General features: G+C 38.4%; 2 protein-coding genes across 2 annotated transcripts; both read right to left on the bottom strand.

Annotated features, from left to right (window-relative positions):
- Positions 1-5,437: 5,437 nt before the first annotated feature.
- LOC121875449 (protein SMG7-like) lies at positions 5,438-34,576 on the bottom strand. The gene is made up of 18 exons (XM_042380010.1): positions 34,449-34,576; positions 32,406-32,493; positions 28,478-28,606; positions 26,501-26,619; positions 26,066-26,230; positions 23,339-23,521; positions 22,741-22,930; positions 21,995-22,116; positions 19,816-19,937; positions 18,033-18,176; positions 17,352-17,427; positions 16,792-16,912; positions 13,952-14,071; positions 12,977-13,133; positions 10,535-10,797; positions 7,457-8,725; positions 6,652-6,795; positions 5,438-5,838 (listed from the first exon to the last, which is right to left on the bottom strand). The coding sequence occupies exons 1-18, from the start codon at positions 34,472-34,474 to the stop codon at positions 5,761-5,763; spliced, it is 3,516 nt and encodes a 1,171-aa protein (XP_042235944.1). The 5' UTR covers positions 34,475-34,576; the 3' UTR covers positions 5,438-5,760.
- A 5,146-nt stretch (positions 34,577-39,722) lies between these two features.
- LOC121875456 lies at positions 39,723-41,284 on the bottom strand. The gene has a single exon (XM_042380024.1). It carries the CDS (start codon positions 41,170-41,172, stop codon positions 40,096-40,098), a length of 1,077 nt encoding a protein of 358 aa, XP_042235958.1. The 5' UTR covers positions 41,173-41,284; the 3' UTR covers positions 39,723-40,095.
- Between the last annotated feature and the right edge of the window lie 18,716 nt (positions 41,285-60,000).

Here is a 60,000-nt window from a genome sequence, read left to right on the forward strand (position 1 = left end):
AAGTTATGTTACATATAACTGAAATGGAGCTGGCAAATATTTCTTATATTGTACCTGTACGAATAGGGTGGTCCTGTATTTTTATGCAAATTTTTGGTGCTTTTGTTTTTTTGTGTAGGCTATATGTATATATATATATATATATATATATATATATATATATATATATATATATATATATATATATATATATATATATATATATATATATATATATATATATAATCAACGACCTCACCAGCAAGGAATCGAACCCTCGACCTACTGGGTGTGACTAGCCGGTAAGCGTTCCCTAGTCACACCCAGTAGGTCGAGGGTTCGATTCCTTGCTGGTGAGGTCGTTGATTATATGTTCAAAGTCCGAGTGTTATATGGACTAAAAATGAAGTGTATATATATATATATATATATATATATATATATATATATATATATATATATATATATATATATATATATATATATATATATATATATATATATTACCTTGTTATTCAATTGTCAGTAGGAGGAACACTATAGAATCCAGTCTCATTAAACATTCCGAATTCGTCAACATGAATTTGAATAATGGTATGTACAAACTGGATAAGTATGTAATTAAGAAAATTTGTAACCAGGTGAGAAGGTTGGGTCATCTTACCCCTATGACCTGACTACAGACAGCTGCTGTGCTTATGAAGATTAGGGTCACTGCCGAATGACCAGACCATTGTGGACGCCTATTGTCCCCTAGGGACTTGATCTCACTCTCCTCTACTGTATATATTAGCCTTTTCAAGTATTTCACCTTAGTCTGTACTCACCCCTGAAGATGTGAATTACACGAAATCTCTTGGGAACTAAGTGTTTTCTTCTTTCCTTGTGGTTATCAGCATACACCTGGGAAATATCTACTTTCCGGGAAAGTTGGTTATCTACTTTTCGGGGAAGTAGATTATCGACTTTTGGGGAAATATTACCAAATTTTGCAAAGTAGATTATCATAGAAAACGGGAAATTTGTATCACAGAAAATGGGAAATATCTACTTTCTGAGAAAGTTGGTTTTCTACTTATCATAGAAAACGGGAAATTTGCACCATAGAAAATGGGAAAATATCTACTTTCCGGGAAAGTTGGTTATCTACTTTCCCGAAAAGTAGATTATCTACTTTTCGGGAAAGTAGATTATCGACTTTTCAGGGAAGTAGATTATCGACTTTTGGGGAAATATTACCTAATTTTCCGAAGTAGATTATCATAGAAAACGGGAAATCTGTATCACAGAAAATGGGAAATATCTACTTTCTGAGAAAGTTGGTTATCTACTTATCATAGAAAACGGGAAATTTGCATCATAGAAAATGGGAAAATATCTACTTTCCGGAAGTTGTTTATCTACTTTCCCGAAAAGTAGATTATCTACTTTCGGGAAAGTAGATTATCGACTTTTCGAGGAAGTAGATTATCGACTTTGGGAAATATTCCAAATTTTGCAAAGTAGATTATCATAGAAAACGGGAAATTTGCACCATAGAAAATGGGAAAATATCTACTTTCTGAAAGTTGGTTTCTACTTATCATAGAAAACGAAATTTGCATCATAGAAATGGGAAAATATCTACTTTCCGGGAAAGTTGGTTATCTACTTTCCCGAAAAGTAGATTATCTACTTCAGAAGTAGATTATCGACTTTTCGGAGTAGATTATCGACTTTGGGGAAATATTACCAAATTTTGCAAAGTAGATTATCATAGAAAACGGGAATTTGCACCATAGAAAATGGGGAAAATATCTACTTTCCGGGAAAGTTGGTTATCTACTTTCCCGAAAAGTAGATTATCTACTTTCGGGAAAGTAGATTATCGACTTTTCGAGGAAGTAGATTATCGACTTTTGGGAAATATTACCAATTTTGCAAAGTAGATTATCATAGAAAACGGGAAATTTGCACCATAGAAAATGGGAAAATATCTACTTTCCGGAAAGTTGGTTATCTACTTTCCGAAAAATGATTATCTACTTTCGGGAAAGTAGATTATCGACTTTTAGAGAAGATTATCGACGGGGAAATATTCAAATTTTTCAAAGTAGATTATCGAAAACGGAAATTTGCACCATAGAAAATGGGAAAATATCTACTTTCCGGGAAAGTTGGTTATCTACTTTCCGAAAATCAGATTATCTACTTTCGGAAAGTAGATTATCGACTTTCGAAGTAGATTATCGACTTTGGGAATATACCTAATTTTGCCAAAAGTAGATTATCATAGAAAACGGAAATTTGCATCAGAAAATGGAATAATATCTACTTTCCGGAAAGTTGGTTATCTACTTTCCCGAAAAGTAGATTATCTACTTTCCGGGAAAATAATTATCGACTTTCAGGAAGTAGATTATCGACTTTGGGAAATATTAACTAATTTTCCGAAGTAGATTATCATGGAAACAGGAAATTAAATAACTTTCGAAAGTAGATGTTTCCCATTTTCTGTGATACAAATTTCCCGTTTTCTATGATAATCTACTTCAAACGTAAAAATGATAATACTTTAAAAATTCAAAAATCTCTGAAAAGTCGATAATCTACTTTCGAAAGTGAAAATCTATCTACTTTTTCGGGAAAAGTAGATAACCAACTTTCGGAAAGTAGATATTTCCATTTTTATGATACAAATTTCCCGTTTTCTATGATAATCTACTTCGCAAAATAGTTGATTTAGATAACCAAATTTACGAAAATAGATTATCATAGAAAGCAGGAAATTTGTATCATAAAAATGGGGAAATATCACTCGGAAAGTTGGTTAGATAACTTAAATTTGCCGAAAATAGACGTTATCATGAAAACAGGAAATTTTTATCGCGAAATGAAATATCTACTTGAAAGTTGGTTAGATAAACAACTTTCCCGAAAATAGATTATCATAGAAAACAGGAAATTTGTATCATAAAAAAATGGGGAAATATCTACTTTCCAGGAAAGTTGGTTAAGATAACCAAAAATTTGCCGAAAATAGATTATCATAGAAACAGGAAATTGTATCATAAAAAAATGGGAAATATCTACTTTCACGCGAAAGTTGGTTAGATAAACAACTTTCCCGAAAATAGATTACTCGCGAAACAGGAAATTTGTATCATAAAATGGGAAATATCTACTTTCGCAAAGTTGGTTAGATAAACAACTTTTGAAAATAGATTATCATAAAGAAACGAAATTTGTATCATAAAAAAATAGAAATATCTACTTTCCGAGAGTTGGATTTAAAGATAACCAAGTTGCCGAAAATAGATTATCGCAAAACAGGAAATTTGTATCATAAAAAATAGAAATATCTACTTTCCGGAAAGTTGGTTATCTACTTTCGAAAAAGTAGATAGATTTTCTACTTTTCGGGAAAAGTAGATTATCGATTTTCGGGGGAATAGATTTTCGAATTTTGGGAAATATTACCTAATTTTGCGAAGTAGATTATCATAGAAAACGGAAATTTGTATCACAAAACATAGAGCATATCTACTTTCCGGGAAAGTTAGTTAGATAACCAAATTTTCCGAAAATAAATTATCAAACGCATTCGGGCCCAGCCAGGCTGCCACATTCCCAGGGCCCTACCAAGGCTGCGGCGCCCCAGGGGATTATCCAGGGATAGTGGCCTCCAGGGCTCATCCAAGTCGCTAGGACCCCAGGGTCTATCCGAGACAGAAGTAGGGTCCCTGGGTGCAGTAGTTTCTCGCTATTTAGAACTCTGGGATATGATGCAACGTTAAATAAATACACTACCGTCACATTTCCAGTATCGCCATGTTCTGAAGAGGCAAAGAGAATAATATCCAACAGAAAACATAAGTTAGGGTGTTGTGCTCTTCTCCTATTGGCTGTAATTTACTGGGTTAATAGAATAGCCCACAATCATAGTTAAGTAAGTGACTTCTTTAAGTAGGTAATATATATGACAACGAACAAGCATGCCAGAGCCCCTGAGAATCGTGGGGTCCTTGGTGGATTGCCGCCAAGGAGCCATCCGAGGCAGTGGGGCTTCAGGAGTCCTGCCAGGCGGGAGAAGCCTTCAGGGGCCCTCAAGGGACCATGGGGCTCAGGGGACGTGCCAGGGCGGTGCTACCTGACCAGCCCTCTTAAGGGCGGTGGCGCCCCAGGGGCCCTGGCATGGACCGGCGTCATCCCCCCCTGTGGTCTTCCCAGGGGTGTTGGCACCCAAGACCGTTATTGGTGCTGACCCCAGGGGCTCTACCAGGGACAGCGGTGCTCCCAGGGACGTTCCCATTCAGGGCAGTGCCTCCACAGCCCTCATAGGGACGTTGGCACCCCTAGGGGCATTGACCAGGGGCACTGGCGCCCCAGGAGCCCTGCCAGGGGTGCTGCACCCCCAGGGTCCCTGTCAGGGTCGGTGGCGCTCCCAGGAGTCTGACAGAGATGGTGGCAACCCCAAGGGCCTGCTGGGGCAGTTGCGCCCCTAGGAGTACTCCCAGGGCACTCCTGGGATGGCGGCATGCCGTGGCACCTCCATGGGCTCTCTAAGGGCCAGTGGCACTCTAGGGGCATCCATGAGCAGCTGGCTCTCAGTGGGTCTCCAAAGGGATATCTGGCGCTCCCAGGGCTTCTCAGGGACAGTGGATGCACCCAGGGCCCTCTCAGTGGCGGTGGCGCTTCAGGGGCCCTCAAGGGCGCTAGTGCTCAAAGTTCTCCCAGGTACAGCGGCACTCGGGCCCCAGCCAGGAGCTGCCACGCTCCCAGTGGCCCTACCTAGCCTGGAAAATTTTGGAAAATTTTTAGAAATATTGGAAAAATTTTGGAAAATTTTGGAAAATTTTCAAATTTCAGGAATTTTTTGGAAAATTCTGGAAAATTTTAGCTACACAGAGTAAACTCACTGATTTACTTGTGGAAGGTTTATTTCACTCAAGTTAGAATGTACATTACAAAACAAAATATAGTATTATGTCTGTATAGAGAATAACTAGTAGTAAGAAACCAATGAATAATATGGTTAAGTACTGATGCTGCACTCTTGTCCTATTTATTACATGGCTGTATAACTGCATTACGTGCTGACAAACCCATCACATCATGACCTAAATCCTGTTTTTAATGATGAAACATATCACATAATTATATTATAGACTATAATATGACAAAAGGCCAAGAAGAACAAAGACCTACAATCTGTGGCTAATAACTGTCTGATACATATCTATGTAAAAGATTGGCATATCAATGTGTATCCCTACTTTCTTGAGAACTTACATGTATTCACAACTTACTTTCAACATCTGAACAATCAAACGACCTTAGCCACAGGAGTTTCGGGAGGAAATATCTCAAGTAAACAGCTGAGCTACATTCTTCGTGTGCCAAGTCATCAGCTGCACAGACAACCCAAGTTGATGTCACAACTGCAGTTGATGCTATTACTCACAGCACAGAGGAATTCGAGCTTCAGTAAACTGCCATCAAGGGATTTTCCTTGCCAATCTCCTCACAGTTATAAATACAGAGCTCTACGTATACATGCCCCAGTCACCCAGACTATGACATTGTTCTACGACTGCTTGCCCCAGTCCTGTCCAGCAGTGAGTAAACCTGAGGGCACTGCGAGCTATGCTATATGCAATATTGGAAGCTCAGCTGTACCGTGCCACTCGACTCATCGCCGACCGTATAAACGGTGGTGATTCTGCTCTGCCGTGCACCCGTGGTGGGGTCGCAAAGTGGTATCTGTTACGTTTAATTCCATCCGGACGATTCATCCCTACCTCACTTAGGAACATTGCTGTACTTCTTCTGCTCTAGGAGACGCTCCAGTGGAGATGGGCCAGGACCAGACCACAGCGACTGTGATAATGAGTAAAGTTTCTCATTTTATCTTTGTATCAATATTACTAAACACTTTAACTTATGTATCAAATAAAATTACAGATAACTGCAACTTAGTATAAAAATATTTCCAGATGCTGCACCAGGATTTCATCTTTCCTAATCCAAAAAAGAAATAAAAATAATTTTAACTGTAGGTCTATCTATCCATATCCATCCAGCTGGAAGCCATTTGCATTCTTCTCCAAGCACACCTAACTGTAGTACACACTAGACTCTCTTTCCTACACACACACCTTTCTTAATCACTTCACCACCTTATCATCCCTCTCTTATCTCACTCATGGACACATTGCTATTGTTTTTATCCTCCCTAAATTTACTCACACTATTCATTTATGTCCCTATCAGTTGTGTTGTAAAACTGTACTATACTACTGTACTTAAACCTGTCTCAGTCATATGTGATTGTAGGAGCAAGTGGCTCATGCCAAGATTTAACTCATAAATACTGTATTCCTGTAATTCCTATGGACTATCCCTTCTCCTTTAGTCCTCCTTAACCCAATAACTGCATCATTAGAGAAATCAAGGAAATCCTACAAATGAAAAAAAGCTGTACTCATCACGGGTGCTGTGTAATGAGTCTATGAAGAGAGGAGGAGAGTAACTGGCAACTGTTGAGCTCTGGTTATTGTTGTGATGCAAGAGGTGGTTGCAAATAATGCATCATACTTTTAATTACTATGAATGTTTCAATCATGTGTAATTTGAAACTAATAAAAAATTTTCCTTATAAAAGAAAAGTGATCTATTTATGACTGACTTTACCTGTTGTCCACTTGGCTGTGAATTGCTTGGGTAAAGGGGATGAGGGACTGTGCGACTGGGACCAGCTCCCATACCCATGCTGCCTCCACTCATGGGACTGAAGAGTGAATATGTGTTGCCTGAAGGTCCATCACCTTCACCACCCTATAAAATGAGATACTGTACAGGTAATGGTAAATAAAAACAATAAAAAATTATATTTAATCCTTTTTAAGGAAGTTGATAATACTGTACTGTTTAACTACAGTACAATGGCCACATTACCGGTAAGGAAGGTGGATCAATAGCAATATGCATTTCCAGAGAAATTATTTAAAAAAAATAGATGAAAAATTAGCAGACCTGATTGATGACTACACAGAATTTTACTATTTATTTCTACCTAGGGGATAAAAATTATATAAACTGCTTCTTGGCCAACATCTATGAAACATTAGGCATATGGTAAATCTTAAATAACCCTTTAAATATAAGTTTTTACAATATAAAGTGAAAGTGGGTCCTAAAGACATGACTTTCCCTTGGGGACAGTATGGATACAACCCACTGTACAATAAAGCCTTCGGTTCACCAATAGGCAGTGTGGCCGACTCTGTACCACTGACATAATTTTCCCAGCTTGTATACAGTTATCAAAATATAGCTGGGTGGACTGGGAGTCCCCTGGAATCCAACCACTGACCCATCGCACTGTTATAAGTGCAGCTCGACCTGGGGACCATCACAGTAATTCTTTTACAGTACTTTATAATCTGTTTTTAATGCAAACATATATTTGAAATAATAAATAGAAAACAACACTAACCTCTTGCATAAATGACTGCTGTCCTCTGGGTGGTTGGTTGTGAGGTATGGAGCCTGGGGGTTGTGTGGAAGGCATGGAGAGTATACCGAGGGGAACTGCACCAAGTGGGCCTACACCAGGAGGGCTGCGAGTGTTCATGGCAGGGTTGTGTACTGAGGGACCACCAGGTAGCCTGGCTAACCCAGGATTGAGCTGATCTGAACTGTGATCCATAGGTAGGTTGAGCCTTATATCAACTGGGGCATGTTGCTGCAAAAGATTTGCCAAAGTAGGAGGAGGATGATTCATATAGCTTTTGCCTTCATTGTGCCCTGGACCCCAGCCCATCCCCATGGGTGGTGATAGTCCTGGGCCCCGTGGTGGTCCCATGTCACTTTCACCAAACATATTCCTGGGACCTGACACTCCAGGACCACTAGATCCACTGACATTCTGCCTGCCATCCATACCATAAAGATGTGCATTCATAGCTCCAGGTGAGAGTAATGGATGGGTTATATGATTCATCTTGGCTTGAGAAGTGACTGGATCCATTTCCTGATGTGGTCTAAATGGTGCCTGAGTCATGCGAGGAGAATTCTCTAACCCTTGGCCTTCCGTGCCTGGAGGGCGCATCCTACATGGGTTTCCCAATCCCTCCACTGGTCCAAAGGAAGGAGGCGCACGTGTCATCCCCATCATTTCCAGCATTCTGGGTGCTGGCTCTCGCATTCTATTTGATATATCTACTCCTGGCCTCGGTGGAACAGGTCCACTAAGTTGATGGAAGCCCTCTAGAGGTGGTCTGTTAAACACACCTGCTGTTAGTATGTCAGAATGACTGGGTGTGGATGTTGGCATCTGTTGCTGTAGAACATTTTGTGGAGATGGCCCACTGCCATTTCTTTGCATATTGAAGTTTGGTCCAGAGTTCATGGGTTGGTTTTGTTGATGTAGAGGTCGACCGATGCCATGCTGGGAAGGGACATTTCCACTCATTCCACTTACTCCTCCCCAAGGAGGTTGTCCTCCAAATTGCTGGTGTTGTTGATTTGAAAAATTATTTTCAGTGGGTTGGTTCTGTCGTACAAATGAAGTTCCTTGTCCCTGAGGTGGTGTGTTAATCTGATACATTTGTCCAAGATGATGAGGCATGGGGGAACTTGACATGGGATCTCGCTGAGAACTGGGAGGCATCAGTGGTGGGGTGGAAAGTTGGCTACGATGACTGTCACTGGAAGCTTCAGATGGATTTGGAGAGATGGCTGGGGAGGGAGTCTTAAAAGTTACCTGCAAATGTGAAGGAAAATATTTTGCTACACATTTATTACATTTCATCAAAAGTATTTCTTTGTTAATTGGTAGTACAGGTATTCTCAATATCAATCTCTCACGTATGGAATCAAGAAACAATCCTATCCAGGCATCCAGGAACATTAAAATTTCTACATAGATGATTCTGATACTAACTACCTCTTGTGACTTCCTATTACTACTTTTTTGTATAATTAGGTTTCTTTACTTCCATTATCCCTCACACTTATTAAGTGAGTCAACTCTTGTTCTTTTCACATAACCTTAAATCTACAGCAAAAACTGGTAGCTGCTTTAATAAGTAACAGAAAGAACAACATGCACATGTTTTGAGCAGATATCTTGAGTACTGGTTGGTCAAAGGCAAAAAAAAAGTTTAGGAAATATGCTGAATGTGGAAAGCCAGCTTGAATACAGCATACTGGTAAGATTACAAGATATATAAACAATAATAAATACAGTATAGTACAAAGTCTTTGTATAAAGTCATTTCAATTAAGTGCTGTTTCATTATATTTTAGTCAATGAATAATTAGGTCCTGTATCCATATAAATTTGTGCAAGGTTCCATTAGCTAGAGCATCATTATTTACCAGTCAGAAGAGAGAAAACACAATTATTTTTATCTAATGGGATTTCTGCTATTGGATTCTCTTTTCAAGAAACATTAAATTGGGGTTCAACAGTTTTCATAATACAGCAGTCAACCTTACACTGCTTATACATTGCTTGGTGTTAATTATGAGCACTTTTTATTCTAGCTGTAATTTTTAAGTTGTTTCTAAACATTAATTCTCATAAGAGAGAGAGAGAAAGAAAAAAGAAAATCTCTTCTAGTTCCTTACAAACTAATCATGGAAGACTGAAAAATATCAATACTAAATGAAGATACAGGTATCCCTCAATATATAAATGGGTCAGGTTAAATAAAAAAAATTTACACAGTAATCAAACTCATTCCATTTCACCATCATTTTGAAGGTGACAAGAACAAATGCCTTCCTCCCCATTACAATAATTACAACTTGAGTTAAGCTAATATGCCTTACTTGATAAAAGCTTAACTCTAGAAATTAATAGTACAGTGATATCTCTGTTAGCCGGAACAATTGGTGCAGAGCACTTCTGGGAATGAGAGATTTCCGGGTGACGAGATGACTCAAAGCTGAAAAAATCCCCCATTCCCGGGTAATGGAAAAATGTTCTCCAAAGTTCCAGAAATTGCGCATTACATCACCTTTCAAAGCTGGAAAAAAATCCCTCATCCCCGGAATTTTCCAAGTAGCGGAAAATGCGTCTGATTTTCATCTCTCAAACCTGGAAAAAAAACTACCCCATCCTGGGAATTTTCCGGACACTGGGAAAATTTTTTCATAATTTTCCAGAAAATATGCCCCTCGGAAATCGTTCCCAAAGACAGAATTTTCCAGAAAATTCCGACTTTGGGAACGATTTTCAGAGAAAATTTAAATTTTGGCTATCGGAGAGTTCTGGTTAAGAGGGAGTCCAGCTAATGGAGATATTACTGTATAACAGCCATGGTAATATTATGCAGTATTTTTATGACTTAATAATTTCTAATGAATTCCTACACAAAAGTAATTTAATAAAGCCCATTCAAGATCTAACAATAACTTTCTTCTTGGTTCTCACTTGGGACTTGCAACAACTATCAATGATTCTGGACCATCGGAAAGGAATTACAAATGTTTATCAGTATAACTCTGTTGATACTCGACATTTATGTAGTAGTCCACCACACATAATTGGTGTTCATTCTTTTACCTGTTTGGCTTCTTGCATGGCCGAGTTCCTCTTCATAATTGCTTGCAGCGCCACATTGGTGCGAGAGCGTGGGGGACGAGGCTGGCCTTGTCCTTGGCTCTGGTGCTGCTGTTGTTGTTGCTGCTGCTGCTGCTGTTGTTGTTGTTGCTGCTGCTGCTGCTGCTGCTGTTGTTGTTGTTGCTGTGAGGGCTGGCATGAGGGTGAACTTTGTAACTGACCAGAACCAGATACCACCTTGATGCCCATACCAATACCACCAACACCTGGAAGAAGGATCAGGAAGCATAACATTCACTCATCCACAAACACATCAGTTTAGTCATTCCCAGTAAAATATTAACTACTGCATAACTGGTACAGTAAAGCCTCCGATAACGACGGTTCAACTAATGAAGATTCGTATATCAGACACTGGTTAATTTAGGACCCAATTTAATTCACGCCATTATTTTCTTTGTATTTACAATGAAAAAAAAAACATTAAATTTCCGTATAAATAATAACTAAATCCTAATATTAAAAAAACAAAAAAAACAAGCCTTGCAGACAAAGGCTGCCGAGCTTGTTAGTGGTGAAGCCAGCATCACTAGTGTAAACAATCGCAGCTGGCGGGCCCTTTGTTTTCACGCATCTGAACAGGAAAAAGAGAAAAACTTACGCAGGTTTCTTACAGCATTTTTGCATTCCTATGAGCAAGTGATGGAAGTGTTGTTACAAAAGCTAATAGAAAGTGTATAAGCTTAGCTGAGAAACTAGATGTGTTAAAACGATATGAAAAAGGTGAGAGGTCTGTGGATATTATATGGAGCAAGCAATGAAGATATTTTCTGAAGTGGATCCATTAACAGAACAAAGCATTAAAATTTAAATAAATGCAAATGACCTCTACATAAAGATGTATAATGAGAAAAGAAAGCAGCTGTGCAAGGTTCTTTCAACAGCTTTATTATCCGAAGGCCTAAACCACCAACTTCAGCTACACCATCAAATTCAGCATCACAAGCAGCTTCAACAACAACTTCAGGTTCAGCAACAGTTTCAGCAACAGCTTTATGGAAAGCTACAGCTTCAGCCAGAGTTGAACCTGATGAATTAATCATCTGAGTAAAAACTCATACAATATTCATTGGCTGTCCTTATGTTTTAGACTTTACCACCATTGGCGAGTAGAATTTCTGTTTTACATTCGTAAATATTATTTAAAACATATATGAACAGTAAATAAGTGTTGCTTTCATATTCATATGTAGAGAAATGACGATATGTTTTCACAGGTACGCACTTACTGTACATACATTAGCGTTCCCAATCGTCACGCTTTATTTCTTTATCATTAGTGGTTAGCTACTTCTAGTGTTCTATTTATTAACATTAAGTAACATTACTTAAAATATACATACAGGTATTCAATTATTTTTCATTAAGTTCACTACAGCTACAACCATGGTCTTATTTTCTTCAGTTTCTTATGTAGAACCATCATCAATCACGAAAACAATGCCATCTTGTCTCCTAGTGTGTGTTTTAATATTCTACGTATTATTAATGAATTGCATTGTTCATTTCACATATATAAACATTAACTTTAATCAAATACATATTCAGTAATAAACAATAATGAATCTTTTGTACATATTCTTAAGATAAATGACTATGTTTCCTTGAGTGCGCACGTATACATTGGCGTTCCACTATCAGTCTCACCCTTTTCTTTAATATCAGTGGTGATCTCTTAGCAACATTGCTGGAAGTTTTAGTAGCTGGTCGCTTAGGCATTGTGAGATCACACAAAACACAACTGCGAGGTCACACAAAATATACGCCAGCACATGTGAGACTGAGGCGAGCGGGAGCGTATGGCGGAGGAATACGTACACACGTTGTCCTACGCTACGGTTGAGGCACGCGGTTCAAAATTTTTGCTTGTAAGAATTTGCGAATAAACGGGGCAACCATTGCGAATAGTGGAAATGGGTAACAATAAATTGATTGCAGATAAACGGGGTTACGAATACCGAGGCTATGAATAAAGGGGTTTGCCTGTACACAATTCAAAACATTTTAAGAATATCTTTTTCTACCCATACACCAGTACATTCTTCACCTATTTCTATCTTAACATCACTTAAAGCTGCATCATTTGCTGCTTTTAAATCAACTACTCTTCACTTCTTTTAATCCTTATGCGTTTCATTTTTCTATTTACAGCAAAGAATAAATTAGAAAAGTAAAGAGTATGTACAGTCACTTGAACTTATACCTGGTACTGTGACTAACTCATTTAGCAAGATGTGGTAATTCTGAGTTTTAATACGATGAAAATAAACAGAGGTGCCACATCTCATAAAATGCACCAGCCACTGACCAGGTATAAGTGCAAGCAACTGTACATACTTGTATACCAGAAAAAATAATTCACAATAAACATGAAAGACAGCAAACCTGATTCTCTCATATCTTCACCATCTCCAGTGATTCTCAGGGACTTCTCTGGGTGCTCAGGTTGGTCTTGCTGTTGTTCACGTGTTTCCCTTGCTCGTTCCAAGGATCCCTGTGGCTTCAGAATACCAACTTTACCCCGCTTCCCAGATAATTTTTCCTGAAATATATAAATTAAGTCAGTACAGCAATTCACTAAAACTCCCAGGCTTTTAAATTTCAAGAGCATAAACTCTAATCATTATAGTAGTTAATCATGCACTCATTCTATAAAGCAATCACTCTTACACTAAAAGGCTTAAGAAATTTCACATTTCAAGCATTTAGCAGTTACAGTGTGAAACCACATTAACCCCTTCACTCTGGGATGCCACTTTTGATATTTAATTTGGCTAAAGTCAGATAATTTTATTCAGCAGAGAGGACCCTGTACAGTAGGGGTTAAAAATTCCACAGAAATATAAATACATATAAAATAATAACTGTATTCCCCCACAACTTGGTAATATTTCTTATGAACCTTTTGACATTTTCTGCTCTTGGCCATTCATTATCTAACTACCAAAAAAGATGTGTTGTGATATTTACTTTTCTTTTACTTTTATCCTCTTTGCCACTTGTCAGCTTTTTGGCTGCTTGGGCGGTCAGTTACATCTCTGTTACGCAAAGTTGGCAAGTACAGTACTGTTCATATAGTGTATTGGCTATAGGATATATCAGTACCTGCATCAGAGCTGGTCAAGTCTGGTCTTGAAGGAGCTCACACTCGGTGCCGTCACAACATTTTCTGATACATACAAACAGTGTAGTATTCTTATCCCATTCATTCCATTCCCAATCACTTCATCTTCCATTATATACTCCATCCATCACTTGCAATTTTTTTCTGTTTCCAGAGACTATCCTTGACTGTATCCTTCCTAAAATTACATAAGGCATTTGCAACAGTCAACTGCACATAGCACTACTGTCCTGTACCTCAGGTTTGGGCTGAAGGGAGAGCTGCTCAAGGGCACGAACTTCATCCACAGGTGGGCTCAGGTGTTTCATTGGCTCAAACATTAACCCTCCTGGCGAGTCTTTACTCCCTTCACAAATCTGAATTCAGGACAATACAGAAAAATGAATCCATAATCACTTCATAAACTCTTTTTAACGATGGATGAACCAGAAATCTACTTACCCGGTACCTAAAGATAGGAAACTTTGCAGCAAAACCTTTAATAAAGTATTATTCTCAGGGCCTTTTAGTGAGTGGGCTAAAAATTAGTTCTGAAAATAAATCTATTTTACCTGATGACAGTAAGTAACATGTACACCAATTCGTAAAGGAATGTACAGTGAACCCTCGCTTTACGCAGTTTCACTTTACGAGTTTCTACATTTACGCGGTACCTTGCCAGAACCGGTACCCTGCCAGAACCGGAATTCCCACTTTATGCGGTGCATACACGCGGGTGAAGTATAATTTTTTTATTTAGCTCATAAAATTCATACAAATTACCCAGCCAGAATATAATTTACATTGCTGGAATTCTTACAATTTGATGATCATTTTGAATATAAGCATCATAGATTTTGCATTAGACATACAAATTTTAGATCTAATGCAAGTATTTTGTTTACTCAGAGCAAATATGTTATCTTTTGTGCAAAATATATGACGTGTATATTCAAAATATTCCTGGTCTTGCAAGGAATCCAGCAATGTCAATTATATTATCCTAACTTTAGTCTGAGGTATTATTTATTACTAAAAATGTAGATATACTGTTATAACCCAATCATTTCTCTGGTAGGAAGGGAAGGTGGGGGTGAGGGGTAGGGAGGGAGGGAGGGACCCAGGGAGCAGGTGGGAAGAGGGGGGGAGGTGGGGTATTTTGATTGACAGATAGTATTTCGGTAAGTATATTTTGTTTATTTATTGAGAAGAGGGGGAGGGAGTTGAGTCCATTATTTGAATGGACATTAACTTGGCAACTGTATTTCTCTATTTCTCTTAAATATTAATTGTGTGCATGTACCATCATAAAATTAAGATGTTATTTTTACTAGAACATAGGTATTGTGTCGGAAAAAGTGGAGTTTGGGGGTCAGCCGGTCTCTATTTCATTTAATCCCATGTGTTATGTTGTTCACTTTATGCGTTCCTCCGTGGGTTCAATTGACCGCGTAAAGTGAGGGTTCACTGTACAGTACTCAAAATTGTATTGAATTAATTTGAAGATTCAATTATTTTCCCCAATTCTCAGCATAGGGTTATATCACCATAGAGCAATAGGGTATTCTCTGTAGCCTACCATTACACACGTGTTTTTGGGTAAAGGAATACAGTACAGTATATTCTAGAGAAACTGATCATTAAGAGATAAAACAAAGTGGATCAAGAGAGCACGAGAAATTGTATGGGAGACCGTGTTTTCCTGAGAACAACTGTAGACATGTTGCACAGAATTATGTAAACACGTTCCAAATTATAGTACAGTCTCTCCTCGACTTACGGCATATTCGACTTACTACAACCCGGACATACGACGGCCATGGTCGTATAAAGTATTTTTCACAATACATATTTTTGAGTCCCGACGTTAGTGATCGTGCTGTGTAATGACAAAATTTTCGTTTGTAATTCCCTTTAAAATGGCTGGCAAGCATAAAAGTGAGAGTTCTCATGGTGCTGAGAAGAAAAAGAGACACCCATTTTAGAATTTCTATGTATTATTTTTCACCTTTTCAACTTACAACCAATTCGACTTACGACCTGGTCGTCGGGACGAAACCCTGTCGTAAGTCGAGGAGAGACTGTATAATTATCTGTGGCATGTGGAGGATGTAATATAAATGAAGTTACAGTACAAAGCCACAAATCTGAATCCTATCTTTCCAAAAATTAAACATTTTCAAACAATGTAGGAAAAATCAAGCTTGGAATTGCATAAACTATGTAGAAATGAGTTCTGATACTTCTGCCACCAGAGCTTTGTCCACAGGTTCAGTTCACTGCCCGCCTACTCTGTTTGGTCGGGTTTTGGGTTTTGTAAATTACCCGGTATTTTCTACTTTATCTGAGAATTTACTCTATACATCTTCACCAAGATACTTATAACCACCTTGCTCGGTTAATACTCGAGAGGAAGCATTTGAAGTTAATGATCAATAAGCAATTATGACAGTAGTCGAATATGTTGGAGGATAGATATGCACAGTCACAGAAAAAAGTCCTGTCAGTCCTCTGTCCCATCCACACATTGTTAGGCCCATATATGGCACACTGTGTTATGTCTCTGACTCACAGGTTCATGAGTCTCAGGGTTCATGGATGGGATGGAGAACTGACAGAACTTTTTCCGTGACTGTACAGTGTTAAGCTAATTTACAACATTTAAAAATGCATCTCCACAACAAGAGGGTTCTGGTCCCACAATACAGGTGCTGCTCTACTTACGAACAAATTATGTTCCCGAGGCTTGTTCGTAAAACCAATTGTCTGTAAGTCCAACTTTACTCTTGTAGATACCAAACATATTGTAAAAAGTGAAAAGATAATGGATGTTTAGTAAAGTTATACCCTACGAAACAGTCTTAAAACCTAGCTCACTCTTCTCCTCTTAGGTAATGCATGTTCTATCTGTAATTTTCTTCAAAATAATCCAGTCTCATACACATTAAATCCCCCCTCAATAATGATGTTTGTATCTCTGAAAGTTTGTAAATCTAATGTTCATTAGGAGAGGAGCACATGTATTACAGGTTTGTGGCATTGTACAGTATACTGTTTTTTATCATAACTATGCTTACATTCCACTTATTTAACTTACTTTGATGACAGAATTTCCATCAATATCTTGTCCAACAAACCATTTGGCAATATCAGTCAGTCGGGAGGCTCGGATACAGTTGTATTCCTCTGGACTTGGCTTGGATAGGCCTTCACGGTACCTGAACATATTTTGAAACCCATGAATTATATGGCAACACTGATAAAATCTGATATAACATCTGAACTACAATACTGTACTTTATTGTTTTGTTTTTTTAAACTGCAAATTGTTAAATCAGTAAAAAATAACATAGTACAGGTACAGTATAATACAGTATTCTATGTTCCCCTCTGTTTTCAATCATATAAAACACTGTTGGAGCTCTTATGATGATAAAAAAATTTTTGTTAACTTATACACTGTTACTCATGCCGTACTGTTATCCTTGTCTGTATCTTTAGATGTACTGTACTGCTTTTGTCATTTATAGTAGAAAACAAAAACTTGAAAAGCTGTTCTTATTTTACACGTTAAACTTTAAAAAAAATCAAGAAAAAAAACCTCTCAACCTTCAATTTCATCAAGTATTTGGGAAAAAAATATGAAACAGCATTTACTTGTATTTGCTCAACATTTTTTGGAGTGGTTCAAAGCCTTGTAGGTCCCAATCTTCCACTAATGGCACCTCCGAATCTGGAAAAAACAAAATACAAGTAATATAATGTATCTGCACAACATTTTCATAAAGCCTGATTAAAGTGACCTGTAAAAAGTTTTGGATTTACAACTACAGTATCAGGTGATGTATATACTGTGCACAGGAAGGGCTATGCATATCATCAGAAGAATTTATAATTGAAGAAATAACACTTGCATTCAATCAAATTTACAGTACACTACAGCCATTCGTTTTGTAATATCTGACAGTACATAATTATACTAACAACAATAATGATAGCGAAAACAATAATAATTATAATACTAATAATACAAAGAAGAATAAAACAATATAGTAGTAATAATAATAATAAAATAAGTAATAATAATAATAATGGAAAACTTTATAATTGAACTGAAGGGTTGCAGTGTGCTGTGTTAGGTGAACCACATGTGATACTTTGAAGTCTTGTGACGGAAGAAAAACATCACAGCTAGATGGTTTTGGGAGGTTACTGAGGGAGATACAATGACACCTAGTGAAGAGAATGTTGCTCTTCACTACAGTAGAAAAGAGCTAAAAAAAATATATAGTTAAAATAAACAATATGACTTAGTACAATATTAAAGCTTTTAGTTACATTTTGTAGCATCAAAAGATTCCAAAGGCTGCTGCAAGTTGTTGACTAATGTGCAGAGTCCAGGCCAAATCTGCTGCTTATTCTTCATAGCTTCTGACATGAACATACCCTTCTCACAGTGAACCCACTCGAACAACAGCCGCACTGAAACATGTGTGAAGAAAAATGTTTACCATAATTCACAATTACTGTATGTGAAATATATAGATAAATATATTTTTTTGGGCCACTTATCAGCTTACTAGCCATTTGGGCAGTCTATCCAGTGTTAGTACAGGAGGAAACCTGTGGTGTTTGGTAGTGAGGGTCACACTGGATAACACCCTTCTCACGTGCGTCTGGGCCGAGGCTCGAACCCTTGATATATCGGATGACATGATCAAGCTCTTTGGGTAACTGACATGAAAAAATATTCCAAAAGCAGCCCCCATCTTGGACATTTCTTAACATATCTCCCCTACATCCCCTTTACCATAAAATCCTTTCTCACATCTGTTCAAATTCTACTTCATAATTAAGTTTCACCTGCACAGTACAGTATAGGTAAAGCTTTGAAATCCATGTAAAAATCTGTGAATTTATGTTTGCATAAAAATGGAAAACAGACACAGTATATGTGGGAAAATGATCATTATACTATATACCCTTTTTCAGGTATTATCCACTATTCGACAAAGTCACATTCACTTCAATACTAAACTCATTTAAATCTACAAAACGCAAGGCTACGAGACAGGTAATGCAGATTATACACTTCATAAAGCAAATTGTGTTGGGTTCATTCCAGGCTAGAGAGGAGGACTGGGTGCCCTTCTTGTATACAGGTTGACAACCATTTATCCGAAATTCCGAAAACCGAAAAGCTCTGAAAACCGAAAAAAAAATTTGGATTTTTTTTTTTTTGTTAAACAGGGATTAGCCCACCCAGGCATAAATCACTGATCCACATCGGGGCCTGGGGGGCGAAAATGTAATAGTAATACTGATTATAATAATAATAATTATAATAATAATTATTCATAGTAAATAAAATTTTAAATTAAAAAATACACCAAAATAAAATAATAATGATAACAATAATAATATTAAAATATAATAACAAAATTTATAATAATAATAATAATAATAATAATAATAATAATAATAATAAAAAATACAAGAGTGAAAAAAGATAAAAAGTGAGAAACATGACCTATACCTATGAATTATTATTATTATAATTATTATTATATTTTCGCCTCCCAGGCCCCAATGTGGGTCAGTGACTTGTGCCCGGGTGGGCTGATACACACATAAATAAATAAAAAAACTAACCATTCTGAAAACCGAAAAATTCCGAAATCCGAAATGCCTCTGGTCCCAAGGGTTTCAGAAAAGGGGATTGTCAACCTGTACTATTAGGTGTGCTTATTAATGGTGGAACAACACTTTAAAGGACTAACACCCAGCCAATGGGATGGGGATCAACACGAAGCTTACATGATTGAAAAAGAGACCCCAGCAATACACAGTAATGGGAAAATGCTTGGGAAGCTGTAGAATAAATCCTGAATTATATCCACACAACTAAGTTAACTATTCTGTGTGGACTGTTAAAAGTTTTTCCTTTAAGTAACTACAGTATAGTATATAATAACAAGATCAAATAGTCTCTTATTCCTGACCACTATAAAAACTTGGGCTCATGAGTACCTCAAATGTCTTATATCTCAGTGCCATCCATGAGCACCTCAAAAATCTCTCTGGCTCATGAGCACCTACAGAAAATAAAAAGAGTGCTCACCAGCAGGGAGGGCAGGATATGTCATAAGTTGGTCTGGGTCACGGATGGTATGAACAGGCAGTAAAAGAGCTGCCAGCACTCCCACAGTCAGCTCCTCCACCACTGGTAGACAGCCATCACACCTGAAAAACATCAAACACTTTATAAACAACTTCATCACATAAATCATGGCCTTTGTATCTGTTCTTAAAGATTTACTCAGGAACATGAGGAAATTATTTATTTCTATAGAATCTTTAATTTCTTGTTGGATTGTGCTTCAAATAATGTTAACTAGTATCATCACACAAAATCTATGATTTAATAACAAAATTAAGGGTTAAATTTCAACATTTCTTTTATGATTAAGATAAGGACGTGATTTACCTGCAAGACCCATACTGCTAAAACACCCCTTGGTAAACATGCCATTAAATAGGTCAAGGTCAACTGACAGAGGAAAGCTCTGCCAAGGAATATTTTATTGGTAAGGATCTTGCAGGTCACTCACTGATGATCCATAAATCATATTAAATTTGCTTGGGTACAGATATTGATATGTCTTTAAAAAACTAATTGACATTTAAAACAATTTAAAAAGGAAAATAAAAACGATTACCATACAGGTTTTGCTTTATGAAATAAGTGGCAAAGAACATATGCTTTGTGATCACTATTTTCAAGAGGTCATTCTTTACCATTGGTGACAATGTCAAGGATTCCCTAAAGTATTGTTTATTCGCTCTCTTACAACTTCTTGAATATAGGATTGATCCTGAAAGCCCACTTTCAACCAAGTCTGGAAAACCAACAGCTGGCAGCTTAGGAACCCAGGTAAGACTTCAGCACTGAAGTTGTCATTCAGCAACACATAGATAGGATGAAGAAAACTAATTGCTTAATCATCTACATATAGTGTGCTAGAGACTCCTGATGGAAGACATCGGGTGACATCATTAATTGTCATGGTAAACTAGAACACATCACCATAGTTTTTATCTGTTTGTCATGATGGGTGATTCTCCCCATTGTCCCTCACCAGATTTTTTACAAGTGGTTTACGACAGTCTACTTACTGCCTAACCACTCAGTACCCGTGAATTACATATGAATATTGCGAAGAGCATCTAATATCCTGTAAAGTAACCATTACACTTACAGTATTAATGGAACTTCCAAAAACACACGTTGCCAGTCAGCTGTGGCCTGCGAGACGGCTACACGTTGCCATAATAACATGTAAAGAAACTATAAAACTTAAGAAAAATGATTTTAATACTCTAATGTGACTTAAATATAAAGAAAATACTAAATAAAACTATCAAATAAAAAAAAATTAAGAGCATGAGTGTGTATTCTGTGGGAGAGGTGAAAGTATTTGCAGAGGCAGTGAGCAGTTTGGCAATAGCACTTCTTCTACCTTACTGTAGCTAGTTTGGATAAGTATTTCAGTTTAAACGTGGGCACCTTACACGCACCTCTGCTGTTAGTTCACTTTATCTTCTTTGCTACTGTTTGTCAAGTTAAATTTAAGCTTCGCTCAAAATTACTATTTTTTCTTATAATATTTGTACAGCACCAGTTGTTCCTGTCTCTGTGTCGCCAGTCTCCCCCAATGTGTTGGCAGCAGCTACACATGTCTCCGAGTCAGCTGGCTGCCTGGCTGTATGTCACCTGTTCTCAGCATTGGCCGGAGGGATGATGGTTTGAGGGTGGAAGGAGCTATTTTTTGTAAATAAAATATGTCCTATTGTATTTAATGATGTGCTATGTATAATTTTTATTGTTTATTGTATCAGTTTAAGTTAATTTTTGGTGTATGCAAAATAAATAATAATGACAATTGGAACCTATCCCCATAAACCTCATGTTTAACAACAACTGCCTGTACAGTATACTGCACTAGGCCTAGGACCAGAAATCCGCCAGATCCCAAAATTCGGCTCACCTTAGGTACCAAGCTTGCCAGATACTGGAATTGGTTCAGTACCTGTATTCTGATGATCTGCATAATCATTTACAGCCAGTCAGAAGTTTCCGAAAAAAGAGAAATACATAGAAGTTATCACTAAATGTTTAGTGTAACACAAATTGGTAAGAACAGCCCGAGAATGTTTAGAGTGGAGGAATGTGGTTGCCAATCTTCAGATATGAGGACGGTACTCTGATTGATTAAGTGTAACACACACACACAACTTACTCTTTAACATCCCTTGGCTTCTCCAGCTTCTCTTCATCCTTCCTCCCACCAGTCTCTTCATTTGTCTTAACCTTAACAGCTCCAGAAAAGTAGTTTAGGGCAAACAGATTCACCAGTACCATCTAGAAAAATGTTTATTCATAGTACTAGTTTCTCTCAGAAAAAATGCATATTGTTAAGAATAATGTGTCTCCATAGGACCATAAATTCAATTATAAAAACGTGCGAATGCTTAATGAAAAGAGTAATACTAAATGAGAGGAAACAAAAATAAGAAAAAATTGAGGTTGATTACCATATATCTATACAAAATAATTAATGAAGAAAGAAGGCTGGAAATAGGTATAAATATATATTAATCCATTCACTACTAGACGCTACTTTGAGTATTTTATTTAGCCAACACTGAATGATTTTATTCTGGACAAAGTATAAAATATTCAAAAGTCTATCACAAAGGTCAACAAAATACTTGTCCACTAAGAGTCTGCCTGTTAACCAAAACTTCATCTTATTTCCAAACCATTTACCTTTGCTGTAATGTCTTATTGTCCTTTAAACTCTTTCCTGAGTTTGATGTATAAAAATTTAGACTTGTTTTTGTTTTTTCAATAATTAGCATTGACAAGAAGTTTCAATAGTCTGAGACAATAACACTAAAAATTTAGAAGAAGGAAGTTGTTCACCCATAAGTGTACTGTGCTGCTTCCTGCATTCCCGTTAACAAGGTGTATCATGTACTGTACCTGTATGAGACTAGTTCTGGTGAAGGCATTTGTGGCAACCAGAGTGGACAGAGCAGAACACAGAGTTGGGAGAGCCTCTCGGGCACTGGCAGCATCTCCATGGAGGTATAGCTGGGCATGGCACTGAAGAAAAAGATTGGTGTATTCTTCTCCGGTGACTCGTGTCGACCCACTCAGTTCGCGGCTACTGCTGTGGAATTACAACAAAAATTAGTACAGAACTACATTTTGACAACAGAAATGAAAGGCTTTTACTCCCTACTTTCTCCTTGACACTTCTGTATGTCACCTTTTTTCTATAAATTGTCAGTATACAGTACTAGCTCTTTGGATGGTCATTAAGCCTTCAGCCTCAATGACCGAACTTGTGTGAGAAAAATACAGCTAACGTTTTAGGTTATTCATATAGGTACTGCCAAAAGCTTTACTGTAATCAGTTCTTATATTTCCCACCACCCTAGTTATAGCACATACAAAAATAACATTCCTTATCATCTTCTAATCCTTTATCCAGCAAAATCTTGTTTCATCATGATCAAATTATGTATACTGCACTAGTGAATAAGGTGAAACAATACTCGCAGCTGTTATATCTCACCTGGTGGCCAGCAACTTGGACAGTGTCTGTGTTAGGTTAGCAGGAGCACCAGGAAAGGGACAAGGCACGCACATTGCCCGGACATATAGTGCCACTGCTGCCAGACGGTTCCCTCGTCCAGCTTCCAAAAGGGCAAGCTGATTGTATGGATGACCACTGGTGGGCGCCACCATGACAGCATGTCTAAAAAGATCCACCAAGAGAGTGAAAAATTGTACAGTACCAATATCCTAGAATAATGTTTTAATTTATATTCATTGTCATTAATCTATTTTTCCTCTTGAATAAAACATTTGGAGAAAATCAGAATATCTCATTATTTACTCTTCCAACCTTCCCACCGCTGGTGTAGGTGGCCAGAACCTAAGTCTTCCTTCGTTTGCTGTTAAGAATTATATATACCACAACAGATTGTACTGTATTCCCCTTCAACAACAAAGCAAAAGGTTTATGTTACTTCATACAACTCTGAAAATGGCAGATGAAATTTAATGTGTAAAAATGTAAAGTACTTAGCCTAGGAGATGTAAATAAAGAAACCAGATATCAGATAAACAACACTGATATAGAGAAATCTGACTGTGGGAAAGATTAATGGATAATGATAGGTACATTCCTTAAACCAAGACAACAATACAGACTTAAGACGGGGTTAGGGACCCAAATCCAGGTCGCAAGTCGAAATGGTCGTAAGTTGAAATGGTCGTAAGTCGAAAATGCTTAAATAATATATAGAAAATCTAAAATGGGTGTCTCTTTTTCTTCTCAGCACCACAAAACTCTCACTTTTAAGCTTGCCAGCCATTTTAAAGTGAATTACAAATGAAAATTTTGTCAGTACACAGCGCAATCACTGACGTTGGGACTTGAAAATACATAATTTGACAAAATTTTGGTACGACTGAGGCAGTCGTATGTCCAGGTGGTCGTAAGTCGAGTAAGTCGTAAGTCGGGGAGTAACTGTATGTAAATGCTCGAAACAAAGCTAACAAGGTACCATACTTGGGTTATCCTGAAACTACTGAATATCTCGCATATGTGAGACTTCACTTGGATCATGTGGCTCAGTTTTAGTCACTGTACTATAGAATGGATATCGAATCCCAAGAAAGCATTCAGAGGAGGATGGCAAGGCTAATCCCGAGCATTAGGACCCTTGAGTATAGACACAGATTTAAACCCTCTGAATTTGCACTCCCTCCAGATACGTACAGTACAGTGAAGATCAAGAAGATTGAGGTGTATAAATGGAAGTCAGGGTTACACAAAGTTGATATAACAGAGGTACTCAAACTATTTAACTTGGAGCAAACTCGTAGCAAAGGTTTTAAATTAGATAAATTTAGTTTTTGGGTGGGAGATAGTTAATCACTGGTTTGGAAGTAGAGTACCAGGTTGACAATCCCTTATCCGAAATCCTTGGGGCCAGATGTGTTACAGATTTCGGAATTTTTCGGATTTCAGAATGGTTTGGTTAGGTAAGGTTAGGGATTTTTATTTATTTATTTATTTAATTTTTTTTTTCTACGGGGATTAGCCCACCCGGGCACAGGTCACAGACCCACATCAGGGCCTGGGGGGTGAAACTATAGTAGTAATAATAATAATTCATAGGTCTAGGTCGTGTTTCTCACTTTCGATCTTTTTTTCATTCTTGTATTTCTTTATTATTATTATTATTATTATTATTATTATCATTATTTTATAAATATTTTTAATATTATTATTATTACTATCATTATTATTTTATCTTTGTCTATTTTTTATTATAAATTTTATTTACTATTAATGATTATTATTATTATTATTATTATTATTACATTTTTGCCAGACAGGACCCAATGTGGGTCAGTGACCTGTGCCCGGGTGGGCTAATCCCCATAAAAAAAAAAAAAAAAAAAAGTGTTTTACTCCAGTAAAAAACTCTGTTTTCAGAGGCTTTCGATTTTTGGAATTTCGGATAAGGGATTGTCAACCCGTAATATATGAGTGGAATAAGTTACCAAACACAGTCATTAACTCGAACATGCTGGGAGGCTTCAAATACAATATAGGTTGGATAGATATACAGTATGAGGGAAATGGGTTGGGTGTAAAGGGGTTGCCTAATATGGACCAATAGACCCACTGCAGTTTCCTGCATTCTTATGTTCCTAAACTTAAGGTACATTATGTTTAAAGTATTATTGCATCAAATAAGAAACTTTAAAATTCAGACATGCAAGAATTCTTAAAAAAATGGATGGATTTGCATGAATAAAATCTTCAATAGGAACCAATATTTATTTATATGTTCTCATATTATATTTATGACTTATTGAAATCAATAAATTTTTTTAGTAATTAATATTCACTATAATACAGCATTAAACACCTTTCATGACAGTGATTATACATTTTTTCTTTTGTTTAACTAATTTGGAATCCTAGAAATCATAATTACAGTTTTTAATTGAATCATAATTGAAATTGATTACATTACTTTTGGAGGGTATCATAATCATGGCCTTGCAAGTTAATCGTAAATGATTCCATCTGTGGATGAATCATTGCATGTCTGGTCTACACCATATAAAAATGTCTACTCAAAACAGAAACACTTCATTACAAGTAAACATTATGCAATCCCTCACTTATCCTTTCACTTCCAATCATTCAATGTAACGTGTCCTGTTGTGATGTCCTCCCACACTCAGGTCCAATATAAAAGAAAGTGACCTGACTCACCTGTAGTAAGTCTCGGCTTGCTTGGCTTGATGGCGGTACCTGGCTAAGTCACCAAGGTGCACGAGACAGTACTGGCACAAGTAGAGGGCATTTTTTAGACTGCTCACTTTGGACTTCCCCTGGGTTGACCCATTGAGATCTACAGCACCATATATGCTGTCTTTCCTGTGTGGATGTTTAAATTAATGAGCTGACATAGAAATAAATAACATGATCATGGTTTACACTAAATGTTCAGGTACATATATTTTACATGTAGGATTAAATAAATCTTCAACTCTCTTTCAGGCAGATGCAGAAATGCTGCTTGTGCAAAAGTATTTACTTGTCTTGTGTACCTGGATAATGAATTAATGACTCTAACTGTTCGACTTGCCCTCTAGCAAGAGGTGGACTCCACCAGAGGTAGTTTTGGTGACATGGATCTACACTAACCTTCTAAATGGCAAGTCAAGGCCATATTCTGAGCATATTTGATTGAAGAGTTGCAAGTAGAAGCCGCTGGCTGAGTTCAGGAACCAACCAAGCATATCACGAGCTTCACTTGAACCTCCCTGCAGATGCAGAGATGAAATGGAAATTTAATTAAAACAAGCTTACAATTTACCACTAAATGTAAACTTATGGGTATTAAGGGCCATTTTCAGCTGCTATGAATAAATTTTTTCTCCTTCTACAGCTTATATTATTTTCTTCGCTGCTTACAGACAGTAATACCTCACATTCTTTGACCCCCAGCACCACCGTACTTTCATTGGGTCTTGTGTAGAAAATTTTACGAATTATTTCAAGCTATGGCTGTACATCATGGACTACCCAAAATCTGAACCCCAATTGAGTTGAGTTTGTTTTAGAAATGCAGTATAGTACCTCTGCCAACACCACAGCCACAGGTGCTTCTTATGTTTAAAAGCACACTTGAAGGAGAGCATATCTCAAAGTATAGAAAATGGGGCTTACCAATTACCTGCCTGAATCAACCCAAGTGATGACACCAGCTCGATGTGGGGCAAAGATGAAGAGAGTCTGTCAATATTCATTCCTTAAAATTGATCCCCTGAAATGGCTAAGAGGTAAATATGAAAATCTCCTCTACATAATCAAAGGTCAATACAGGTAAACTGAGCTAGGTCATGGTCTTCTGTCAAATGCCCCCAAAGATCTCCCTGGTGGAGAATGACAAACTAGAACTAATAATACTGTACAGTAAAAACCCCATAACTCGACATCCAATAAATCACAATTTAAAATAAATCGGTATGAAACCCGATAACCATTACATTTTGAGTAGTAGGTAAATTAGTGTAAAGTCAGCTGGAGTCGAGTCATACATGAGAACCCAGCAAGCCGTCCGTGTGTATCAGCCTCATGAGCATCAGTTTACAAGTGCCTCTGGCCCTCTCAATCTGAGAGTGATTAAGTGCCTGTGAAGTGTTAGTGTATAGATAATGTTAAGTGTTATGTACAAAGTGTAGTCTTAACTCTTAAGTTTGTCAGCACAATTATTTACTGTGCCTGTGAAGTACAGTATTACTGTTATATATAATGTGTACTGTACAGTATATACAATAGTGTTAAGTTTCTCAGAACAATTTACTGTGCTATGAAATGTTGTACACAATACAGTACAATTTGTCTGTCTCTTACAAGCTCATCAAGAAATTACCACTTGCTGTTGGTAAATACCTAATAATACAGTGATAGTATCTCCATTAGCCGGAACAATTGGTGCAGAGCACTTCCGGGAATGAGAGATTTCCGGGTTAATTCGACGACTCTCTCAAAGTAAAAAAGAAATCCCCCATCCCAGAATTTTCAGGAATTTTCCAGGTAACGGAAAATTTTCTCGGAAGTTTCAGAATGATGCATTACATCATCTATCAAACCTGGAAAAAATCCCTCACCCCCTGAATTTTCTGGGTAACGGAAAAATGTTCTCGGAAGTTCCAGAATGATGCATTACATCAACTCTCGAACCCAGAATAATATCTCCCATCCCCGGAATTTCCGGAAAATGCACTTGATTTTCATCTCTCAAACCCAGAACCCCCCGGATTTTCCAGGTACTGGAAATTTTTTCGAAAAATATCCCAGAAAATGTGCCCCTCAGAAACTCGTTCCCAGAGCCGTAATTTTCCTGAAAATTCTGGCTTGGAAACGATTTTCCGAGAAAATTTAAATTCAGGCCATCAGAGAGTTCCGGGTTTGAGGGATTCCGACTAACGGAGATATTACTCTACAAATATTTTTATTTCATAATAAATAAAATCTCATTACCAATAAGCTGGCAAATTCCATTACTCAGCAAGGCCTCAGCCTCACATGTGCCAAGTTACAGGTTTTTTACTGTACTGTACAAAGATCTGAATAAAAAAAAATTAAAAGAGATATAAAGTAATTGAGTTTTCAAACCTGTTTATCTTTTGCCTGTGCTTGAAGTTGTGTTATGGTGTTCCTAAAGCCCAGGTTCCACAGGTCGCGCTCCACCCCATGGTCCAGGGCCGCCTCAATCCAGTGGACCAAAAGCTGCCCACACACCACCTGAAACCAGCCGAGGATTGTCAGGGGTTTATACATGAGCTCTTACTGTCCTTAGTGTGATCTCATCAATAGAACTAATATTACAGTATGTACTGTACAGGCTTATCAGATAAATACACATTACTAAAATGATTAATTTTCATATAAGTTTTAGTCTACCAGCATACTTATTTTGTACATATATGAGACGAACCAAGGAGAGCATGTAGTGTTAAGTACTGTACATAACAATAAAAAAAAAAGTACCCTGGTACCAATTTGAGTAAAATGTTAATAATGAAACAGCAATAAACAACATGATTACAGTATTATTTTTTGTTAAAAATGAAAGGTACAGGGAAATACCCAACAAATATACATAATGACAAATACAAAATAAAAAAGAAAATTTTTTTAAATACAGTAAAGAGCTGACTGAAAGTGAACCCACAGCAGATGGTCCACAACATGCACACACACAAGCACATATCCACACACATAATTAATATAATGATTGCCACCTCGTGTCACGAGGATGGCCGGACCAAGGGCCACCTAGCCGTGAATTTGTTTAAGGTGTTGAAGCTGTCGCCTATACAACAACCACACCCTAAGTTAACGAGCTGCATGACCCAGTGTCAAGGTATAGTCCGAGAAGACCGAACAACTTGCCAACTGCAATGGCTAACCATTACCCAGGAAAACAATCCATAAATTGATTAACATCCAGGTCCCCAATTACTGGTGGGTAGACAGAGGCAAATGGCGTAAAGAAACTTGCCCATAGCTTCACCCTGCCCGGGGATCTAACCCAGGTCCGCTCACTTGCAAGGCGAGCATGCTGACCATTACACCACAGGTCGTACACACATACAGAGTAAGCACACCTGGACACACACACACACAAATATACTGTACTGCATTAAAATCTCTCAAATCATGCACTCTCAGGACCTAACAGTTGCCATTTTTTTTAAATTCCTAGTTCTCCGTAAACTAAGCCACCTGCAAACTTAGTCTTGCACAACATATCACTGAATAATATACAGTATACTGTACTGCACTATATTTTTGTTTTACAGTCTCTTGCTTCTTATGAGTTGGTTGCTGGTGATTCAGAAAACATAAGGTGCGGTAACTGGGGCCTCCCTTGGGAATGTTTTATGTCAATGTTCCAGAAAATTATTGGCTTTGTTTTATTTTTTGTCTTTTAAATTTTCAAATGGCAATTTTCACATCGATAAACTGGAATCTACAAAAAAAAAAAAGCCAGGACTTTAAAACTAAACGTTTCCAGTAACACACTAAATCAAAAATACCCAAAATAAGTCACTATATACAAGAGGCTGAGAGTGCAGGAGACTATAAAGCAGCGTTCCCCAGTTCTTGGGTAAAATGCCCATATTTTAAGTACAGTACAGTACCATACTATACCAGGTAAGTTAATTTTACATGCCAATTTTTTAATGAAACCGATTTTCTAAATGCAGAATTTGATACATTTTATTCTAAAGATATCATCACTTTTATTTTTTTACTGGAAATCAACCATTCTTCCAGTTTCTTTTAGCCCCTAGTGATGTCCCTCCTAATGTATTTGTATGGGCCAAATATTTTCTAAAACTGAAGGCATACAATTCTAATATCTGGTGAGGCAGTATCTAAAATTTACAAAAGTATAAAATGTTGATGAGAATCATATGCTAACACTGCATGTGATTAAATTTATTCTGAAATTATATTTGGTTCGCGAAGCATCCTCCTGAATAAATACTGTACAATAGCTAAAAAAAGTATCTGTGCATACTCTGTGTGAAACAATATGAGACCACGAACAAAAGGTATTGGGATATGCATGTTGTCTCCTTATATTATGTGATAGTAATCACTTAACTGTTTATTTTATTCCTTTATGCCAACTCACCCCGTGTTGGATACTGAATGGCGGTGGGTGAAGACATGCATATCAACCCTCCCAAGACATCAAGAGTTATACATATAATTTCGGAAGTCATCGGACCCACCCTGTCAGATACTTTTTTTAGCTACTGTACATATACAATGGTCCCTCGATTAACGAACGGACCAATTCACGAAATTTCGGTTAACGTATTAGCTCCCATAATGATTTTCATTTCCATTAACAAACAAAACTTCGATTAACGAAAGCCTTACGAGAAACACGCTTTGTTGTGCGCATCAGCTGATCGGCTAGTCCTCCAATACAGTAATTGGTTCTATGTTTACATTCGTTTCCAGTGGAGTACAGCTCCTCCCCGACTTACGACCTACTCGAATTACGACCACCAGCACTTACGACCTGCCTCAGCCGTACCAAAATTTGGTCAAATTATGTATTTTCGAGTCCCAAAGTCAGCACACAGACAAAATTTGTGTTTGTAATTCACTTTAAAATGGCTGGCAAGCTTAAAAATGAGTGTTTTGTGGTGCTGAAAAGAAAAAGAGACACCCATTTTAGATTTCTATGTATTATTTAAGCATTTCCGACTTATGACCAATTCGACTTACAACCTGGATTTGGGTCCCTAGCCCCGTCGTAAGTCGGGGAGGAGCTGTAAATATCAAGAAAGTTGTGCTCTTGAATATTTTTGCATTTATTATATTAAAATTATTGGTCATTCTAATTTAGTTAACATCTTGATAATATATAAAGTACAGGGAACAGTTTTTGTGTGCCAATCAGCTGATCGACTCGCCCACCAACGCTTCTCAGTTTAACTTTGTTTACAGTGGAGTGAACATCCAGTTTGTTTGTCTCATGAATATTTTTGCATTTTTACATTATAATTATTGGTCATTCTGAAATTTAGTTCACATATTGATAATATACAAAGCAGAAATTATTAGGAAACATGAAGAAGGTATTAGAACCAATGCACTCTGTAAAGAATATGGCATGTCATCATCGACTGCCTCTACAATCAGCTGTTTGATATGTAAACAAAGCTGCCGGGAATACGACATACACACCTCAAAATAAGTTAAAATATAGTATTCTATTGTTTTTTATTATTATTATACAGTATACTGTACAGTACAGTACTGTATTTAGTTTATATTTAATTTACATTTAATGTTTAGTTAATTCTATTACCGTTATACAGTACTTTGTATGTACAGTATACTTTTTCTGAGTTGGAACCAATTACCCAATACAGTATCCCATTGAAATAATAGATTCAGTTAACAAAATTTTCAGTTAACGAACGACTCTGTGGAACCAATTGTGTTCGTTAATCGAGTGACCACTGTACAAGTTATATCTCCGTTAGCCAGAACAATTGGTGCAGGCCTCTTCCAGGGATGAGAGATGACTCTCTCAAACCCAGGAATTTTTCTGGGTACTGTACTGGGAACAATTTCTCGGAATTTACTGAAAATTGCACACTATTTCATCCTTGGAATTTGCTCCCAGACTCAGAACAAAATAAGAGAGTTTCTAGAATTTTTCTCAGAATTTTCCGTGAAATGCACCTGATTTTCAACCTCAGAAACTCGTTCACAGACCCGGAATTGAGATAATTTTTCAGGAAAAATTCCGAGCACATTTCAATTCCAGGCATAGGAGAATTCTGGCTAACAGAGAAATTACTTTTAAAAGATGGTCCAATATACAGTATCCATTTTTCTTGGCTCTGATGTACTAGAACAAGTAATTTTGGGCCCTTCCCCTGGAGAATGTCAAGAACTACTCCACTATAAGAGAAGACCCTTCAAGATACAATATTTTCTAAAACATCACAATTTATAGAAGTATTTCACCCCTTGCCAACATTAAACAGTGATTGTAGCAACAAACCTGAAGTTGGTGTTGGACAGCCCAAGCCTCATTGTTACCCACGAGTGGGATACAATTATTCAGACGACTCTTCAGACCCTCAGCCTCCCTGTATGACAAACAAAAACTTATCATTAATAGAAGCTTTACTGAAATGCATGTAGATGATAGGTAGAAAATTGCTTTTTGAAGATATTGGAAGCATAATGTATTGTTTAATGGTAGACCCTGCTGCCATATGGCATCACAAAAATTTGACTTTCTGCCTCATTTACACACAATTGCAGGGTTTCAATTGTCTCTCTTACTTTGACAACACAACATACATATATCGTTTCTCACTATTGGTAAGTAGGATTCTTTAGGTTGGTAAGTTTGATTAAGTAAAGTATGAAAAGGTAATTAGGAAATATTTGTCAACATAGCACTAGCCATACAGTACATGACACTGGGTCGACAGAGCAGATTTATTCTTAATGAGAATTATGGAAGAATAGAAATACAAAAATTACAAATATATTTCATTTTAAAGAATATTGTTGAGGTAAGAAAGAATTGATCTTCCACAGAAAAGTTTTTTAAAGTTCCTGCTCAACCTGAACCGGTGTTCCAGAATAGCTAGTGCCTTGCACAGAATTGCTTTAAGAACAGAAGAAAGAGATAAAAACCTACTTTTAATGTTTGGGTGATTATCTGTACAGGCAATCCATGTGTGAAGCAGCTGATTTGTGTACAGGGTGTATTCAATGACATATCAATTGGCTACAATAAGTGAAAATAAATAATCACTGATCTCTGCTAAAGTGCTTACAGTGAGCTGTTGGTTCCACTCGCTCACACCTCGACAGAATTAAAAGTTATCACTAAACTAAATCAGATTCTAGCAAAATGTTTTCTAACTTTATATGGCTGTTTGAAAAATTGGTAATGACTGAGAACAGCACTACCACCATAAGTTGTTTGCTTTCGTTAATTTTTCCCAGCGATGTTCTTATCACTACAGTAGCTAAGTATTTTAAATGAGGCGACATTTACTAAAATCCAATAGAACCAGACCTAACCAACCAAAGAAACCTACCTACCTAACTACCCAGCTGAGGGACAGACCCCTGCCATATTAAACAGTAAGTACTTATATTTTATATCTGGTACCAATTAAAGCAACTTTGTTAAAGCTTGATGCTGTAATTTATACATTTTTTGTAGACATGAGAGTATGCTCGGACCAAGGGAGTCAATTGTAAACAAAGTGAGCAGACGACAATACACGGTGATCCGACAAATTTTTTGGAGAAGTAATTACGATAAATAACTATCTTTTTCCCTACAAAGCATGTAGAGACATCAATTTAGTGTCATATGTTTAGTTTTTCACTGTTTTCCCTTGCAATTTCCCTCATCCTTCATGTCCTGCCCACTACAGGTGATTTATGATGGAACACAGAGAAAAACAGAAAACTACTTATAATTAAAATAAAAAGTTGCCATTTCATTTAAAATGAACAAAATCGAACAACTCCTTCTGGTAGCAGCAGTTCTCAGAAATTACCTCAAAATTTGCCAAATCTAGTAGTATTGGCTCTGAATGATAATGATATATCTTAACACTTCACTTAAAGGCCCAACAAACCTTTCAATATGCTTCACTTTCATTGAGTTAAAGCACAAATCAATCATGAAATATGCTAGTAATATTATTCTTTAACAAGTCTAAGACGGAGTAAATATGATCTAACACGGTTAAGTCCATACTATGAGCTTCCAGGGAGGCATCAGAGGGTACAGTCATGTTGGTTCATTACAGCAGTGATCTTGTCAATATGATAACCTTTATTTGTCTTTGAAAGCTGCCATTCCATCAGTTTTCACCCAATACAATTAATGCATAAGTTAATGTGTTAATAACCCGGGAAATATTTGTACAACAGCTCCAAACGTTAGACCTAGATGAAGCGAGTGAAGGTAATGGTGATGGCAGCTGTATCAACTTTCTTCACCATTCCTTTACCGCTACTTCCCTCGTGACACTTCCTTAGAAACAGAGCTACATTATGTGAGACCCACCTTAGGAGCTGACTAGCAGTTTTCATCTCATGTAAAAGGCGAAACGTTGGCTTAGTTGTTCTTTCTCATTGCATTGTGCAAACTTCGTCTGCCATGTTTACATGTTATTTCAACCGTGTGGTAGTTCCTGTCCCAAATACTAAATCTTCTTTATATCATATTACTACGTCAGCTCATAAAATAATAGTAGTATGTACATAAAAAATAAATTTCATGATATTTGGTAAGAAAAGTGGTTAGCACAGAGATTCTAATAATTGTTAATTATTTTCACAGCGAGCCATTCCGGTTCTTCTCAGGAACGTCAGATGGGAATCACTTGGCGGGGGTGTCTCCTCACACACCCGGGGGTGTCTGCCGTGACCCTCCTCACACACCAGGGTGGTTATAATGCTGTCATGTCCTGCCTTCCTCGTCCACCAGTAACGAACTGAACTTATCATACAGTGGAATTAAACTTCATCACAAGAGTTTCTTGAAAATTTTAGTAAACTCTTTGTTGTAGCTTATATTAATAACTTCCTTACTTCAAGTAACAATATTATATATATATATATATATACACAGTATATATATATATATATATATATATATATATATATATATATATATATATATATATATATATATATATATATATATATACATACATACATACATACATACATACATACATACATACATACATACATACATACATACATATACATACATACATACATACATACATACATACATACATACATACATACATACATACATACATACATACATACATACATACATACATACATACATACATACATACATACATACATACATATATATATATATATATATATATATATATATATATATATATATATATATATATATATATATATATATATATATATATATATAAAATAAGAATACGATGTACTACAATTTGATGACATCGAAATGGATATCCAGGACAATTCTTTAACTGTATAAGCTTATACATATGATTATAACGATTTCCATTCCATTTTTTCATGTGCAGTAACAGCAGTATTGTATTTGTAAAGATACAACTCTACGGAAGGAGTATATTATTATTTTTTTAAATATACAATTCCTTGTTTAGGAATCACAACACTATTGTTTTATTTGATTCTTCTGAATGCCTGCTTCTATATATTGTCCTGTTACTGTATCTGCTTTGAAACAACATATACATAAATTTATCACAGTTATTTACTTTTACTGTTCTTTATCATCTTTGCCACTGATCGGCTCGTTATCTGCGTGGGCGGTCGGCCACGTTTCTGTTACGCTAATACGCACTGTTGACAAGTATTGGACATGTACTGGCTCCAGTCCACAATGTATCTGTATCTGCGCCAGTGTTGGCCTTGAAAGACCTCACACTCGGACTTGTCACAACATTCTCTGGCAGATTGTTCCAAGAGCTTACACTTCTCACCCCGAAAAAGTTTACCCTCAGTTTTCTGAACTTGAGGCTTCTTCAACCCTGTGTTCTTGTGACCCCTTGTGGGCAGGGATGGACGCTCAACTGAGAAGTGCCCTATGGGATATTTATAAATTTCAAATAGGTCACCCCTTGCCCTTCTGTAGTATAAGTAACTGCCTAACTTATAATAAGTTAGACAGTTGCAGCCTCTCTAATCTTTCTGGGTAACTGGGATGCCGTAGCGCAGGCACCAGTCTGGTACTCCAGACGGGGAAGCACCTTATAAGACCTACTAATGTAGTTGCTTGATTCACCTTCTCACAATTGTCCGAGAACTTTAATTCGTTGTCATTATACACAGTCAGGTCCTTTTCACATTCGGTCTCTATTAGTGCTGTTTCTTCGTTCCGTTGGGACATGCGACACGACTCCTTACTGTCGGTATGACCAAGGTGCATCCTCTTACACTGGATATGCCTTTCCACCTGTGTCTCGGTGGGACTCAAACCCAGGATCACTGTTGTTGGAGATGCACTGCTCACTGTTCCACCAACACCCATTAATATTTCTAACACGGATATACAGTACTGTATATGACTTGGTCATAAATATTTTAGGTTATTATAAATAATTTGTCAAAATAAAACCACCATTAACTCAGTTTAATAACATTAACAAGCCCATTGCGCATGTCAGGTCTCGGGAGTCAGTGCAGCCAGACTGTCACTATTAAATATCTATTTACTGTATAGGCTTGATAAATATTTACCGGTCTGCAAATTACTGTAAGGCATACCACAAAATATAAACACAATAACCAACGTTATATTAGGTGGATGGTTTCAGATATGATTTCAATAAAGCTATTATTCTCTAACCCTTGACCTGAGCATATTCTGTCTAGGATAATGAGCATATTCTGTCTAGGATAATGAGCATATTCTGTCTAGGATAATGAGGATATTCTGTCTTGGATAATGAGCATATTCTGTCTAGGATAATGAGCATATTCTGTCTAGGATAATGAGCATATTCTGTCTAGGATAATGAGCATATTCTGTCTAGGATAATGAGCATATTCTGTCTAGGATAATGAGCATATTCTGTCTAGGATAATGAGCATATTCTGTCTTGGATAATGTATGTAGGAAGGGGAGTAAATGTAGGCCTCTGTTGAGGGGGGGAGATGACACCCAATCTCTCATCTCCCTACATTTTTAGTCCCTAATCTCCCGTATCCGTACTGTGGTACAGTGTAGGGCCAGGGGTCAGACAGCCCTAGATCACATACTATAGCTAGATTTATCCAGAATTTTACTTTTTTTTAATTTTACATACAAATACTTTACTGTATCACTTTGACTCTGGGGAGGGGGGCAAGGGGTGGATCCTAATCCCAATTATAGTATCAAAAAGTAAAATAGCCCATTTGTCAATTATCCAAAATGAAAAGAACCAATTATCAGAAAATGATACCATTTTTAGACCATTTATCATACATCTATCAGTAACTAGTCTTTTATCAATTATATAAAAAAATAAAAGGGTCATTTCATTGTAAAAAATAAAGAAAACATAATTACAAGCAATATTAAACAAATAGGCAAAACATAAATCAGAAAGGTACAAAGAAGCATTCAAATGAAGCTGGTGAATTTAGTCATAAATGAGATCAAATTAGTATCCACTTATCAACACAGTTTTAATCTGAGTACTTGTACAGTAGTCAATTTGGATAATTGATTATACAGCTCCTCCCCGACTTACGACCACCCACACTTACGACCTGCCTCAGTTGTACCAAAATTTTGTCAATTTACGTATTTTCGAGTCCCAAAGTCAGTACTCGGACAAAATTTTCGTTTGTAATTCACTTTAAAATGGCTGGCAAGCTTAAAAGTGAGAGTTTTGTGGTGCTGAGAAGAAAAAGAGACACCCATTTTAGATTTTCTGTGTATTATTTAAGCATTTTCGACTTACGACCTGGATTTGGGTCCCTAACTCCGTCGTAAGTTGGGGAGGAGCTGTACATGTACAGTACAGTACTTGCCAACAGTGCGTAACAGAGACGTGACCAACCGCTCCTGCAGCTAACTAGCCGATCAATGGTGAAGAAGATAAAAGTAAAGGTAAAGCTTTATTGTACTGTAATCAATGTTCAATCGGTATTTAATATTTAAATGGTACGATTATTCTCTGTTCATATAATTTAATGTACTTGTACATTGTACATGTTTCACCGAGGTGAAACATCCTTCCATATTCTCGCAATTCTATTTCCAAATTTTGGATCACAAACAATTTTACACAAAGATAAATTCAACTTGTTTCCTGTATTCTTAGTTTAACTATGAACACCTGCCAACATTTCTAATCGTAAAAACTTACCCAGATTTAAGATTCCACCTCCACAATATCCTCACACTGTCAGTCTGCCATGCCTGTATACTTTGTTGTACTATCCATTTAAACATTTTCTCCCAGACTATTTAATTAGCCATGGAAAGTACAGGGTACTAATGTTCCAAACAAGGCTTCCAAATCCTGTAATAACCAGCATTGTTAACTTACAGGAGCCATGTGACAAGCAGCATCTGGCTGGCTGCTAGGACAAATGAACCTATTTAATTCTTGTGGGTCTTAAATGTATAGAATAGTTTTTGATACTTAAGCAAAACCAACATTAAACTGTTTGTCTAAACAATTTTAAACAAAACAGTCTACTGGTAAGTCCAGGCCAATAGATGGGTTATCCCTTGGCAAGAAAAATTGAACTAACAGAATCTCCCATTTTCCAAGCTCTGAAATAGAACTTCCTGTACAAAATGTTAGGGTGTTGGTGGAAAAGAGGTAATTTGCACATCTCTCACTACTGCTTTGAGTTCTATCCCAAGCCTGGGTCAGATGAGACACTCCACCAAACATTACAGGTTTTGTCTGGGTGCTTATACTTGACACTAACTAACAAAGAATAGACTAATCACCCAAACAGCTAGAATGCGGGCAAGTGAAATGATTATACTGTAATTAAATTTATTGTACACTACCTTTATATAAATGGTGTAGCAGGAGAATGGATACAACCCTTTTGCCCATTTTAAAGATCTGGTTCTTACCCAGGAACCCCTAGTTGACCCAGCAGTGGATGGGTACCAGACGTCAGTTTGTTAGTGAAAGCAGTCCAGTGCCACAATGCACTGCCCCATAAAGGTAGTCAAGCCTTTGATAAAGCTAATACAGTACAGTACAGCACTTGCCAAAACAACCACCAACAATGACCATACGAGGTGAATGACATCTTTGGTACTATTTACCTGAAAAATATTAATCAGTTATTTGAAGAAACTGGATAAATTTCCGGCTGCATAAACATTGTCATCAGTTGATAAATAGCTCTTAACACTAATCTTTTAAAATTGAATGTACAGAATGCAAACTAATCAAAGATTAAATCTATTCTATCTAAAACTCCCTTGGTAGTTGATTATAAAAGATTTGACTGATTTTACATAAGATGTCTTATAACAATGAATACCAACTTATTTTATGGATAGTTGCTTTTACTTTTATCCACTGTGCCACTGATCAGCTCCATAATTCTTGGTAATTTCGTCCAGGGATATTTTGAAACCTAATTCTGTTCTTGAATCCACAACCTGTCGAATACACCAATGGCCAACCTAATTTTGAAAATGGATGAGTAAAAATAATTAACAAAAAGCTTATTAGGTTAGTCTTTATGTTTCAACCTTTAATGTAATAAAAATATTCTCTCCATTTCCAGTTGAAAACAATAAATTTCTTACATTATATCAGCCAAGGAAATAAATACAAATACAAAAACTCTTAAATTATATTTCATGTATGGACTTTTTTCTACTTACAACAATGCCATGACAGACATTAAAAACATGACTACAGTACTGTAGTTAAAAATGTGGACTAGTATAACAATACAATTGAATTAATCAGAAGTATACATCAATATTACCTTCTTACAGGATGTACGAGTATACTGTAAAGGTTAAAATTGTGATTCAAACATTAAAACAAAACTGATCTCAGACAATCATAACTGTAAGAACACATAAGTGTATTCAATATGACTAGCCTTTATACTAATACTTGTGGTAGTATTTTGGGTATGTAATTACTGTATATTATCATAAAATTATGTGAGCAATATGCTTTTATTTATTAGGGTCTGAGTACTCAATAAAATGAACTCATAGCAAGTGTTGAAATACTTTCACCTCCAACTCTAACTGGTCTCCAATAAATCCAGTTAAAGAACAAGACGTGTGTGGTATCTAGTGTGACAGTGACTGAATTACAGATATCTTGACAATGACTGGATGGAGACAGGGTCAACACACTTTTCCCTTCTCCTTGTATGAGTACAACATTGGCAAACTCTGTTAGTGGTAATGGATATGAGTCAGCCTCAGGCCCATCTACATACACAAATCGATGGAGAGCAACCTCAGTTTCCGATGGAATAAAATACATCCGTGGAAAGATTTGACGAACAACGTGCAAAGTTTCTAGCCTATTAATTCTCCACTCAATGTGATCATCACTATTAATTGTTTCTTCTTTTACAAACCACCGCAAAGCTTCCATAGAGGTGTTGGTCTCAGAAAAATATTTAAAAGCACCAATTTCAAATTCTTGTTTGATGTCCAGCTCTTTTGTTAAATCTCCCCAGGTCATATTTTGAAGCATGGCATCAGTAACAATTATAATTCGTCCATTATTATAATACATATCTGTAAAATTTTGTAAGCCAGCAGTTTTAATGGGTTGAGGGTCTTTACTACAAGGCATACAGTCAATACTTGGCTGGTCATAAAACACATTTGGCACCAAACACTCTTCCGAATACCACTGACTTAGGTGTGGGTATCTTGTGAGGATGGGTAACGTCAGATATCTCAGAGTTGTCATAAACGGGTAGATCACATCTTGAATATTACGTGTCACTAATTTTCTTGTTGGGTTATGTAAAGATATGACTATAAAAACCACAATACAAACAGCAGTCAAAAACACAAGGAATTTAGTAAAAATTTTCAGGTAACTGGTGATCATTCTTGCGATATCTTGTATTGTTCTTTTATAATCCGTAGATCCATGGCTCTTTGATATAATAGCTTCCTTTTCTTTTTCCTCGTTAAATACAGAGTCAAATACATGATGGATCTGGGCTTGTGACAGTCCCAGCTCTTGTCCTGTCCTCCAGATCTCCTCCAAGCGGTCTACAACAGGGTAATCCTCAGCAGTCATCATTATATTAGAGGTGATTACAATGCTGATATCTTCCTCATATGGTTATAAGTGAAGGTAAAGGAGAATTAATGATGACCAACTGAGGATGTCAATTACCATCAGGGTTGTTATTGTCTTTAAATACGGGTCATAAAAATATAAATAATACCCACTGTACTTTCTTATGCCATAAAAAAGTAAATAAATAAAACACGGAAAATTTATATAATAATCATATATTTATCGAATTTCATTACATATAAAATAAATTATATAAATATTGTAATGTATTTATATATTATATAAGCCGGAAATATTGGAGGGAAGATGAATTTTGATAATACCATTAAAAACATCAACTTTACTTTACTTTACTTTACTTTACTCTACTTTTATTCTCAGCTCTTTTATTTAAGTCTGGTGAATGTATTGTCTTTTAAAGCATCCCTAGATGAAATACAGATGCAGCGGGAATTCTTGTTGTTAGTGATGCCCGTAATAAGGACATCACTAACAACAAGAGAATATATTGTTGATGATTTTCTTAACCTTATTATATAAAATCTTCCAAATATATACAATAATTTAATTTTTTTCAATTTAAGGTTTTTTTTCATATCCTTATACTGTATTAAAATTATTCAATACACACAGATAAACTCATTTTACAATAATTACATAATCATATTACTCCAAGAGATGGAATTTAATATTTTAAAGTATACAAGAAGCTTCTATATCGAAGTGAAAAGTGTACAGGAAGTTTATATTGACTTTAATATTTATATGAGAGTCTACGTTAAAAAAAATTTCGTAACAGAGAAAATGGTCTTCCTAAGGGAAACTACAATAATTGTATGGGTAACCGGTATTTTGGAAATGCTTATCAAAACAGCCTTTATTAAGTCAAATTAATATACTTTTCAGTGTACTATTAAGTAAAGCCAAAATATTTATTACATAACTTAAGAGTTAACTTGACTTCACAGGTTTTTTGTTATTTTTTTTAACAGGCACTCTGTTTTTCCAGCAAGGTGAAGGATAATCTTATCTTTTTATACAGAGAAACACGTGGAGAATAATCACTCGAAATTTACGTTATTAGTGTGCATTGAAATAGATTCCCTGAATATATATATATATATATATATATATATATATATATATATATATATATATATATATATCATTTTTAGTCCATATAACACGCGGACTTGAACATATAATCAACGACCTCACCAGCCAGGACTCGAACCCTCGACCTTATGAGTGTGACTAGGGAACGCTACCAACTATGCCACAAGGACACTAAAAGCAATCCTAGACTATCAAGGTTACAAAGTCTGGGATTGCTTTTAGTGTCCTTGTGGCATAGTTGGTAGCGTTCCCTAGTCACACTCATAAGGTCGAGGGTTCGAGTCCTGGCTGGTGAGGTCGTTGATTATATGTGTATGTATATACACAGACTATATCTAACAAGAAAAATCAAGGCACTGTATAAATAAGAGTATTTAATGTTCACATTGTGTTCACTAGCTTACCTTCCCACTTGTATTTCCACTGTCACCCTTAAACAGTCAGTCTGGGTGCTTGCCCCCTCTCCCTTGCCTATTTTCTTTTCATCCTCCCATGAGCAGTTTTAAGGTTGCATCCTCCTCTCCTGTATTTTCAGTATATCTCTAGAATCTCCACCAATTTGCCTAAAGATTAACTACCCTAACGCTAACCTAACCTCACCCCCCCCCCCATATAATATTAGAGTGGTTAAGATTTAGGTCAAATAAGCTGTGGTGGAGATTCTTCAGGCGATCCGAAGAATTACCATTTCTGTATACTTCCCTCACCACTCCCTGCGTTTTTTAGTGTTCACGCAAGCACATAGTCGCTCCCTCAACGCTCCCTTACATTCTCAGTGCCTCCTAAACTATCACCTAATGCTCTATAATTTCAGTACTGTATTTACACTTCCTCTGACTACGTTTTCAATCTTCTCCTCTGTATATAACTCTTTCCACACCTCCCCTTTATATTCAGTGTCCCTCTAAAGCAATACAAGTCTTTATATCATCCCTCCCTGTACCCCGAAAGCTTCCTCCTCTTCTACCATTAAACTTGTATAAAGGATTGATAACTCCATATTAACACACTTTATTTTTGTTGATTTGAAGCCGGATTCTCAAAATGATTTACAGCTGACATTGTTAGTTGAACCTTAGAAGACTTTGTTCTTTACTGTCACTCTTGTCTCCTTCCTTCTGAGTAACTGCCCTCCTCTGCTTCAGCTGTGTGGTGCGGCCTCTTATTAATGTAAAAAAAAAATTATGATATAACGAAAAAGGAAAAAGAAATGATGAAATAACGAAAAAGGAAAACAAAAATGATCATAATATGTTCAAACACTCCAAACGAATCTCTCAAGTTGTTCTGATAAAATGTAGTCATGGGGGAACTGGTTTAAATTATATTAGGACTACGTGAGACACAAACCAATGACACTCGATCTATGTTTACGTTACTTATATATAAACTAAGATAACTTACCTTGTCTGCCTCAACTTGTTTTCTCTATGAACTGAACAGCGGATCACATGATGATTAGACACTCCGCCATATTGCACGTGATAATTAAACACCCGAGCGTTATCCTAACCTAACCTAACCTAACACTTACCTAACACTTACCTAACCTAACCTAACCTATCCTAACCTATCCTAACCTAACCTAACCTAACCTAACCTAACCTAACCTAACCTAACCTAACCTAACCTAACCTCCAAGTAAAACGTTAGGGTGTATAATGGGAATGAGAGACAGATATATCTGACAGTATCATAGATAAAAAATACAATGCAATACAATAATTAATAAAAGACTAAGGGTGATGGAGCCGTAATGTAGTGATGTTATAAACTGCATATAGTAACCAAAGAGAGAGAGAGAGAGAGAGAGAGAGAGAGAGAGAGAGAGAGAGAGAGAGAGAGAGAGAGAGATAGATAGATACTTATTCGGAAAAATCGTCATGCATGTTCACATTGGCTGAATACAGAGACAGACAGTGCAGACACACCAGCAATGGTAAACAGTAAGTCCATTCAGCCAACTGCACCCCAGGAAAGCCATTCAGACCAACAAGTGCCAGTGGGTGCCACCATCCGGGCGTCTCACTGTGGCCCGGGAAGGAGGGCGGCACTTGTAACTAGTGAATAACGGAGGAGTAAATAGAGGGTCTGGGCAATGGCGCCTCCACAATGTAAACACCAGCATGTCTCTCTCGACTGTACGTAAGACCTATGTGTGAAAATCGCTCCCCGCCCCTTCTCTCCCCAGCCCACCTCCTCAATGGCCTCGCGTGGCCTCCCCCTGTGGCCACACACCCGACGCGTCAAAACACTCTATGTATTGCTTAACGCCGTCAGGCCCCACCAGGGAGGAGCAAGAGGGGGTGGATGATAACCCCGAGGGCGCCGTGAATGCACCCGACCCACCGTGAGGACCCAAGATAAATTCAAGATAAATGGCCTCTCAATGAATCGCAAGTTCACGGGGCCGACGCATCATTTGGTTCCGGGGCGCCAGCCAGCCAAGTGGTGTTCAATATTTAATGATTTTTTTTTTTTACTAGCCCTCCACGGGCAGGTCTTCGTATCTGCCAGAGCACTGGCGACGGAGGGGGCATTGAAACGTCCTTCTGCAGCAACACCCACGACCTTTCAACACCCACTGTTTGCTCTCTCACACCGACTTAGCGTTTGCTCAGCGCGCAGCACAATCCCCAGCAGAGCAGCCAGAGGAAGAGATACTTCAAAGGTGCACTGAGCACACAGTTACACTTTGTCGCCAGATTATTTCAAACATCCGCAGGCGACGTCGACGGGTAAGGTGGTGGGCGAGGTGGAGAGCAAGAGCACCGGCCTCATGAATAGAGAAACAGCTGTATTGACAGCGTGCCAGACCACTGACTACATTCCTTTTGATGATTTTTGTTGCACACAGCGGCCCAGATGAAGGACGGTGACATGATGCGTGATCACCACACACCTTTTTTGTTTTTGTTTTTACAAAGACTGTCAAGACGTGGCCAAGACCCTCCGGCTGAACGTCTGACATCTAAACTAGTATTTCTTCTCACAGTTTTCTCTCAGCCATGATTTAGAAAAATAGAAGACGAATTCCAGCAGAGAGCGACAAACAGGACGTCTTCATCAATCTCCCTCTTGCTGGGGCTCCGACACAACCCCGAGAGTTGCCGAGGGGCCGACACACTCGCCACCAGGCCAACACACTCCCCGATACGAGTGTCTGGCAGGACCCAGGCCTTTGTTGCTACAAGTTCATCTTACAAAGCTTCTGATTACCTAAATTCCTGTATAACCAGACCACTACTGTGTGTGCAGCTTCCAGCCACCGAGTGTCTTCCTCGCGACATATTGTAAGTCACCAATACTCCATAAATTCTTGCTTTAAATACCTTTAATCCTCGGCACAGGAGAGTTTCGGTGAACAGATATGACGACGACACTTGTTTGATCTTCACCGGTGTCGTTTAATGAGAAAAACTCCGAACTCACGACCTTACTATGAGTACCGGGTCGTGTATCACCAAACATGCTGACACACGACGCATAATTTACATAAAGTTTGTGAAATTTGACAATATTTTCCCTGGTCGACATGTTGATGATCAAATGAGAATCTTTGGTACTTTGACGTGGCTGAGTCTGCAGATGTTGTCGGTCCCTATGGGACATAATCTCAGGTATATAGCATTACAGAATTCTTTCAGACACATTTTTAAGGAACATGCATTTTAATTTTCGTTCCTCTCATAAGCTGCAAGTTTAGTAGACATAGATATTAGTAAAATCAATTTCTACCGAGTCAAATGAAAACCCAAAATAACCATAATGATCTTGAACCAATAAATTTGAGTTTCTCTAAGGACTTGGACCAATTGGAATTGTACCTCGAACTCTACCTCTACCTCTACCTCGACCTGTTTATTGGAGGATCACTCGAGTCTTTCTTTATATCCAGTTACTCTCCACTTTATCTTTTATCAACTAAGATATTGTAACTTGATTTGGTCTTCACTTTCTTAACCACTTCGTTTGTTCGGATTTTTTGGTGTAGAGAGAGAGAGAGAGAGAGAGAGAGAGAGAGAGAGAGAGAGAGAGAGAGAATGTGACGTTAGAATCACCACAAGGAGCAACAGGACCCAAGAGTCACAAATAAAACTCACATGAAGATCAATCACACACGACCCTCACATGATGACTTCCCTCCTTTCCTCCCTCCCTCCCTCCTTCCCCTTCACATAAAAACCTCCCTCCCTCCCGTCCTTCCCTCTCTCCTCCCTCTTCACACGACAACTTCCCTCCTTCCCTTCCTCCCTCCTTCCCTTCACATGCCAACCTCCCTCCCTCCCGTCCTTCCCTCTCTCCTCCCTCTTCACACGACAACTTCCCTCCTTCCCTTCCTCCTCCCTTCACATGCCAACTTCCTTCCTCCCTCACACCTCCCTCCTTTGTTTCCTTCCCATACATGACGACTTCCCTCCCTCCCTCCCTCCTCCCTCCCTCCCTCCCGCCTTCCCTCCCTCCCGAACACACCCCAAACTCTAAATAATTTACCAAGTGAGGGATTCTCCTGGCTGGGATCTATTATTCAATTTTGTCTCCCCTCCTTCCCCAAGCTACGCCATCTTTTTCGGGAGTAGGAAGAGGAGGAGAAGGGAGGGGTGTAGGGAGGGGTGTGGGAGGGGAGGGAGAGGGAAGGAGGGCAAATCCTGTGATAAATGTTGGTGAGAGATTGATTGCTCTGAGCCCAGCGTCTTGCCCGCCGACTCCTGCACATTTACATACTGAAACCCTGACCCAGAGGAGGGGGTGAGGGGTGGGTGTGAGGGTGAAAGAAGAGGAAGGAGTAGAGAGAAAAATAAGGGAGAAATGAGGGAAGAATAGGGGGAGAAGGATAAGGATGGTGGGAGGTTGAGTGAGGGGGTAAGGAGGGAGGAGGGTTAAGGAGAGGAGGATGAAGAAGAGGGAGAGTGAGAAGGGGAGGTGATGAGTGAAGGTGAGGGAGGGAGAAGGAGGATTAGGGAAGGTAAGGGTGAGGAGGAAGGATAAGGGGGAGGGAGGGTGGGGAGAGTGAGGGAGGTGGAAGGAGGTGGGGGGTGAGGGAGGTTGAGGTGAGGTAAGAGGGAGATGAGTGAGGGAGGAAGGATAAGGAGGGAGGAAGAGGATGAGTGAGAGGTAAGGGAGAGTGAGGGAGGGTGAGAGATCCCCCGGTGGATCAGCTGAGCGTGAGGATCCATCAATCACACACCGGGACTGTCCATCCCAGCGTTCCTAGACTCCAGCTCCCAGGAATCCCAGGAGTCCTAGCAGTCCCAGCTCTCTAGGAGTCTTAGCTCTCAGGAATCCCAGCAGGCCTAACTCTCAGGAGCCCTTACAGTCTTACTCTTTAGTGTTCTAGTACCCAGCATTCCTAGCTCTCAGGAGTCACAGCTCAAGCATCAAATTCTCTATGAGATACATGGCATAGAAAACGGTGTGTGTGTGTGTGTGTGTGTGTGTGTGTGTGTGTGATTAGGGAACCGCACCTGCGTCTCGGAGGCCATACCTGTACTGTGAGAGTTTCCCACGACCACGTTCTGTTTCATTTCTCTCCTTTCCATATTTATACTATCAAATCTCTCCCTTCTTCACCTCTTTTTAGTTCTTTTCTCCTTCCCCTCTCACAGCCTCTCTTACACTTGTCTCTCTCTCATTCTTGTTATCAGGTCTCAACCACTCACATCCAGCCCACTCTCCCTCGGCCCACTCATTCTCAGCCTATCCATCCTTCGGCCCACTCACCCTCGGCCCACTCATCGTCAGCCCACTCACCCTAGGCCCACTCATCGTCAGCCCACTCACGTCAGCCCACTCCCTCGGCCCACTCATTCACCCTCAGCCTATCCATCCTTCGGCCCACTCACCCTCGGCCCACTCATCGTCAGCCCACTCACCCTAGGCCCACTCATCGTCAGCCCACTCACCGTCAGCCCACTCACCCTCGGCCCACTCATCGTCAGCCCACTCACCCTCACTAACGGTACAAAGGCCAAAAGAAAAAAGATGAGAAAAAAAAAGTTTGGGCCACACTATGGAAAAGGTTATGAAATCTCAAAGGTTCTCACGTTTTCTTCTAACCTAACCTAACCTAACCTAACCTAACTTAACCTAACCTAACCTAACCTATTTAGTTTTCCTTCATATATTTTTTTATAGTCTATCCTTCGTCACTCTTACGTTTTCTTTTCATTTGACCTTCATTCTCTTTCCTCTGCTTTCTTCTTCCCCCTTTTCTCTTTTCCTTCCCCTATTCTTTCCTTCATCTTTCCCTTCCTTCGTTCCCCTGTGTTATCCTTCTTCCTTCCATAGTATTTCTACCTGCGTCAGATAACTCTATGTATGTCTTCCTTGACTGATCATCTGACTGGCTGACTAACTGAGAGATTTTTCTGTCATTAATTACTATATCAAACGCCTTAAATAAGTTTCTATACATAATTATCAAACAAACATACTAATTTAAATACTCAGATACAACCGAATAATTAACTAGATAAATAACAAAAATATTTTGTATTTGTAATAAAATTTTAAGTACGTATATGTTTGAGTTTAAATTAAAATCGATATGGAACGGATTTTTATTTTTTTATTTATCATTTAAATTCATATTCGAATTTGAATTTTAAATCTATAAGCAATTGAAATTTAAATCCAATTAGGAATTTTCAATCTAATGTTCATCTGGAAATTGAATTTAAAATCAATTTAAACTTTACACGGGCATCTGGCGAGAGCTGGCAATACATGGGTAGGCGGGTGTCATGGGTTGGGCATCGGGCAGACCTGTCCTGGCCGTCGTCGGGGCATCAACGACCGGGACGACTACTACAAGACCTGCTGGTAGGCGGGTGTCATGGGTTGGGCATCGGGCAGACCTGTCCTGGCCGTCGTCGGGGCATCAACGACCGGGACGACTACTACAAGACCTGCTGGTAGGCGGGTGTCATGGGTTGGGCATCGGGCAGACCTGTCCTGGCCGTCGTCGGGGCATCAACGACCGGGACGACTACTACAAGACCTGCTGGTGAGTCTAACCCTCTCACACCCGTTGCCACCCCGTGTGTGTGTGTTAGGTAGATGCTTACATAGTGTTGGTGTACAGTACAGTATATAGTGAGTTTATTTTTCACGATACGATTAAGTCATTACCATTATACTTGTTTATTTTAATTTATTTCGAATAGAATATATTTTAATTAGCAATTCCCTAAATTCGGTAATTCATAAAAAAACAATTAATAGACTGTCGTAATAATCGGATTTATATAATTATTTAGATAATAATTAGGTAATATAATTGATTACTAATACAAATGAAGAGGAATTATTTTAGTATGTTAAGGGATTCTTGTCTTATTTAAGGGGATTGGTATCGTATTTTAGGGGGGGGGTGATAAAGGGGAGTTAATGGGCGTATTTAAGGGGTCTGATATTTAAGGGAATTAATCGTCGTATTTAATGGGTGATATTTTAGGAAATTAACTATCACATTTAAAGAGTTTTATATCGCATTTAGGGGGTGATATTGAGGGGAATTAATTACTGTATTTAAGGGGCTAGATCATTTTAATCGAGGCGTTTAACGAGCTAATGTGTCGTTAAGGGAAATAATGAATACTCGTTAAGTGCTCCCAGGGTGTTTAAATGACGGACGCGCTACACCCAAACATAAAATTTTCTAAAAAAAAAAAAGAAAAAAAAATCTTTCAAAAACATTAGTAATTAATTAACTCTAATATTAAACCTAACCAAAGCTGGGGTGGTGATTCTTGAGGTGACCCTTAATACTCAATCTTACGTGACCTTTAACCTCGACCTTAGTGACCCATCGTGACCTCGTAATACCTGTGATGGTATATAATTTGTGAGGTAGGATCAAACATGCCGAGTGTTTGTCCAGTCGTCTCTATGAGGTCAAACTTTAAATAATTTTTATGATAGATTATGCAAGTTATTTAAACTGATTTTGATTGATAATTCGGTGTAATAATTCTTAAAGTATAGTACAATTATCTGTAATTGGAATTATGTAGGATTGGTAGATTAATTATCAGAGGATTATTATTATTATTATTATTATTATTATTATTATTATTATTATTATTGTTGTTGTTATCGTAATTATCACTGCTGTTATTATTGTTATCTTTTGTTAATTATAATAAGTTTTATTAATATGATTTTTATCACTTATTTTCATTGTTATTATTGTGAATATTATCAGAATCGTTACATTTATGATTATACAATTTTTATTGATATTGAGGTTTAGTTTAATTAATATAATTTTTCATCTTTATATGAACAATATATATCTAAAGTACTTCCCATACAAATATACATGTAAACTAACACATACACATACACATACAATACAAGGACATGCATCCCACGATACACAAATATATACACATTATAAACAAAACAAGAACTTAAGCTCAGGAACGACTGTAGATAATAGTTTTGACAGTAAAAATAAAGATAAAAATGAAAATAAAATACAGCAACAACAACAACAACTACTACTAATAATAATAGTGGTGGTGGTAGCGGTGCCTGGTGACCCCCGGGAGCTGGGCTGTGTTCATTACCAGCGTCAACACCACTCTGTCGGCAGCTGCGCACCCCACACCCGCACCACCCACAACAAACTGGTAACTCAGAGCCAAAAATATAATTATAATCTCTAGAAAACCTGTCAAAGTAACTATGAACTGATATATGCCAGCTGAATATATTAATTTCTTTTCTAATCTGGTATTCAAAGTCGAGTAAAGAGTGCCCGGGGAGGAAAACAAATTGATTTTTGTTTTAGAGTGAGTGGCAACATCAATAAGCAACCTCGTACTCTCCACATATTTCAAAATGGCCGAGTCTCCCCCCCGAACTCCTCAGAGAGTCAGGTAGGCTATTTTGTCGATTTCCATGGTTCGTTTCTCGTGATGGAGGGTGCTGTTAGCCATGAAATATGCAATAACGCCAGGGATGATTAGAAAACATGAGAAATGTACTCAGTCAGCCGAGGAATATTGGAACTTGAGGGTGGGAGAAGGATTTTTCGAAGATGTTCCGTTTGTTTACATTCTCTCACTGTTTTGATTGGGGGACGTTCTGCACCAGACTAACTCTCGTCCATTTACCGCGTTTTTTCGTAGTTTTTCATTAAAAGTGAAGTTAACAGAAACATTAATATACGGTGGCTGGTGTTGTGGTTCAGTGGTAACAAATTTATTAACTTTGACAAATGTGGTAATCTAGTCACACCATCCCACTAACCACACCATCCCACTAACCACACCATCCCACTAACCACACCATCCCACTAACCACACCATCCCACTAACCACACCATCCCACTAACCACACCATCCCACTAACCACACCATCCCACTAGCCACATCAATCCATCTCTTTCCTCTCCTACCCCTCACCTGTTCAACACACACACACACACCTCCGTCCTACCTGTGCTAGACACCTTCAGGTAAGGGAGGTGACGAAGGTACATCCCCAGCAGTATAGGAAGGAGGGAGGTCTTAGGTTATGTGGTCTCTTGTCTAAGTTGTCTTGTGGGTCATATGAGCGGCTCGAAGGTGTGTATGTATGTGTATGTGTGTGTGTGTGTGTGTATGTATGTGTATGTGTGTGTGTGTGTGTGTGTGTGTGTGTGTGACAGGTGTTTAGAGCAGAAAATATTAAATGCACGGGAAGCAAACAACAACAACAACATAACAAAAGCAACAACAACACCAACACAACTTCAAAATAAATAAGATTAAATAAAGGCATTGCCAAAGGTTACAATTTTAACTCTTTAAAGACGATGATTTTTAAGCCTCTTATTCCAATGATTTAATTAACTCTATAAAAATGATAATTAAACACTTGTAGGTAAATGGTTTATTTATTCAAGGATGAGGAGTTTATTACTTAAGGATAATGGCTTTTTAACCCTCCAAGGATGATACTTGACCTAGTCGTCCTCAGAGTGTTAAGCTATCCAAGACACGAGTGAAGGAAGACTCAGCCAGCCAGTGGACACCCGCGCAGGAGGTCTTGGCCGGCGTGCGAGTGACGACTGGAGAAGTAATGGGCAGACCAACATGACACGGACGGGGACGATGGGGAAATATTGTTGCGTGATTTTACGTTTTATTCGTTCGTTTTTTATTTTGATGATGATGATGGTGATGATGATGGTGATGATGATGGTGATGATGATGGTGATGATGGTGTTGATGATGACGGTGATGATGGTATTATAAATTAAGATTATTATTGTTACTATTATTATTATTGTTATTATTATTATCATCATTATTTAAAACATTTCTCTAGTATTCGGAATTTTTAAAAAGTAAATTCGTAAACTTTTTTCTTGTTATTTTTGGCCATATGTGAACGCTATTTACGTTCTTCTTGTTATTTTTGGCCATATGTGAACGCCATTTACGTTCTTATAAAAAGGAGGGATCATATTGCAGTAACCACAGTACTGACTGGTATTAATCTCCCTTCCTTACATCTTCCTTTCCTCCACCCTTCCCCTTTCCCCCCTTCCTTCCGCTACTTCTCCCATTTTTCTCTTCCATATTTAATTTTCTCTTTATCTATATTTCTCTGTGTCACCTTTTCTTCCTGTACCGCTTCCTCCCTCCACCCTTTCTTTCCTTCTTCCATCTTTATTTCCCTTCCTCCACCCTTCCCTCCATCCCTCCACTTTTCCTTTCCCCTGTGGACCCTTTCACTCTTCTTTCCTCTCTGCTTTCCCTTTCACCGTTCCGTTCCCCTTTGCCTCTTCTTTCCCTCCCTCCTTCCACCTTTCCTTCCCTCTCTCCTTCCACGTTTCCCTCCATCCACTCCATCCACCTTTCCTTCCCAACCCTCCCATCCTTCCTCACCCTCCCACGGACCACCGGACAGGAAATGGCGTGGAACAATCATTATTTTTTTTTTACACCAACCCTTTCTCCCTTTCTTTCATTCTCAGCCTACAACCAAACTTACCCTTCCCTTTTTTTATCATCTTTTTTTCCCCTTTCACCTCTTCCTTCCCTCACCGCTATACCTATACCTACCTGCTTTATCAAATTACGTCACTGTACACTTCCCCTTCCATCCTTTTCCGCCGGTGCTTTTTCATACCTGTTGCGTCGTGGGACTTTATATACAATGTCCCGTTCCTTAAAAAGTACACACAGGGGTTAGGTTAGGTGAAGGGGGGAGGGAGGAGAGAGGGTAGAGGTAGTGCCGAAAGGGGACAATTGTAACCATCTCTCTTTTTTTTGTCTGTGTAATCTCTTCTTTTCATTTTTTTTGTAGTTGTCAGGATGGAAGGAAAATTTTTCTTCATCTTCTGTAACCCTTCTTGCTTCCCTCTCTCTCTCTCACACTTTCATTCTCTCACTCTCTCTTTCTCTCTCTCTCTGTCTCTCTCCGCCTTTTTTTTGGAGGGTGGACCTGCATCTGGCAAACAATAGCCTCGATAAAGGGGTCTAAAAAGAGTTCTCTCCCATCCGTCATACACAACAACAATAGCCAGGTTTGGGAAAGTCTTGCGGACGCTTCTAAAACTTATTAAAAGGAAAATGTCTGAAAAAAAGCAAAAAAAAGGCATTTGAAAAAAGCCATCTTGTAGGTCTAAGGAATTATTGTCAGCTTTTGTATATGGTGAATTTATTTTTTTGTCTTGTTCGTTTTTATAAAGTTTCTAATTGTGTTTGTTGAATGCTATAGTGAGTTATTATTATTATTATTATTATTATTATTATTATTATTATATACTGGATAGGGAGAGTCATCGCGTATGGTAGATTACATTTTCTTACTCATAGGGTTAAGTCATAGTACTGAAGGGTTAAGTCATAGTACTGAAGGGTTAAGTCATAGTACTGAAGGGTTAAGTCATAGTACGATAATTCCAATACAATAAATTATTATCAGTTATCACCAAGATTTATAATTATTTCTAACTGTGATGTAATAATTAGTCAAAAATAATTGGATAAATTTTGGAGGTATATTTGCTGGAGCCTTATGAGGTGTAATTATTTTTAGTGGTATTTGTTTAAATGATACTTAGTGTGTGTGTGTGTGTGTGTGTGTGTGTGGGTTTTAGGACCATTAGTTAGTGGTGTTTAAAGACCATTATAGCGGAACTCGGGTAATGACGGGTATAACAAGGACTGCTCAAGTCAATTTACCTTAATTAATAAACTGTTTAAGTGTACTTTTAATTCTTGTTATGGTGTCTTTTTCATCATTATTTATTTTTTTTTATTCGTGGGGAGGAAGAGCAAGAGGAGGAGAAGAATGAAGTAAGTTCGTATCCCCTGACTTGACTTGTGGTTATTTTTCCCGCACGTCGCTTTTGTTTTTCACATATGGGATGACATGACGTAATCAATTACCTATCTTTATGACTTTTGTTTTTCTATCATTTATAATTTTCTTTTGATTCTATGTATTTATAATTTTTATGGTATGTACTGTACAGTATATAAGGCAAGTTTTCAATGATATCTTTTTTTTAGAGAGAGATTACAATGCTTAAATAATAATAAACATCCAAAAAAGTGGTTTAAGGCGACGCAACATGACCAGAGGGACTTGTCGAAGCTGTAGGTGGTGGTGATGGGTCGTGCCGATGCCTGTACTCGATGTGATTGGCTCACCTTGCTGTATTTATATCTCCCTGCGCTTGTCTGCCATTTAATTAGGAATATCAATTAAGACCCGTTATACATGAGACACCCCCCCCCCTTCCTCCCCTCTCCTCTTTCCCTCCCTCTCTTACCTGCAACGAAAACGGAGCAACAGCAGTAGTAGCAGCAGGAGGAGGAGGAGGGGGAAAAGGAAGACAGGAGGAGGGAGGTTGTCTGCTCCACTGACGAAGGGACCAGGAATGTCGTTTTTAGAGGGCCGTCCAAGATGTGTCGCCATTCACACGTTACCAGACTTGTGACATTGTTGTTGGGGCGCTGATCGATATGGCGGTCCTCTGAAATTAATTGGTGGAAGGTGGAACATATATTTCGGGCAGTAATTGGGAACGACGTCTGTGTGGAGGGAGGGAGGGAGGTGAGGGGGAAGGAGGAAGGGAGGGAGATGAGGGGGAAGGGGGAGGGAGGGAGATGAGGGGGAAGGGGGAGGGAGGGGTATGTTACCTGCTGATGTGTCTCGTCTAATAGAAAATATTGTAATGTTTTGTACTTTGTGGTGCTATTATTATTATTACTACTACTATTACAATTACTACTATTATTATTAGTATTACTACTACAACTACTACTACTACTACTTTTTTTTTAATTAATGGCCTCCAGCCTCCCCCAATAGCCACACCTTCGCCACCATTTTATTACCTTAATATTAAATATCCTAATACATAAGTAGCTATCCTATCTGTGTTGAGTTAGTTGAGCCGCAGATCTATGCGACATTCAGTGACTGTTGCCTCATAGTCAATATCTGCAACTGTTGTCGGCTTTGAGGCCGATGTTGTCGTTCCTCTGAGGCAGAGCAAAGTCGACCTAAGGAGAGAGAAGGACAGTCTACATTTCATCCAGGCTGTAACATAACTTCTGGGCTGCTGCTTATGTTCGGAGATCACCTCCGCGAGTCTGGCGTAGAGGCATCTTGCACTTGGTCCCATCCCACCAGAGGTTGTGAACACGAGAGGAGTGAAGCTGCCTTGATCAACGTTTTGAATTCTCTCTCCGTATTTCCTTATATTGTCGTTCTCGTTCCTCCTGTGTGCAGCCTCGAGAGCTAAGTTACGGTGACATGCGGCCATGGGATAAAAAAATCCTGATGTCAAAGAAGGCTCGCTGTCCCCGCGGCGTCCAGAATCCTCGAGCACTGACATCAACACGGGCTTCGTTAGATGTGTTTGAAGTCCTATGTCGGAAATTCTCACCGTCCAATGGAAGGAGGGTCGGTTCTATCCTGACATCCCGGCAGATTTCCTTCAACATATTTGCTGTGAGGTCCCTTACTTCGTCATGCCTCATGCATATGAAGCCCCCTTTCTTGCACACCATGGCGTGATCGACGTCATAGAAAGAGCCACACACGCATTGGGAGGGTAAACCTTCTACTGGCCTACCGTTCCATAGAGCAATGGCATCTGTAAATTCTTGTTTATTAAGACTGAAACCATTTGCCCTTATCGGTAACGTAGTTAACCAGTTCGAGGCGCCCACCTTCTGCGCTATAGCTACTTTTTTTTTTTAATTCTCTGGTACTTGCAGCAATAGTTGCTGCAACTTATCACTTTGGCTGTGCTGTCGTTCTGTCGTAATGGACCTCCGAATCTTGTTTACTTCGCAGGTATCCACCTCCCCTGTTGCGTTCTGGGCTATTATGTGGTCTGTGAGGGCTGCCGTGAGCTTAACTGAGTTTTGATGTTCGGTTTCAGAAATCTCCTCTGGATTGGAAAATCCCCTTCCTCCCAGTCTCGGTGGTAATGCAAGGAGTGATCTTTCTGCTGGGGTTAAATGAAGATGTTTCACTAATTTGGGAATGAAATTGACGCTGATAGCTTCTTACAGAGGGTGGAGGAGGGGTCCGATATCAGGGATAGTGCGCATCAGGTAGTTCCAGCGATGCTTGACTCCACGGGTGAATGCCGCAAAAGCCGAATTTGGCTCTGTGTTAGCAATATCAGACAGAGCTTGGATTTCCCTAACCCACTCATTCACCTTTCCCATTACGTATTCGGTCTTGAAGTCCGTTGTGCCGATTACTGCGCCTAGGTGACTTTGGCCATCCATTGTTATTTTGACCTCACTTCCACCGAACACCTCCATTGCCCGTTCATAGTGTTCTGGCTTCACAACGAGGAAGGACTTGCTGGCGTTTGGGTGGTACCCTATTTGTGGGCCTCGTGAGGTTACCAAGTCCCACCACTTTTTGATGTCCTCCTCTTTTCCTGCTCCTGTAAGGTCGTCAGCATATGTCACTTGCTTGACCTCAGTTGTTTCAAATTTTATTGTGTGTTGGAGCACAGATAGGCCTATTGCGTACATTGCCAATGCAACAGGGTCCCCCTGCGTTGTTCCCTCAGTTGATTTTATGATGGCATCACCTCTTAGAGCCTTGTTGTTTACTATATAGAGGTCTGATGGATTCCTATAGGTGTTTTCAACATACATTGCAAAGCCAGGACACTTGATCTTGATCTTGGACTACTACTACTACAACTACTAACATCAGTACTCTTTTGACATCACTTCCACTACCACTACAACACAATCGAAAATATCAAACATATGGTTCCTATCGATTTAATCAAGGCTACGAATATTTCATCTCTAATTTCTATAAAGTTTTATCTTCATTTTATAACTCAACTTGTCTTTGGGGAACAGTTTTTGATTTCATTCCCATTTTAAGATTGTCCATTAATGTTTTGACCGTGGTTGCTTGTCATAGTCGATTCTCTTAGATGAGGTTTTACCCCTACGTCTATAGTGACCGTCTCGAGGCTGTTAAGAGGATTCGAATGCTGTCGTAGATACTTATGACAATAATCGACTCTCTTAACTGAGGCTTCAACCCGATATATTCTACTGACTGTTTCAGGGATGTATTTAAGTGAAATTGAATGCTGTTCTTGTGGAAACTTTAACTAATCTTCTGTCTCACAGGAAAAAGGCTTAATTTTATGTGACCGCCCCAAGCCTGTTAAGAGGAATCAAATGCCGCTCTCGTGGATACTTATAATAATCGACTTTCTCTGAGGAGGAGGCTTCAACCTACAGTATATCGTGGTGGCTTTAGAGAAGGATCGAGTACTGCTCCTGGCCATATGGGGATTGAATCGAGGTTAATGAGTCTTTTGTTCTAGTTTTTTGTGGTCAAGCCTTTGAAGTGCGATGCTCTATTGTTTTGGTCGTCGGGTTTCTCGCTCTTTACTTCACTTAAATTTTGTATGTTTTTTCTCTCAGGTTTTCTTAATTGATATAAGTAGATTACATTCTTCTTGCCCTGACAGTCTTCTTTTATTATGTTTCACATTTATTACTTTTAAAATTTTCTATAGTTGATAACTTTAACTTCATCGTGTGTGTAATGCACCAAAGAGATACAATAATGTCGAACATTTTGAAAAATATTAATTATTTTACACTTCTGAACATAATATCTTGTAGGAACCCTTAGTTTAGTAATCAGTATTAGTATCTAGGGATATTCCCCCAGCACTTTGCACTCGTGGACCAAGGCTCAGAATGGAGAGCAACCTTAGGGATTCAATTAGGGGAAAGTCTGGGGTTATTAGCGCATTGGCAAGTTGGCAACTCGAGCTCTGAGGTTACCAGTTTGTCACTTATAACGGGGTCTTAGATTCAGCATATTTAAGTAAATAAGTATATATAAGGTCAGATTTATTATATATTGGCTGTACCTTTATTGCTTGTGATTTTTTAAGCAAGTTGAAAATAAATTACGTACATAACAAAATTTGTGTCCAGGTGTGTGTACGTTAGAGATACAGACACCTTCAGCAGAATGTATTACGAGGTACACATGTGCAAAGTTTAAGTCGTGTGTGTGTGTATGAAGATGCACACGTCTCAGGAACGTGTACAGTGTACACTATGGTGTGGTACATGTGAAAGCAGTTCATTAATAAGCGTGTGTGTACACCCTACCCGGGGATTATGTTGTGGTGAGAGGGGGGAGGGAGGGAGGGGGATATGAGTTGGGGGAGGGGTTACAGCGGTAGGGAAGGGAGAGATAGAGATGTATAAAAGTGGTGGGAGAGGGAGGCAGAGAGGGAGAGATGACGGGGGAAGAGAGAGAGAGAGAGAGAGAGAGAGGAGGTGGAGAGTGTGAGGTGGTCTGCATGTCTGGGAGGGGGCAGTTAACTCGCTCACAGGCGACTTAGTTAACTAGGTTACCGGGAATCCAGTTAACATGTATCTGGAGCTCTAAATCTAAGTGACCGTTAACAGCATCCAGATCGCCAAATCTAGCGTCACTAGTGCGCCAAATTTCATGTCACACGGGAGACGTCAACTGCAGCGTCAAGCGCTAAACGACAGAGTCCTGCGGTGGAGCCCTGACGATCGGTAAAACAAAGGAGCCTCGTATGGGCATTGTCCACCGCCGAAGCAAAACAAGACGCTCAAAAGGAACGCTCCCAGATCCCCTTTGTCCAAACCCCACAAAGAAATTCAGCCCCTGAAGAATTCCCTCACCTCACGGGGATGAAGCCGCTACACCACTAGGAACCACAAGACCGACCAACACCCGCCTGGACGTCCCAAAACCCGACCTTAAGGACTCCGGAAGGGTGTGAGCAAGAGGATCGGATCCCTTTTCCCTTCTTTCAATTCCATGCGTGTTTGTTTTTGTTCTCCGACCCGTTATTATTAGTTCGCTCTTATTTTTATACGGGGACTCTAGGGGGACAAGTTTCGCAGGTGAGGACCTCGATCAACCAGCCATCACGACACACACACACACACACACACACACACACACACACAAAACGTCATTCGCATGTTTCATTATTAAGAGGAAGGAGGAGACCATTTCTCCCTGGTATATAAGGGAAGGGAGGATATACAAGGAAAGGGAGAAGAAGGGAAGGGAAAATACATGCTAAGGAAAAGAAAATTAAAGGAGGAAGAGATAAGGAAGGGAGAGATAAAGGAGGGAGAAATAAAGAACTAAAGAGGGTAGATTGGAAAAAACAATAATTAATGGCACAAAGAAATTACT

Source organism: Homarus americanus, unplaced genomic scaffold (assembly GCF_018991925.1).
Source record: "Homarus americanus isolate GMGI-L3 unplaced genomic scaffold, GMGI_Hamer_2.0 scaffold40333, whole genome shotgun sequence".
Taxonomy (NCBI): domain Eukaryota; kingdom Metazoa; phylum Arthropoda; class Malacostraca; order Decapoda; family Nephropidae; genus Homarus; species Homarus americanus.

Bases quoted from the DNA above. Each gene is read 5' to 3' on its own strand.
- LOC121875449 (XM_042380010.1), bottom strand. From the start codon at position 34,474: ATGAAAACTGCTAGTCAGCTCCTAAG. The intron at 26,620-28,477 runs GTTTGAAAACTC...CTGCATCTGCAG, and splicing joins CACAGGCAAAAGATAAACAG to GGAGGTTCAAGTGAAGCTCG. The intron at 14,072-16,791 runs GTAAGTTAAATA...TCCTGAATTCAG, and splicing joins ATGGAAATTCTGTCATCAAA to ATTTGTGAAGGGAGTAAAGA.
- LOC121875456 (XM_042380024.1), bottom strand. From the start codon at position 41,172: ATGATGACTGCTGAGGATTACCCTGTTGTAGACCGCTTGGAGGAGATC.